The sequence below is a fragment of the Manihot esculenta genome, chromosome 4 (genome assembly GCF_001659605.2).
Source record: "Manihot esculenta cultivar AM560-2 chromosome 4, M.esculenta_v8, whole genome shotgun sequence".
Lineage (NCBI taxonomy): Eukaryota > Viridiplantae > Streptophyta > Magnoliopsida > Malpighiales > Euphorbiaceae > Manihot > Manihot esculenta.
The window spans coordinates 4,884,254-4,956,342 of record NC_035164.2 but is presented as its reverse complement, the minus strand read 5'-3'; the positions used below and the strand labels follow the sequence as shown (position 1 = coordinate 4,956,342).

Genomic DNA, 72,089 nt, shown 5'->3' with positions numbered 1-72,089 from the left:
GGTTTGTATAGAATTTATCGATTTGGGTTTGTATGATCTGTATTTGTCTATATGAGGTTTCTTGATTTTGCAGAAAAATTTGAAATGTATTATTTGAAATTTTAATTTCTTAAATTTATATTGCTTTTGATTTATGGATTTGTGCTAACAATTGCGTCGAATGTATTATTTTTTATTTTAATTAGACTTCATAAATAATTAAATATTTATAAATATATAATTAATATTTTAATAATAAAAATTTTGAAAAAATAAATATTTTTTAAAATTTTTTCAGCAAAAAAGGGATATTAGAACTTGATGACCGCTGGATTCCTCCACCCCGGTTTGACGCCGGGCCCATGAAAACAGCCCATTACCTGAAGGCCCTCAAGCCACCCACCTGAACTAGGTCCAGCCCACTCAGCCTTAAGACCGGACTCCACCCCGCTTTCTCAGATAGATCGGCCCAACCTTCTCAGCCCTACGATCAGGTTTTCTCTGGGCTCAGTCTTGAATTCCTCTTCCTGCCCAGCCCGGAGGAAGGAAGGTGGCCAGCCCGTCCAGCCGTCCCCCCGGTGGGTCCGTCCGCATGCATGTCCGGGGAGAATTAAATGCCGTTACGCATGCAACATATATCTGATATGCTCGTACGACCGTATCAGTATGGCAGAGACAGGTGGCCCAATGGAAACAAGACCGGTACACGTCATTGACAGAGGAAAGAAAAGAATAAAAGGGGAGGGTCACTCTCCTTTCAGACTAAACTTTTTCTAAGTTAGCGAAAACCCTTGTAAAACCCTACTTTCTGGATCTCAGATCATCAATTGGCGCCGTCTGTGGAAAATGAAGGAGATCTTTTCATCGCCGGAGTTCCACTCTTACAAAACCCACTGAGATCCACAATGGCTAATCATAATGAAAACAACCTCGCTAACACCCCTAATAACCTGAGCTCCGCTCAGGAGGGACAACAGTTCTCTTTTTCCAGTCCCACAACTCCAAATAACCAAACACCGATCCCCTTCAACCCTTCACTGAGCCTGGTAGGGAATGCACCCGAAGCTGCCTTATCCAACCAGGACCTCCAAGCCATGGCCCTTCAACTACAAAATACTGCCCACTGGCTGGGGCAGATGATGCAACAAAGGGGCCTTAGCACCCCAATGAATGTGACGCCCGTAGTAGAAGAACCCCGAACCAATGAACCCCAACCTACCTTCAATCACCCACAAGCTGTCAGCCGAGAAACCGGGGAAAGGGGGCAAAGAACAGGAGGAGAAGATGAACCAGAAGCTAGAATTCATGGAAGAAGGGTAAGGGAACTGATAGAAAATGATGAGGCCGACAGTTATTCTGCCAGAATAACCAGGAGAACGGGAAGTGAAGCAGGGGAAGAAGAATACCGTCTGGAGAAGAGACCTAGACAGGAGGAAGAAAGTGTAGATCAAAAGCTGCAGCAACTGAGGGAACAGCTCTTAGCTGAACTGGGAGCAAAGGACCCCAACTAAGCCCTCTTGCCCACCTCTTTACCTTTCTCGAAATGGGTGCAGCAAGAGACTATCCCCAAGAAGTTTATGATGCCACCCATGGCGGCTTACGACGGAGCCGGAAACCCTAGGGAGCACGTCTTGAACTATAAAACTTTCATGGAGTTGCAGACTTTGTCAGATGCCTTGATGTGCAAGGTATTCCCAACGACACTTACAGGGCCAGCACGGGCATGGTTTAACAGCTTGGAGGCTGGGAGCATCAGAAGTTTTGGAGATCTGGCCAACACCTTTATTAGCCGGTTCATAGCTGGAGTGCCAGCAAACAGAAAGACCAGTTACTTGGAGACAGTCAGACAGAGAAGGGATGAATCATTGAGGGAATACGTTGCCCGTTTTAATACAGAGGCCTTACAAATCCCCGAGCTGGATGAAGGGAGAGCGGTGGAGGCCATGCAGAAGGGGACGACCTCCATGAAGAGGCCCATCACCTAGTACAAAAAGACAACCGTTAAGACAAAGAAACAAAGAAAGTCAAAAAGAAACAAAAGAGACAACTTACCATCAAGAGCATCTCCCTGATCTCCCTACTGGAACTGGCTAGAAGACCAGTAAGGGCAAGTAAGCGTGGGTCAGAAGCCTCTGTGACGTCGCCAAACATCCGCTCCTTGATGATTTCAGCAACTACGCTAGCGGGAGACTGGTGGGTGATGTTCTCCGCGTTTAAGATATTGTTGTCTGGGGCAGACAGCAGGGGCACCACAGAGGTCTTCTCCTTCTAAAGAGAAGGTAGAGGTGGAGCCGATTTTCTGGAGGCCCTAGCCTTCTTGGAAGCAGGAGCTGGGGCAGGAACTTTGGAGGGAGGGGGATGCTTACTCCCAGCCTCTCCGGCAGGGCCCTCAGGGGAAGCGGACGACTTCTCTGGAGGAGGAACGACCTCAACCGAACTGCGCTCAGCCCTCTCTGTAAGAACACCCTCAATTGCAGGGGTGCCTTCAGTAGCGACCCCCTGAGCACCTTCACTTACGAGGACGACCCCCAGCCCGTCCTCAGGAACCCTGCGTCCAGCAGGAGTAGCTCCAGACCTTTCTTCAGGAACAACCACCGAGGACACGGCAACATCCATCTTCACTTGCTCGGCGCTCTTCACCGGGCTAATAGTAATCTTCAGAGCCTTCTTCACCCCCTCAGAAGGAGCCCGTCGGGACTTGGGAGCATGAGAAGGTTGAGGGGTAGAGTCCGACCTGCTACGGCTGGAGGGCCTCCCCGACCTGACACCTCGGGAACTTGGTCTGGGAGCCTGAGAAGTAGCTGGAGCTGGAGGAGGAGGTCGGCTACCCGACCTGGAAGATATAACCTCGGCCACCCTCTGAGTAGCCTCTCCCACCGATTAACCAGCTAGAAGAGCATCCAGCGTAGCATTCATGCTCTCTCGGGACAATGTAAGGTTCTTGGGAGGCTTAATCTGATCCATTTTCACTTCAGAAGCTGCAAAATCCAAAATCAGGGCAAGTCAGAACAGTACTCAATAAAAATCACCAAAACAAGATTAAAACGAGCAAACGGAATAGAGTACCCGCGTCCTTGATATCCCGAAGGTTGGACGCATACAAGCACTTCTCGATATCATATTTCATTTCGATAGAAGTCAGTCGAACGAACCCGACCTGCTCGGTAAGGCTCAACTGGGGCAGGTCATTGCAACCCAACGAGACATCATCCCAGTCGAGTCCTAACTCCCAAGCCAATCCAGTCTCCTTCTTCAATTCCACCACAACAAAACCCTCTACCCAGCCCTTGATAGAGTCCTTATACCCCGTAAAAATTGACAGCCCCCCGCGGGGGGCAAAATAGTAAAACTTTTGGCTCGCCTTAACAAGCCTGAAAAAGGTAACGAACAGATGCACCGTAGATGTAAACCCCCAGCTCAGACACATAGATTCAAAAGAAGACATGAATAGAATGGAATTAGGGGTCAGCATCCGAGGGGTAATCTCGAAATACCGGAAGACCTCGATGAAGAAGGGAGAGAAAGGAAAGGACAAACCATACTCCCTCTACTTAACGAAGAATATTAAGCTCGTGTCCCTTTGAGGGTCAAACAGATCATGGGGAGAAGGATCGGGAAGAACAATCCTCTCATTCCGGTAAGGGGCCCGGATGTGAAAAAGGGGGGTGTCTAGGTACTCCCTGGGGATGAAGTTCCTAATATTGGATGGAGTGATGCTAGACTCTAGGTTGATGACATCGGGGAGACTAGAGCTATCCATGGTGGAAGAAGAGGCGTACCTGGAAAGCAGTTAGTGCGGATGAGCAGAGGAAAGCGAAGCTAACAAGAGCGCACATAGAGCTAAAGAGAGCAAAAATTTTGAGAAGGCAGAGGGAATTCGAAATGACAATAAGATGAAAGGGTGTTCTGAGGCAAACTGTACTTAGACGGCACGGTCATAATGACTCTCGGTATTTACCCCCTCATCAGTCGGGCAATAACTGATGAGAAGGTAAAGGGGCAATTAATGACCGCTGGATTCCTCCACCCTGGTTTGGGGCCGGGCTCATGGCGACAGCCCATTACCTGAAGGCCCTCAAGCCACCCACCTGAACTAGGTCCGGCCCGCTCAGCCTTAAGACCGGGCTCCACCCCGATTTCTCAGATAGATCGGCCCAACCTTCTCAGCCCAACGACCAAGTTTTCTCTAGGCTCAGTCTTGAACTCCTCTTCCTACCCAGCCTGGAGGAAGGAAGGTGGCCAGCCCGTCCTCCGGGTGGGTCTGTCCGCATGCGTGCCCGGGGAGAATTAAATGGTTGTTACACATGCAACAGATATATGATATTCTCGTACGACCGTATCAGTATAGCAGAGACAGGTGGCCCAATGGAAACAAGGCCGGTACACGTCATTGACAGAGGAAAGAAAAGAATAAAAGGGGAGGGTCACACTCCTTTCAGACTAAGCTTTTTCTAAGTTAGCGAAAACTCTTATAAAACCCTGCTTTCTGGATCTCAGATTATGAGAACTTAAACGAAAAAGTTTGAATTAATTTGGTTAAAACTTAATTTTGAATTTATTTGGACATGCAGTAAAGTTTAAGGGCAAAAATGAGTTTTCCTTCGTTTAAATTTGATTTGTTAAAATCTTTTCAAATTCAAATTTTACTCATTTCGAATTTGAATAGAGTATTAATAAGTTTAAATTTAATTCGTTTAGCTTTAATAAGTTTAAATTTAATTCGTGTATAAAACTAGTTAAATTTTTTATCAAATTTAATTTTGAATAATTTACTAATGATTTAATTTATTTACCTGAGTTTTAATTTAAAATTAAATAATTTTAATTATATAAATTTATATTAATTAGCTTATAAATTATAAAGAACGAGTTAGCTCTTAAATTTTAATAATCTGAATATCTATAAATTTTAATAGTATAATTAAATATGCAGAGCTAAAATTTAAAAAATATAAATTTGACTCATGAAAATATATATTTATATATTTTAAACTTAATTCTCTTATTCTATATATAAAAAAAAAACTTAATTCCCTTATAATATTAATATCAGCTTACTTAATGTGATTGTGTAAAAATTTAAACTTGATTCGTTTACTAAATTAATTTAAAAGTTAATTTCAAACTTGATTTATTTAGAAAATGAGTCGAGTTCGATAAAACTTTTATTAAATCGAATCCCAAATAATTTATGAAAATTTAATTCATTTATCCTGACTTTCATTTTAATTTTAAAAATTAAATAAAATTTCTCAATAGGAGTTTATTCTTACTGAACCACTTAATTTGGCAAAAATCTCCAAAATTTCTTCATAACACCTCATAACTATAAGTAATATTTTTTACTTCATTAGCATATTCATATTTTTATTTTATGTTAATAAATATTGTAACCTTTATTATATTGATGTTTTTATGGTTTAGGTGTATTTAAAATTAATAAATATTGTAACCCACGTATTTAATTAATAATAGAAAATTTTGTATTATTTATTATATTATTATTAATAATAAATATTTAGTTTAATTTATTTTTATTTAATTCCATTAAAATAATTAATTTAATTTATAATAATAAGAGATTTTTTTTTTTTAAAAGTTCTTTGTTTTCTTCTCAATGTTGATTGGTAATTCTTAATTATGATAACACCAGTGATAAGGGTACCACATGTAAAAAGGTTGTTTTTAATATGATTGGTCCTTTTCATCAAATTAAGACATGTGGTAATAGTGTGTACAAATTTGATGTGATTATTCTGTTTTTCAATTTATCTTATATTATATAAATTCTTATAATATTAATATTTTTTACATAAATTTAATAAAATTATAAAAAAATAAATAGAGTTAAATTTTTATAAATTTTTATGTATTTATTCATATAAAATAGAGTCAACTATATAAAAAAATAAATTATTTTTCTGTTAAATGAGTGTATAAATTTTATATGATTATTTTATTTCTCAAGTTATATACCACATTATATATGAAGTAATCTACCCTTTTGCTATAGAAGTTGTGGCAAAGTAGCTGTCTCAACTTTCATTAGGGATGTCGAGCTGATCACTAAAGAATTTAAATTTGATAGAAATCTCATTATTATCCTTAAACTCTCATATGATGTTTAAATAAGGTTAAAATTAAAATTTTTAGCTTAATTAATTCAAACCTTTATGATCAGGTTTAAAAAATAAAGTAATAATTTTTTGAAAATTTTATAATAAAATATTAATTTTACATTTTAAATATTTTTTATAATTTTAACTAAAAATAAGAAAAAAAACACTACAAAAAATTAAAATACCACCAAATCTTCAAATACGATTTATTTTCATCATTTGATCTAGATCTATTTTGCTTTGACTCTTCATTTATCTGGATTTGTATGGAATTTATCAATGTGGGTTTGTATGATTTGTATTTATCTATATGAGGTTTCTTGATTTTGTAGAAAAATTTGGAATTTATGATCTGATTTGGAATTTTAATTTCTTAAATTTATATTGTTTTTAATTTATGGATTTGTGCTAATAATTGCGTCAAATGTATTATTTTTTAATTTTAATTAGACTTCATAAATAATTAAATATTTATAAATATATAATTAAAATTTTAATAATAAAAATTTTGGAAAAAAATATTTTTAAAAAATTTTTTCAGCAAAAAAAGGCATATTTGAACTTAAACAAAAAAGTTTGAATTAATTGGGCCAAAACTTGATTTTGGATTTATTTGAACATGCCCTAAAGTTTAAGGGCAAAAATGAGATTTCTTCCATTTAAATTTGATTTGTTGAAATCTTTTCCAACTCAAATTTTATTCATAACCAAGTATTAATAAGTTCAAATTTAATTCCTTTAGCAAATGAGTTTAAACTGATTAAGTTTTTATTAAATTTAATTTTGAATAATTTACAAATAATTTAATTTATTTATTATATGAGTTTTAGTTTAAAACTAATAAATTTAAAACTAAATAATTTTAGTTATATAAGTTTATATTAATTAGCTTGTAAATGGTAAAGAACGAGTTAGCTCTTAAATTTTAATAATCTGAATATCTGTAAGTTTTAATAGTGTAATTAAATATGCAGAGCTGAAATTTAGAAAATATAGATTTGACTCATGAAAGTATATGTATTGTTTAAAATTAATTCCCTTGTAATATTAATATCAGCCTACTTAATGAGATTATTTAAGACTCTGTTCATGAACTTGGAAATGAGATGAGCCCATAGGGCCTTTTACAACTCTGATGGGCTTCCGTGTATTTTTTCAGCCTTGACAAGTTTCCAAGCATTTTCTCAGCCCTAACAAGTTCCTTGGCTTTTTACAGCCATGATAGTCTTCCTGACCTTTTATAGCCTTGACGGATTTCCGTGTATTTTTTTAACCCCGACAAGTTTCTGAGCATTTTCGAGCTCATTGTCTTTTCATAGCCCTAACGGCCTTCCTGGCCTTTTATAATCCTAACGAGTTTCCGCGTATTTTTCCAGCTCTAATGAACTTCCGAGCATTTTCGAGTTCCGACAAGCTTTCGAACATTTTTCTAGCCTTGACGAACCCTTGGCCTTTTCCAGCCCTATTGAGTTTCCGAGCATTTTCTAATCCTGATAAGTTTCCGAGCATTTTTTAGCCTTAATGAGCTCCTTGGCCTTTTCTAGCCCTATTGAGGTTCTGGGCATTTCCTAACCCTGACAAGTTTTTGAAAATTTTTCTAGCCCTTGCAAGCTCCTTGCAAATTTTATTTGCTCACTTGGCAGACTGTTCTGCATTCGTCGATCATCAAAAAGTCTCGCCCGCCTACAATGGTGTAACGATCCGAAAACCAGACCGCTACCGGCGCTAGGATTCAGATCGACTTAAGGTCGCCAGAACCCGTAGCAAGCTTACTACACATCCTGTGTACTTGATAAAATTCCATACATGATCATACACTATAACAAAAACTTAAACATTTCATGAACCATGGCTCGACCTATGCATGTATCAAAACTGAAAACATAAAACCCACACTAGAGCCCTCATCAAATGCTCTAGTATGGTAAACATCACATGCCTCAAGTTTAGTTCAAACATAACTCATAATTAAAACTTTTATATAAGGATCATGTTAATAGGGATTACAAAGATAAAAACTAGGACAAAGCACAATTCTATTCCATTAAACAATACATGTCCACAACTATTCTATTAAATTAAACTATACCAGCTACTATGCTGACTTCCCGAGCTATCACTTACCCTGCAAACCTGGGGTTAGGAGAAAGGGATAAGCTACAAGAGTCTAGCAAGCAGAACATAAAAACAGTGTAATAAACATATGCTCGTATGAAATGCGTCACAACACAAACAATTCACCCAAGATGGACTTGTCACCAGTAACCCTCTACATATTCCAATGTGCCCGGCCCTCGATGGAGCTCCTCAGGACTTTCACTTAAACATAACATAACATATCTAAAATGCCAGGGGAGTAGAATGGACCTCACCTGGACTTTCCCTTACATATTGCCAGTGGCGTAGAATGGGCCTCACCTGGACTTCCGTATCGTACCATATCATATCATCTCGAGGGCTAGTGGGTCATCCAATATCCATCCACATTAACAGTAAATTATGCAATGCATCATATTCATTAATTCTAATGCAAACATCCTAATATATAAATATGGCATTTGTGATGTATGAACATGCTTAAAAATTGGATTACTTTAAAATAATATATTAGTTTAGTTCTACTCACCACTGGCTGACGCTTGCCTAACAATGATGCAGCTAACTCACTGAAGGCCTCTACGGTCTCCCAGGTCCGATCCTATACAGATGGACTCAAATGATGGACCAAACATGAATATTACATGACTCTAAACAACTCCCTAAAAACTCCCTAAAACATATCAAAACATGCACATAAAACAAGTAGAGGAAGGCTGGGTAGGAGACTTTCAGCGGCAGGTTTGGTAGCTGAAGGTCCCTCACAGATCCGAAAGTCAGGGACTTTCGGGGGCAGGTTCGGCAGCCTAAGCCCTTCACAGATCCGAAAGTCAGGAACTTTCGGGGGCTGGTTCAACAACCGAAATCCCTTCACAGATCCGAAAGTCATGCTTTCGGAGGTTGATTAGGCGGCCAAAATGCTGCCTCCACAAGCAGGTTCGGCGGCCGAACCTGGATTTTCCAGCAAGGCAAAACTCGATTCTGCCCTATGCATACAACCACCCAACTCTCCAATCCTCACACCCAACTCCTCAAAAGCATGCATAAACACTCATCAAGCATAAGGGACATAAATAGTAGCCTAAACCCCAACAAACAACAATAAAACCAACACAAGAGCAAATATTCATAAACAACCCTACTCAAACCCTATAACATTAGATCTAACCATTTCATGCATTTTTAATCCTTTACCCCTTCTTAAAACTTGATTAAAAATATAAGAAAAATAAAGATCTAGGCTTACCTCTTGGAGATCTAAGGGTACCAGCAACCCAACTTGGAGTTGAGAGAAAAATGATCTCCGGAGGTCTTCAAGGTTTAAAAACTTGGATTCAAGATCAAATCTTCAAAAACAAGGCAAAACACATGGGTTTCTTAAGAGATTTGAAAAAAAAACCACAAAAGCATCAAAGGGTGGCAAATACTCACCTCTGCCCGAAAATGGAGAGAAAAACTCTATCATTTTTGGGCTGAAGGCCTCTTATAGGTGGCTGGATAAACCACCTTCGGGGTCCGAAAGAGGAGATCCCGCTCAACGGCACCATTTTCAGCGGCCGAACTTAAGGTTCGACGGCTGAACCTGGGTTTTCCTTCCAAAACTATTTTCTTTAAAACTCTTTTCTTTCTTTCGTAAAACCTTAAAATTTTCAAAATTCATTTTATAAAAACCTTATTTTATCCTTCCTTAGGAGATTCCAGCTTCGAGATTCCGGGTTCCAACGGAGATTCCGTTGGAAGATTGAAATTCTGATGTCGGAGTCTAGCCGGGTATTACATTCTTCCCCCCTTAAGAACATTCGTCCTCGAATGTTCAACACAGCAAACATAAACACTAAGAACACACATGAAAGCATAAGATACTTACTTTAAAAGAGATAGGGGTATTGCTGAAGCATGGACTACCGAGTCTCCTAGGTGCACTCTTCCATGTTGTGGTGATTCTAATGGACTTTCACCATCGCGATTTCCTTATTCCTCAACTTTCTGATTTGAGTGTCTATGATCCGCACTGGCTACTCAACATAGGTGAGATCTCCTAGGATCTCTATATCAGGTTCATTAAGAACCTTGTCTGGATCTGACACAAACTTCCGTAATATGAAAACATGAAAACCGAATGGATTCTCTCCATAGAAGCAGGTAAATCTAATTTGTAAGATACATTCCTAATCTTTTGCAAAATTTCGAAAGGTCCGACGTACCTTGGAGCTAGTTTACCTTTCTTCCCAAAATGAATCACCCCCTTCATAGGAGACACCTTAAGCAACACCATATGTCCCTCCTAGAAAACAACATGCTTTCTGCGAAAGTCTGCATAACTCTTTTGTCTGCTCACAGCTGTTCTAATCCTCTCTCTAATAATAGGCACTACTCAGCTGGTGATCTCTACTAACTCTGGCCCTGCCAAGGCCCTTTCTCCTACTTCTTCCCAGCAGATGGGTGACCTGCACTTCCCCCCATATAGAGCTTCATAAGGAGCCATCCCAATGCTAGCATGATAACTGTTATTGTAGGCAAACTCTACCAATGGTAGATGTTGCCTCCAAGAACCGCCAAAGTCTAGCACACACATTCTCAACATGTCTTCTATCGTTTGGATGGTCTTCTCTGACTGTCCGTCAGTCTGTGGATGAAAGGCAGTGCTAAAATCCAACCTCGTGCCCATAGCATTCTGCAGACTCCGCCAAAACCTGGAGGTAAACTGGGGTCCCCTATCTGACACTATCAAAATTAGAGCCCCATGCAGCCTGACAATCTCTTCTACATATACTTGCGCCAATTTGTCCACAGAGTAACCACTCCTGACAGAAATGAAGTGAGTAGATTTGGTCAATCTGTCCACTATTACCCATATAGAGTCTAATCTGTTGGATGTTGCTGGTAATCCCACCAAGAAATCCATTGCCACATTTTCCCATTTCCACTCAGGAATCAGTAGTGAGTTGAGCATCCCAGCTGGCTTCTGATATTCCAGCTTCATCCTCTGACATATCTCGCAAGCGGACACAAACTGAGCCACTTCTCTCTTCATGGCTGGCCACCAATAAACTCTCTTCAGATCCTGATACATTTGGTGGCCCTAGGGTGAACACTGTACCTAGCATTATGAGCTTCCCTCATAATGTCTCCTTTCAAGCTTACATCGTCTGGTACACACAATCTATTTTCGTAACGGAGGATCCCTTTGTTGTTAAATCTAAACTCACCATTCTTGTCTGTCTGAACAGCTCTCGCTATTTTCACCAACTCGGGGTCCTCATGCTGTTTTTTTGCCACCTGCTACAGAAACACGGGTGTCACTCTCATTTGAGCCACTAGTGCACCTGTACTAGACAACTCTAGCTGTAAACCCTCATTAATGAGCTTGTAAAATTTCCTCACCACCGGTCTTCTCTTTACTGAGATATGGGATAAACTGCCAAGTGATTTCTGGCTGAAAGCATCTGCTACTACATTTGTCTTACCCGGATGATACTGGATCTTGCAATCATAGTCACTAAGCAGTTCCACCCATCTTCTCTGCCTCGGGTACAACTCTTTCTGACTCAAGATGTATTGCAAACTCTTATGATCTGTAAATATCTCACATTTTACCCCATACAGGTAATGCCTCCACATCTTGAGTATAAAGATCACAGCTGCCATCTCTAGATCGTGTGTAGGATAATTCAACTCGTGCTTCTTCAGCTGTCTGGAAGCATAAGCAATTACCCTCTTATTCTGCATCAACAACCAACCTAGTCCCACTTAGGATGCATCACAAAACACTGTAAAATCCTCATTACTCATTGGTAGAGCTAACACCGGTGCTGACGTCAATCTTCTCTTTAACTCTTCAAAACTTTCCTCACACTGCTTTGACCAAATAAACCTCTGATTCTTTTTTGTCAACCTGGTCATAGGAGCAGCAATTTTAGAAAAGTCCTGGACAAACCTCCTGTAGTAACCTGCCAAATCCAAAAAGCTCTTAATCTCTATCACTGTAGTGGGTCTGGACCAGTTAGCTACAACTTCTACTTTCTTGTGGTTCACCTCGATTCCTTTTTCTGACACCACATGCCCCAAGAAAGAGATACTCCTCAACCAGAACTCACATTTAGAGAACTTGGCATACAAGCCGTGTTCTCTCAGGGTCTGCAACACAATCCTCAGATGATGGGCATGCTCCTCTGCATTTCTGGAATACACCAAGATATCGTCAATGAAAACAATAACAAAGAGATCTAGAAACTGGCTAAAAACTATGTTCATGAGATCCATAAATGCTGCAGGGGCATTGGTTAACCCGAATGGCATCACTAGGAACTCATAATGACCATATCTGGTCCTAAAAGTTGTCTTGGGTACGTCTTCCTCTCTGACTCTCAACTGATGATACCCGGATCTCAAATCTATCTTGGAAAAACAACCGGCTCCTGCTAGCTAGTCAAACAGATCATCGATCCTGAGTAACGGATACTTGTTTTGGTAGTGACTTTATTCAACTGTCTGTAGTCGATACAAAGCCTTAGGGATCCATCTTTCTTTTTCACAAACAAAATCGGAGCACCCCAAGGTGAGGTACTAGATTAGATGAAACCTTTATCTACCAATTCTTGCAACTGTTCTTTCAACTCCTTTAACTCTGCAGGTGCCATCCTGTAGGGAGGAATAGAGATGGGTCTAGTTCCTGGCATTTCTTTGATTTCAAACTCTATCTCCCTAGCAGGTGGTAAACCTAGTAGCTCGTCTGGAAAAATGTCAAGAAACTCTCTGACAACAAACACTGAAGCTGGTTCCCTAACCTGAACATTTAACTCTCTGACATGTGCAAGAAACCCCTGACAACCCCTTCTAAGCAACCTATGAGCTTACAGGGCAGATATCAAACCTCTAGGCATATTTATCTTGTCTTCTCTGAAGACGACCTCTGACCCATCTTGTTCTCTGAACCTGACTACCTTGTCTCTGCAGTCCAAGGTAGCACCACGAGTAGAGAGCCAATCCATCCCCTAGAATGACGTCAAAATCGGTCAAATCTAGAACCACAAGGTCAGCTCGAAGGCACCTACCCTCAACAAAAACTAGACTGAACCGGTAGACTGACTCTACCATAGATGGATCACACTTGGGCCCACTGACCCAAAGAGGACACTCTAGCCCAGAAGCTATCAAACCCAAACTCTCTACGGCTCTCGAAGAAACAAAAGAATGAGAGGCACCAGGATCCATAAGGGCATACACATCAGAACACCCAATAGTGAGTTTACTTGACACCACCATGTTTGATTTGTTAGCCTCTTGCTGTGTCATGGTGAAAATTCATGCTGGAGCTGAAGGACCTTCCCCTTGGGAACCTGCTGAAGAAGAGGTTATCCCTCTCCCTCGACCTCGCCCTTTACCCTGAGATGGGGCTAAAGCTGCTGGCTGAGCCACACTACCAGAAGCTGTCTGCTGGGACTGTGTCATCATAGCTGCATTGGGACACTCACATGCCATGTGCCCCTCCTATCCACATCTGTAACAGGCTGTAGTCCCAAACCGACAAAGCCCTTTATGCGACTTACTGCACCTTATACATCTAGTGCTATCTGAGCTAGAGCTTGAACCACTACCCATTCCCAGATCGAATTTCAATCTGCTCTAGAACTTATTCTTCTTTGGCTTCCTAGTGGATTTGTCCCACTTTTTACTTCCTGTGGCAGCTTTATTTAGAGAGGAGAGATCAAATTTCCTGTACCTGAGGTTTTGGAACCCGAGAACTGTGCCACCTGCTGCTTTACTGTCCCCTAAATGATGGCACTAGCCTCCATTTTCCTAGCCGCATCTACAATAGTGTGGAAACTCTCTCTCTCTCTGCTGCTAGAATCAAGGAGGAATACCTAGAGTGGAGTCTCATAGTATACCTCCTAACCTTCTTTTGGTCAGTGTCATAAGCCTGACCCACAAACTGAAGCAACTCTAGAAACTTGTCTGTACACTCATCCATGCTCATATCTTTAGTCTGTCTCAACTGCTCAAACTCTATCACCTTCAACTCCCTCGAACTGTCTAGAAAAGCCCACCCTGTAAACTCATTTGCAAACTGTTTCCAAGATAGGCTATCCAGATTTGGGTCCATATAGTTTTTGAACCACTCCTTTGCCTTCTTGTATTTCAGAGTGAACCCCGCCATCTGAATGGCTCTACTGTCACTAGCCCCCAACTCATTAGCTATCATTTTCACCGTCTTGAGGTACTCAAATGGATCATCACCTGTTTTATACTTAGGAGCATCCAACTTCAGATAGTCTATCATTTTAACCTTGCTCCCTGCTGATGGGTTAGGTTTGGGTGGTTGGGTTTCAAAAATTTTTGGTTTTGCTGGGGGAGGAAGTGGTGCAGCATTCCCTGGATTAGGGTTTGCTGGATTCTGGTAATAAAAAGGTGGAGGTGAAAATATGGAATATGGTGGGTAATAGGGAGGATAGGGCATATGTGAGGGGTACGGGTGGTAGCTAGAGAAATCTGACAGACCTCCCATCGGATATCCGGGTCCCTGTGGGTATAGTTGGTACTAAGGTGGGTAAGCAAAACCCAAGGCTTGAGCGCCTCCTTCAGATTCTCCCATACCCTCTCCTGAAAAACTCACACCCAGACTTCCGTCTCTTCTTTGATCATCCTCCACTGTTTCCCTAACATCTGCTGACATCCTTCCCGAATCTGTTCTCCTTCTGTTTACATCAAAAGACCTTCTAGGGTTTCTTAACGTTTCACCTCTATTGGTCCTACTCGACCATGCTCTTGACGGAGCAGTAGGATGAAGGGCATCCATGCCCTCATTCTCAGGTGGAACTCCAGTCAATTGTGCAGATCAACATGAGCCTTGCATCCTGTCTTCTGAAAAACAACATATATCACATAAACATTAGCATCATATGGTTCATGTGGACACACATGAACCCACATCATATACATAATATATCATTAAAGCACATGTATACTATCATGGCATTACACATCATCATACTTTTATCAAGACAGGACTCTACATCCTATCTTAGTGGACATGATTTTTCCTAATGTGCTTCCCTTTCTATGACATCTATGAGCCCAACACTCTAGGTCCGACCATATGAACCTAGGGCTCTGATACCACTCTATAACGACCAGGAAACCGGACTGCTACTGGCGCTAGTTCATATCGACTTAAGGTCGTCGGAGCCCGTAGCAAGCCTACTACACATCCTGTGTACTTGATAAAATCCCATACATTATCATATATTATAATAAAAAATTAAACATTTTATGAACCATGGCTCAACCTGTGCATGTATCAAAACTGAAAACATAAAACCTATACTAGAGCCCTCATCAAATGCTCTAGTATGGTAAACATCTCATGCCTCAAGCTTGGTTCAAACATAACTCATAATTAAAACTTTTACATAGTGATCATGGTAACAGGGATTACAAAGATAAAAATTAGGGCAAAGCACAATTCTATTCTATTAAACAATACATGTCCACAACTATTCTATTACATTAAACTATACTAGCTACTATGCCGACTTCTCGAGCTATCTTTGACCCTGCAAACCTGGGATTAGGGGAAAGGGATAAGCTACAAGAGCCTAGTGAGCAGAGCATAAAAACAGTGTAATAAACATATACTCATATGAAATGCGTCACAACACAAACAATTCACCTCAAGATGGACTTGTCACTAGTAACCCTCTACATATTTCAGTGTGCCCGGCCCTCGACGGAGCTCCTCAGGACTTTCGCTTAAACATAACATAACATAACATATCCAAAATGCCAGAGGCGTAGAATGGGTCTCACCTGGACTTTCCCTTACATATTGCCAGGGGTGTAAAATGGGCCTCACTTGGACTTCCGTATCGTATCATATCATATCATCTCGAGGGCTAGTGGGTCATCCAATATCCATCAATATCAACAGTAAATTATGTAGTGCATCATATTCGTGAATTTTAATGCAAACATCCTAATATATAAACATGGCATTTGTAATACCCGGCTAGACTCCGGTATCGGAATTCCTACCGTCCGGTGGAATCTCGGATGTCGGAGACCTCTAGAAGGGTATAATCATGTTTTATAAAATGTTTTCATGAATTTTAATGTTTTAAAGTATGAAACTAAATGAGTTTTTGCATGAAAATAGCATTGGAGGAAAACCCAGGTTCGGCCGCCGAAAGTCAAGTTCGGCCGCCGAACATGCATGCGTTTTGGAGGCACGTTAGGCCCCCGAAAGCATGAGTTAGGGAAGTTCAGGTTCGGCCGCCGAAAGTCAAGTTCGGCCGCCGAACATTTGCATGGATGCGGAGGCACATTCGGCCCCCGAACGTGGCTTGGCCAGCCACTATATATGGGGCACTTAGCCGAAATGGGCGAGCTTTCTCCCATTTTCGGCCACAGCAAGCTTCCGACTTTCCCTTTGCAAACCTAGTGTTCTTCCTCCAAATCCCCACCATTTTTCTTGAGTTTTAAACTCACATTGCAAGTTTTGAACGTTTAAACCAAGTTTTGGAGCTTTGGGAACTCAGGAGCTCATTTTCGTGGATCTCCAAGTTTAGGTCGTCTCCCTCTCGATCTTCAAGAGGTAAGAGCCGATCTTAAGCTCCTTATGTGTTTTCAATAAGTTTTATGCTAGATCGATGGGTAGAAATGCATGTTAGGTTATATGTGGAGTTATGAGTTAACCTTGATGTCTTGGACAATGTATGTTGTTTTTGTGTGTTTGAAGTGTTGTAGTTGGGGTATTTGATGTTTTGAGGCCCCTAGGAACTTGTATGCATGTTTTAACTAAGGTATATGCATGATTGGTGAGTTTGGAGGCGAAAATGCATTTGGAAGCCAAGTTTCTGCCCTTCGGCAGAAACCAGGTTCGGCAGCCGAAGGCACTTTCGGCCGCCGAACATGGCTGGTGAGGCAGGCCTTTCGGCTGCCGAAGTTGCCCCCGAAGGGAGACTTTCGTCTCTGTCTGGGACTTTCGGCCGCCGAAGGTGCCGCCGAACATGCATGAGTTTCGTCTCTGTCTGGGAGTTTCGGCCGCCGAAGGTGCCGCCGAACCTGCCTGACTTTCGGCTCTGGAGGGACTTTCGGCCGCCGAACCTGCCGCCGAAAGTGCCCTGTCCAGCCATTTCTTGCGTGTTGTTATGTGATTGTTTCATGATGTTTTAGGGGGTTTTTGGGGAGTATATTAGAGTTATGTTTATGTATGTTTGGTCCCTCATTGGAGTCCACCTGTGTAGGTTCGGACCCGAGGAACCGAGGACCCCAGCAGTGAGCCAGCTGCTACAGAGTTTGTCAGAGCTAGCCAGAGGTGAGTGGAATAAACCTTAAGTTTTAAAAAAATGAAATATGAACTTTGAGCATGATCCATGCATCATGAATGCCATGAGATATAATAGGTTGCTTGCATTAGTATTCACGAATATGTTGCATTGCATTTATGATGATAATGTTGATGTGGATTGGTTATTGGATGATCCTTTAGTCCTCCTATGATATGATTGATGTTATGGCATGTTATGGTATGGAAGTCCAGGTTGTACCCATTCTACGTCCCTGGCACGATGTAAGAGAAAGTCCAGGTTGTACCCATTCTACGTCCCTGGCACAGTTGGTCCATATGATATGTTATGATAAGGGAAAGACCGGTTGACCCATTCTACGTCCCGGCACAGTTGGACCTATGTAGAGGACTATAGGTGACAATACCATCCGAGATGTGATTTGTTGTGATGTGTTGCATTCCATGAAAGCATGAAATTTTAATATATTGTTTTATACTATTCTGCTCACTGGGCTTTGTAGCTCACCCCTCTCCCCTAACCCCAGATGTGCAGGTACAGGGTAGATCAGAAGGTTAGCCAGAGTTTTGAAGTATGTCTTATGTATGTAATAGTTAGTATGTGGACATGACAATTGACGAAATGTAAAAATATTCAGAATGTTATGTAATGAGGTTATTGAGGATAGAGTTGTGCTTGACCATAATGTATTGTTAATCCCTTTTGTCTATACATGATCTTATGTTATGATGTTTATGTAAACTAACTCAACACAGGCTGTTTTGCCTTTAAGGCATGATGAGATCCCACAGAGGGACTATGTTATGTATATGTTCAGGGTATGCACAGGTTGAGTTAGTTGATGACAGTACGTATGAGGACAAGTTTTAAATTTTTATGTATGATTGTTGATCATGTATGGGATTAAACAGGTTTACAGGTTACATGTCAGGCTTGCTACGGGTCCCGGCGGCCTTAAGTCGACCCGGATCCTAGCGCCGGTAGCGGTCCGATTTTCGGGTCGTTACAGCATTTGTGATGCATGAACATGCTTAAAAATTGGATTACTTTAAAACAATATATTAGTTCAGTTCTACTCACCTTTGGCTGACGCTTGCCTAAGAATGACGCAACTAACTCACTGAAGGCCTCTACGGTCTCCGAGGTCCGATCCTACATAGATGGACTCAAATGAGGGACCAAACATGACTATTGCATGACTCTAAACAACTCCCTAAAAACCTCCTAAAACATATCAAAACATGCACATAAAAAAAGAAGAGGAAGGCTGGACAGGGGACTTTCGGCGGCAAGTTCGGCGGCCGAAGGTCCCTCATAGATCCGAAAGTCAGGGACTTTCGGGGGCAGGTTCGACGGCCTAAGCCCTTCACAGATCCGAAAGTCAGGAACTTTCGGGGGCTGGTTCAGCGGCCGAAACCCCTTCACAGATCCGAAAGTCATGCTTTCGGGGGTAGATTAGGCGGCCAAAAGGCTGCATCCACAAGCAGGTTCGACGGCCGAACCTTGCTTCGCGACCGAATCTGGGTTCTTCAGCAAGGCAGAAGCCGATTCTGCCCTATGCATACAGCAACCCAACTCTCCAATCCTTACACCCAACTCCTAAAAAACATGCATACACACTTATCAAGCATAAGGGACATAAATAGTAGCCTAAACCCCAACAAACAACAATAAAAAACAACACAAGAGCAAACATTCATAAACAACCCTACTCAAACCCTATAACATTAGATCTAACCATTTCATGCATTTTTAACCCTTTACCCCTTCTTAAAACTTGATTAAAAACATAAGAAAAATAAAGATATAGGCTTACCTCTTGGAGATCTAAGGGTAGCAGCAACCCAACTTGGAGATGAGAGAAAAATGATCTCCGGAGGTCTCCAAGGTTTAAAAACTTGGATTCAAGCTCAAATCTTCAAAAACAAGGCAAAACACATTAATTTCTTAAGAGATTTGAAGGAAAAATCACAAAAGCATCAAAGGGTGGCAAAGACTCACCTCTGCCCGAAAATGGAGAGAAAAACTCTCTCATTTTCGGGCTGAAGGCCTCTTATAGGTGGCTGGATAAATCACCTTCGGGGGCCGAAAGAAGAGATCCCGCGGCGGCACCACCTTCGGCAGCCGAACTTAAGGTTCGGCGGCCGAACCTGGGTTTTCCTTCCAAAACTATTTTCTTCAAAACTCTTTTCTTTCTTTCTTAAAACCTTAAAATTTTCAAAATTCATTTTATAAAAACCTTATTTTATCCTTCCTTAGGAGATTCCGGGTTCCAACGGAGATTCCGTCGGAAGATTGAAATTCCAATGCCGGAGTCTAGCAAGGTATTACAAATGGCCTTTCCTCTTTTGCCAAAATTCCTAGATCTTCGGAAGTAATTGTAAGAGTAGTGACACATGCTTGTGATTCTCATTATGAGATGGGACCAATGTTCTTAATCGCATGGCCTGGTTCATACCCGACTTGAGGTCTGGGCATGAAATGCCTTAGAAACTTCTTGTGAAACAGGAATAACACTCAGTAGGTTGGCCTGGCATATACCCATATTAATTGGGACTATAACGTCTTGCTAGAGGCCACTTATGATTTATGAGTCTTGTTGGACTGAACCTATTGTCAATTAATGTGAGTCTATTGAATCACACACAAAAGAAAGTCATTGATGTGCTATGTCATATTAATGGGCTAAGAGCCTGTTACTATAATTAATAATAATATTAATAAAGATGTCATTATTATTAATATTAATTATTTGTTATTATTATAAGATAATAATATTTAAAAAATCTGCAGCCTATTTGTAACTGTTACAGATAAAAAATCTTTTCATTTTTTTTTTTAAAAAAGGTTTTTTGTAATCGTTTTCTAGGGTTGCAGATTTGGAGCACACAACTAATCCATCCGTTCAGAAAGCTAGCACTCCAGACGGAAACATTCATGTAGATACCATTGAGGGTGTTCGTTTCAGAAGCAGCATCATCATCAGTCCAGAACCGTTTCTTTTCATCAAGTCTAAAAGGTTAATCTCTTTATCATTCCTTTCGAATTAAATGAAGAACTTGGATCTTGAAAGGAGAAACATAGATTTTTATTTCCGCTGCGTAATTTTGGGTTGCAGTGATCTCTTGGCTTCCTTACAATCACTAGGTCCTTCTACAATTACATAATAATTCCTATAGATTTCCTGTCAGGGGTGGTCTCATGAGTTGTTGCCTCGAGTTCAGATCTTCTCTCTTTCCTCCTCTTTTTGGCAAATTTTTGGAGTGTGCCGTCCTTTATTAACCTCTCAATCTTGTCTTTTAGCTTTTGCCCTCTTTTGTCGTATGCACGTGGTCTTCATGAAAACGACATCACTTGGTCCTATCTCTCTTTCCGATTTTCTCTAGATTGAGCTTGGTAGGCCACCTGATCTCCTTATCGTTCTTCCTAATCCACATTAGAATATGTGTTCGTGAATCATCTAACAGAGTATAATCCTTGTACTTACTTTGATCATCCCTCCTTTGGAGACGGGGTAGCTTCTGTGGTCTCTTTCATATCCTCGCTCCTCCGACTTTCGATTTTGCTTTTGACCCGCCTTTTTGTCCTCTCTCAATGCTTGGATCTCGTCATTCAGCCTAATACATTTTCAGACTTTTTTCATTAGCTGTTGATATGTAGCTGCTAGATTCTTAATTAGAGAATCCATGAAGTTGGTGTTATGTGTCCCTTTTTTTAATGTTTCATATGCTATCTCATGATTTAATTTTTCCACTTGTATTGCTCCTGCATTGAAATGTGAAAATACTTCTTAAAAATTCACCCACTTCTTGGCGGATCTTTTGCAAATAAGATGAGAGATTTTTGGAAGGTATAAAAGTAATAAATTAAAATTTAATTTTTTTTAGAAAAAATAATTTTTATTAATTAAATTTTTTAAATATATTAAATATTAAAAAAATATAAAAATATTTGTTTATAAAATAAAAGAAATAAATATTATAATTATTGATGCTATTGTATTTCTATAATAGGATACCGTGAATTAATAACTTATCGGCAATAAAAGCGAAAAAGTTGAAAAGCTAATTAAATGAAGGAGAAGCGTAGGTCATAGCAATTTAAAAGCTATAGCTGCCGTATAAAATTATATATAGAGCTAACCACATCATTTGAAATTAATGAGATGGTATTCTATCCAAACACAGTAAGTCTTACGTTGAGCCCCACATGGCTCAAAAAATATCAAACACCTAACAAACTTATGGTGAGCACCCTAGCCTTTTATTTCGCTAGCATTTTTCTTTTTTTTTTTTTTTTTTTTGTTTGCTTTTGAATTTATTTATGGCTACGGCTTTACAAATCCTATCTTGTTAAATTGATTTATTTATGGTTTGGTTGGTTTTGATTTTAATTTTTTTAAAAATTAATTTTTTAATTTAATTCGATTTAATTTTAAAAATATTTTTTTATATATATATTTTTTATTTTTTTAAAGTGTTTAAAAAATTTAATCGCATATTTTTTAAAAAATTTAAAATATTTAAAAAAATTAAAAAGATCGAATTTTTCAGCATTCATTTAAAAGAATTGAAAAATTTTTTAATTTTAAAAAAATTTGAAAAAATTGATTCATAGAAGTGAGGGCAATAATTTCTTTTTTTTTTAGTTTATTGAAAAAATTATATAAAATATTGAAAATATTACGTACACGATAAGGTAATATTCCCTATTAATTATATTACAACGACGTGAATAAAAGGTGTTTAGTAGGTTAATTGTTATTTTACTTAATTAATATATTTTAATAATAAATTAATAAATATTCTGTACTCAAAGACTTAGTCTGGTAGAAAGTGCATCCTGTAACCTTGAAAGATCTAAGGTTCGACTCCCCCAACCCAAAAAAATTAATAAATATTCTAATTTTATTGATTTAAATTATTATATTATTCGTATCATATGGTATTTTGGGAAAACTAAATAATTGCTGAGTTTATTGTTAACGTCACGTGCTTATATACATATTGTCTATTTAAAGCCACGTCCTGAACCTAGCAATACAGGGTGTGGCGTAAGTTTAATTGTATTACGATGAATATCACATATTTTCCTCTTTCCTTTGGTGGTTTGCTTCTTTCATGGATTTCTCTCATTTGTTTATGTTATATTGTGTGGTGGAAGCATGAGAGCTATAGAGCTAAGCTTATTAGAGAGCAAGGAATCAAAGGTCCTCCACCTTCTCTGCTATTGGGAAACATCCCAGAAATGGAGAAAATGGTTTCTCAAAATTCTGAAACGCCAGAGATTGATGGTCCCTTGACTGTTTTACCATATCTCAACCACTGGACCAACAACTATGGTATTACACACATTAATTTCCTTTGCTAAAACTCATTTATCATATACATTTTCCTTTCACAATTCTTATTTGTTTAACTCTTACTTCGTTTATGGCAGGTAAGTTGTTCAAGTTTGCACTAGGAGGAATACAATTGTTATATGTGAATAATCTGAATATAGTAAGAGAAATAAATATGTTCACATCATTTGAACTTGGAAAACCTGCTTATCTACGAAATGACAGAGGAGTTCTCTTGGGCAAAGGCCTTAATGCATCAGATGGTGAAAGTTGGTATCATCAAAGAAAGACAGTTGCCCCTCAACTCTACATGCACAAGGTTAAGGTATTAAACTTTTGGGTTTTATTCGTAATGCTAATAAAAACTAGTTGATAAAAAATATTTAAAAGTATTTTCTTTAAACAGGATATGGTGAATCTGATGGTGGAGTCAAGTTTCATGCTAGTTAAATCATGGGAGAAGGCAATTGACATAGAAGGTGAGGCTGGAATCGTTGATATAGTGGTGGATGAACATGTGAGAAACTTCACTTGTTATATTGCCTCAAAATTAATATTTGGAAGTTATCATCATCAAGGAATTAAAATACTTTCCAAGTGTCATGAACTCCTCAAGGCTATGGGTGAAACCACAACCCTTGGGATTCCTTTACTAAGGTATGTATATGCATGCTTCATTTCCTTTGTCAAACTTAATATTTCGCCTTTTTTCGTATCTACAGCTTTAAAAAAGTTCACTTATCATTGAACTAAATATGTGAATTTAGTTTTATTTATTATATAATTGTTTAATTTTATTCAAATCACCTTCACACATGTTATTTTCATGAACAAGATTTCTTCCCATAGAAAGAAATAAAAAAACATGGAGATTAGCAAAAGAGATCCATGGGTTGATAATGGACATAGCTAAGGAGAGAAGTGGATCTACATCTCATCACGACTTGTTACAAGCTCTCATTGAAGGTTCCAAGAATAGTAAGCTTTTGACGTTACGAGAAGATGAGTTCATAGTTGACAATTGCAAAAGTATTTGCTTTGGTGCACACGAATCCCCTGCTCTTGCAGCAAGTTGGGGTTTAATGTTGCTAGCTTCACATCCTGAATGGCAAGATCGTGCTCGGGCTGAAGTTTTAGAAGTTTGTGAGGGACAACAACTTTTAGACTACAACATGCTCAGCAAAATGAAAGTGGTAGGTACATTCATATAAGTTGATATCAACTAAAAAATTGCATTTCATCAGAATTTCAACTGATTTTTGTGTTTTTCATGCAGTTAAAAATGGTGATCCAAGAGGTTTTAAGACTTTATCCAGGAGTGACATTGGTTTCAAGGGAGGCAGTGCAAGATGTGAAGCTTGGTGACTTGAAGGTTCCAAAAGGAATGGGCATTTGGATATGGCTATTGGCATTGCATCGTGATCCCGAGTATTGGGGAGCTGATGCAGACATGTTTAATCCTCAGAGGTTCATCAATGGAGCTAAAGAAGCTTGTAAGTCTTCACAAGCCTATCTACCTTTTGGGTTAGGAGCTCGAGTGTGTCCTGGAGAGAACTTGGCTTTGACAGAATTAAAGGTGCTCTTTGCTATCATACTATCCAATTTCAAATTTACTATCTCTCCTAAATATCAACACTCGCCTTCTTATGGGTTGCTTTTGGAGCCTGAGTATGGTGTGAACCTCCTCATTCAAAAGATATGAATGCTTTACTTGAAGGTTTTGTGATATATATATGGTAGACTAGCTTCATGGAGTAAGTTCTCATTCAATAAGTTCATGTACTTTTGTATTAAGAGTAATTTTATAAGCAAAACTGCTTCATATATGATGTGGGTAATCCTCCCCTAAGAGGGTGCTTTTTAGAATGTACTAAGCTTAGCCTTATATATTTTATCAACATAATTCACCTGAAATATGTTTATTCTTCTCTACAGGGCGTGAATGAAATTTCTTTAGGTTGAAGTAAACTTAAGAGATTTTACCGAGTTGAGTCTTTGTTAAAAATAAACCACAAAGGGGTCCTCAAAGCTTTCAATAATCTTACAATTCCAAACTAGGGCATTAATATTCGAATCTCTAGCAATAATATCAAGAGCAATTAGGGGTGAACAGTATTCGGTTCAAACTGAAAAAATCAACCGAATCCAATTAATTTGAAAATTCAGTTTAATTTTTTATTTATTTTGATTTGGTTTAGTTGAATTTTTAATTTTAAAAATTTTAATTATTTCAGTTCGATTTGATTTTGATTAGAAAAAAATTGAAAAATCAAACCGAATCAATTAGTAATAATAGTATATTATTTTTAATAATATAAAGAGATTAGATCATATTAAAATTAAAATATTTTAATTAAATTTTAAAATATTAAAAGTAAAATCTAAAAAATAAAAAAATTTATTAAAAATTCAAACCGATCAAACTGAATTGAATTGAATCGAAATCAGACCGATTCAGTTTGATTCAATTTCTGATTAAAATCAATTCGGTTTGATTTTATAAATACCAAAATTTTAATTTTTAGTTTATTCAATTCGATTCGATTTTAAATCGAATCGATTAAATGCTCACCTCGAACCGAATTGACCGAATGCTCACCCATAAGAGCAACTCTCCTACAAAGCTTGTTAATAGCCGCATCAAAATCAAATTTAACAAAAGGAGGAGGTGGCGTCCAATTATAAGAAACATGTAAGGCTTGGCTCGGCCGGTGAACCTCATGACTACCATAATTTGAAGCAGTTAGAAAATTTTCAATATGGCCACTAGGAATGGTCAAGAAATCCTGAAATCATGGAAAATAAAGGTATTTTTGCTCTTCCATAGATTCTAAAGGATGAAAACCAGGACTTGAATGAAGTAAACACTCTCATTTTGTGTTTCCAAGTGATGAGCTTGTAATACCCGGCTAGACTCCGGTATCGAAATTCCTACCGTTCGGTGGAATCTCGGATGTCGGAAACCTCTAGAAGGGTAAAACCATGTTTTCATAAAATGTTTTAATGTATTTTTATGGTTTTAAGCAAGAAAGGAAATGAGTTTTGTATGAAAATAACCTTGGAGGAAGACCCAGGTTCGGCCGCCGAACCTCAAGTTCGGCTGCCGAACATGCATGCATTTCGGGGGTGCTTTAGGCCCTCGAAGGCATGAGTGAGGGAAGTTCAGGTTCGGCCGCCGAACATGGCATGCATGCAGAGGCACGTTAGGCCCCCGAAAGTGGCTTGGCCAGCCACCTATAAAGGGGTCCCCATGTCCGAACGGGAGAGCTTTTCTCCCCGTTTTCAGCCAAGGTGAGTTCTCCGTCGTCCCTCATCGATTTTGAGCTTCTTCCTTCGAATCTTCATGATTTTCTTATGAGTTTTCACTTGGTTTGAAGATATTTAAGCAAAAGAGCAAGTTTAGAAGCTTGGAGACCAAAGAGTTTATTTCTCCCCATCTCCAAGCTAGGATCGTCTTTCCTCTCGATCTTCAAGAGGTAAGCTTAGATCCAACCTTCCTTGTATGTTTTAAACAAGTTTTATGAAGATCTATGGGGTAGAAATGCATGTTTAGGTTATTGTTGAGTTTATGGGTTTATGTTATGTTTATGAGCAATGTGGGTTGTTTGTTGTGTTTTGGTTGGGGTTTAAGTTAGTTTGAGACCCCTGTGTGCTTGTTGGCTTGAGTTTGCATATTGTAGACTAGGTAAATGCATGATGGAATGGATTGGGAGGCATTTGTGCATGAGTGAGGCTGAGTTCTGCCCTTTGGAAGAACTTAGGTTCGGCAGCCGAAGGAACTTTCGGCCGCCGAACCTGCCTGTGTAGGCCAACTTTTGGCTGCCGAACCCTGCCCCCGAAAGTGGACTTTCGGCTCTGGAAGGGAGTTTCGGCCGCCGAAGGTGCCGCCAAACATGCATGAGTTTCGGCTCTGGAATCCACTTTCGGCCGCCGAAGGTGCCGCCGAAAATGGCTGAGTTTTGGCTCTGGAGGAACTTTCGGCCGCCTAACCTACCGCCGAAAGTGCCCTGTTCAGCCTTCCCTTGCATGATTTATGTGATTGTTTTAAGGTATTTTAAGGGGTTTTTGGGGAGTATTTTAGAGTCATGTTCATGGATGTTTGGTCCCTCATTTGAGTCCACCTGTGTAGGTTCGAACCCGAGGAACCGAGGACCTCAGCAGTGAGATAGCTGCTTCAGAGTCATTAGAGCTTCAGCCAGAGGTGAGTGGAATAACTCATTACGTTTCAAAGCAAATAAATAAATTTTGGACATGATACATGCATCATGTATGCCATGAGATATATTAGGTTGTTTGCATTAGAATTCACGAATATGTTGCATTGCATAACTTGATAATGATGTGGATGGATGTTGAATGATCCTTTAGTCCTCGTATGTTATGGTATGATGATGATACAATACGGATAGCCAGTGAGGCCCATTCTATGCCCCTGGCACTATGTTAAGAGAAAGACCAGTGAGGCCCATTCTACGCCCCTGGCATTATGGAATGTTATGCTATGTTATGTTATGTTAAGAGAAAGACCAATGAGGCCCATTCTACGCCCCTGGCACGATTGGACTATGTAGAGGACTATTGGTGACAAGTCCATCCTTGATGTGATTTGTTTGTGATGTGTTGCATTTCATGAAAGCATGAAATTTAAATTGAATATATATTTATTCTGCTCACTGGGCTTTATAGCTCACCCCTCTCCCTTAACCCCTAGGTTTGCAGGTACAGGGTAGACCAGGAGGTCAGCAGGAGTAGAGTCATGTTTTATGTAATAGCTAGATGTGGACATGAATATGATGTAATGTAAAAGTATAGTATTGAAATGTAATGTAATGATGCTTATGGAAGTTTAGAGTCGTGCTTGACCATAGTATGTTGTTAATCCCTTTTCGGTACATGATCTTAAAGGTTTAATGATGATTATGTAAACAAGCTTAATGTATGTTATGATACCCCATTGGAGTATTTGATGAGGACTCCAGTGAAAGGTTTTATGTTATGATTTGTGCATGCACAGGTTAAGCTTGGTGAGTGAATGAATGAATGAGTGAGTGAATGAATGAATGAATGAATGAATGAGAAAGTTTTAAATTTTTATGTAATTGTTGATCATTTATGGGATTAAATAGGTATACAGGATGTATGTTAGGCTTGCTACGGGTCCCGGCGGCCTTAAGCCGATCTGAATCCTAGCGCCGGTAGCGGTCCGGTTTCTAGGTTGTTACAGAGCTAGAAACATCCAAAACTCTTTCATGGACAGAAAGTTGAATAAACTGGAACACAAACATAGAAGAAAATTAATCCAAACAGCTGTGACTCTTATACAAAGGAAGAAGAGATGAAAGGGAGATTCTTGATCGCCACACCATTTACAAGAAGTATCGACATGCTCAAGTCAGGAATGAAGGATATCATTGCAAAGTAGTCGTTCTTTGATCAACAACCATAGAAAATTAGGGAGCCTTCTTGTAGGTGAATTCCTCATAGCTTCTTCCATACAGAGTCCATGTTTTATAAGAGCTCACTCCTAGTTCTCTGCAAGAAGATAACACATGACAAATTTTTCTCACAACGTAATAGCCAGATTTAATTGACAAATTTTTCTCGCAACGTAATAGCCAGATTTAATAGTGTACTTCCCTTCGCGCATTGTAGTTCCATATCAGTTTATCATCTTGATGGCTCATAGGAATAGGAATGACAAGAATGTGCTGAATATTCTCATGAGAAAATTTTCCTTCCAGCACATATTTTTTCCTAGAGTTCGTGGACTTGACAATCAATTAGGAGATGAAATTTGTAACAGCTCGGAAATCGAACTGCTACCGGCGCTAGGATCCAGATCGGCTTAAGGCCGCCGGTGTAACGACCCGAAAATCGGACCGCTACCGGGGCTAGGATCCGGGTCGACTTAAGGCCGCCGGGACCCGTAGCAAGCCTGACATGTAACCTGTAAACCTGTTTAATCCCATACATGATCAACAATCATACATAAAAATTTTAAAACTTTCCTTTCATTCATCCAACTCAACCTGAACATACATTACATAACCATAAACATAATCATGATCCCTCTGTGGGATCTCATCAATGCCCCAACGGGCGATACAACATGAGATGAGTTGGCTTAAACATAAACATTATAAAACATTTCTATAGATCATGTATTAAAGGGATTACAATACTCATAGGGTCAAGCACATCTATAACCTCAATATACCTCATTACATAACATACGGTAATCTCTTACGTTACATCATAATACATTTGTCATGTCCACAATCTAACTATTACAACATAAGACATACTTCAAACTCTGGCTAACCTCCTGGTCTACCCTGTACCTGCACATCTGGGGTTAGGGGAGAGGGGTGAGCTACAAAGCCCAGTGAGCAGAATAGTAGAAAACAATATATTAAAATTTCATGCTCTCATGGAATGCAACACATCACAACAAATCACATCTCGGATGGTATTGTCACCTATAGTCCTCTACATAGGTCCAACTGTGCCGGGACGTAGAATGGGTCAACCGGTCTTTCCCTTATCATAACATATCATATGGACCAACTGTGCCAGGGACGTAGAATGGGTACAACCTGGACTTTCTCTTACATCGTGCCAGGGACGTAGAATGGGTACAACCTGGACTTCCATACCATATCATGCCATAACATCATCATATCATATGAGGACTAAAGGGTCATCCAATAACCAATCCACATCAACATCATAAATGCAATGCAACATATTCGTGAATACTAATGCAAACAACCTACTATATCTCATGGCATTCATGATGCATGGATCATGCTCAAAATTCATATTTTATTTAATTTAAAACTTAAGGTTTATTCCACTCACCTCTGGCTAGCTCTGACAAACTCTGTAGCAGCTGGCTCACTGCTGGGGTCCTCGGTTCCTCGGGTCCGAACCTACACAGGTGGACTCCAATGAGGGACCAATCATACATAACATAACTCTAACATACTCTCCAAAAACCCCCTAAAACATCATGAAATAATCACATAAAAACATGCAAGAATTGGCTGAACAGGGCACTTTCGGCGGCAGGTTCGGCGGCCGAAAGTCCCTCCAGAGCCGAAAGTCAGGCAGGTTCGGCGGCGCCTTCGGCGGCCGAAACTCCCAGACAGAGACGAAACTCATGCATGTTCGGCGGCACCTTCGGCGGCCGAAAGTCCCAGACAGAGACGAAAGTCTCCTTTCGGGGGCAACTTCGGCAGCCGAAAGGCCTGCCTCACCAGCCATGTTCGGCGGCCGAAAGTGCCTTCGGCTGCCGAACCTGGTTTCTGCCAAAGGGCAGAAACTTGGCTCCTTTGTGCATTTTCGCCTCCCAACTCTCAAATCATGCATAAACTCAACCAAAACATGCATACAAGCTCCTAGGGGCCTCAAACAAACAAATACCCCAACTACAACACTTCAAGCATACTCAAACATGCCACATTGTTCAAGAATCACATAAAACCTAACATTTGCTTAAAAACTCATACAACCCTATACATGCCATTCTACCCCGTAAAATCATTTAAAACTTACTTAAAACATATATTGAGCTTAAGATCGGCTCTTACCTCTTGAAGATCGAGAGAGAGACGACCTAAACTTGGAGATCCACGAAAATGAGCTCCTGAGTTCCCAAAGCTCCAAAACTTGGTTTAAAAGCTCAAAACCTTCAATGCAAGCTTAAAACTCAAGAAAAATGGTGGGAATTTGAAGGAAAAACACTAGATTTGGAAAGGGAAGGTCGGAAGCTTGCTGTGGCCGAAAATGGGAGAAAGCTCGCCCATTTCGGCTAAGTGCCCCTTTTATAGGCGGCTGGCCAGGCCACGTTCGGGGGCCGAATGTGCCTCCGCATCCATACAATGTTCGGCGGCCGAACTTGACTTTCGGCGGCCGAACCTGGACTGCCCTCACTCATGCTTTCGGGGGCCTAACGTGCCTCCAAAACGCATGCATGTTCGGCGGCCGAACTTGACTTTCGGCGGCCGAACCTGGGTTTTCCTCCAAAGACTTTTCATGCAAAAACTCATTTAATTTCACACTTAAAACCATTAAAACATGAAAACATTTTTATAAAACATGATTCTACCCTTCTAGAGGTCTCCGACATCCGAGATTTCACCGGTCGGTAGGAATTCCGATACCGGAGTCTAGCCGGGTATTACATTCTCCCCCCCTTAAGAACATTCGTCCCCGAATGTACCTCAACTAGTATACAAAGCATGGCATAACACATAACATACATACAAAACACATCAACACATAGGGATCTAACCTTAAAAGAGATTAGGGTACTGCTGGAGCATAGACTCCCGTGTCTCCCAAGTGCATTCCTCTAAATTGTGGTGGTTCCACAGGACTTTCACCATCGGGATTTCCTTGTTTCTTAACTTTCTGATCTGGGTGTCTATGATCCGTACTGGCTGTTCAACATAGGTGAGATCCTCTTGGACCTCCACATCAGGCTCACTAAGAACCTTGCTCGGATCTGACACGAACTTCCTCAACATTGAAACATGGAAAACCGGATGGATTCTTTCCATTGAAGCAGGTAAATCCAGCTTGTACGACACATTCCCAATCTTTTGCAAGATCTCAAAGGGTCCGATGTATCGTGGGGCTAGTTTACCTTTCTTCCCGAAGCGAACCACTCCTTTCATAGGAGACACCTTGAGCAATACCAGATCCCCCTCCTGAAACTCTAACTGCCGTCTGCGAACGTCTGCATAGCTCTTCTGTCTGCTGGCAGCAGTCTTGATTCTCTCTCTGATCATGGGTACCACCCTGCTGGTGATCTCTACTAGCTCAGGCCCTGCCAAGGCCTTTTCTCCAACCTCTTCCCAGCAAACAGGTGATCTGCACTTCCTTCCATATAAAGCTTCATATGGAGCCATCCCGATGCTAGCATGATGGCTGTTGTTGTAGGCAAACTCCACCAAAGGTAGATGCTGCCTCCAAGAACCGCCAAAGTCCAGCACACACATTCTGAGCATATCCTCGATAGTCTGGATGGTCCTTTCTGACTGTCCATCAGTCTGGGGGTGGAAGGCAGTACTGAAATCCAACCTAGTACCCATGGCATTCTGCAGACTCCGCCAAAATCTGGAGGTGAACTGGGGCCCTCTATCTGACACTATCGAAACAGGAACCCCATGCAGCCTGACGATCTCATCCACATACACCTGCGCCAACTTGTCCACAGAGTAGCCACTCCTGACAGGAACGAAGTGAGCAGATTTGGTGAGTCTGTCCACAATCACCCATATGGAGTCCACTCTGTTGGACGCCGCCGGTAACCCCACTACGAAGTCCATAGCTATATTTTCCCATTTCCATTCTGGAATAGGTAGCGGGTTAAGCATTCCAGCCGGCTTCTGATGTTCCAGCTTCACCCTCTGACACACTTCGCAGGCTGACACAAACTGTGCCACTTCTTTCTTCATAGCTGGCCACCAATAAACCTTCTTTAGATCTTGATACATCTTGGTGGCTCCGGGGTGAATGCTGTATCTTGCATTATGAGCCTCTCTCATAATGTCTCCTTTTAGCCCTATGTCATCTGGTACACATAGTCTGCTCCCATAGCGGAGGATCCCCTTGCTGTCGAATCTGAACTCACTGTTATTGCCTGACTGGACAGTCCTGGCAATCTTTACTAACTCCGGGTCCTCATGCTGTTTCTGAGCCACTTGCTCCAGAAACACGGGTGCTACTCTCATCTGGGCCACCAAGGCACCTGTACCAGATAACTCCATCTGTAGACCTTCCTCAATAAGCTTGTAAAACTCCTTCACCACTGGCCTCCTCTCTGCCGATATGTGGGATAAACTACCGAGTGATTTCCGGCTTAAGGCGTCTGCCACGACATTCGCCTTACCCGAATGATACTGAATCTTGCAATCATAGTCACTCAGCAGCTCCACCCATCTTCTCTGTCTCAAGTTCAAATCTCTTTGACTCAGGATGTACTGCAGGCTCTTATGATCTGTGAAGATCTCACATTTTACCCCATAGAGGTAGTGCCTCCACATCTTGAGTGCAAAGATTACTGCTGCCATCTCTAGGTCATGTGTGGGGTAATTCAACTCATGCTTCTTCAGCTGCCTTGAAGCATAAGCAATCACCCTCTCATTCTGCATCAGTACACAACCCAGTCCCACACGGGACGCATCACAAAAGACTGTAAAGTCCTCATCACTAGATGGCAGAGCTAAAACTGGTTCTGAAGTCAACCTCTTCTTAAGCTCTTCAAAACTCTCCTCGCACTGGTCGGTCCACAGAAACTTCTGATCCTTCCTAGTTAACCTGGTCAGAGGAGCTGCTATCTTTGAGAAGTCCTGAACGAATCTTCTGTAGTAACCTGCCAAACCCAAGAAACTCCTGATCTCCGTCACTGAAGTGGGTCAAGGCCAGTTAGCCACAGTTTCTGTCTTCTTGGGGTCTACCTCAATCCCATTCTCTGACACTACATGCCCCAAGAACGAAATGCTCCTTAGCCAGAACTCACATTTAGAGAACTTGGCATACAAGCCATGTTCCCTCAAAGTCTGCAAGACCAACCGCAGATGATGGGCATGCTCCTCTGCATTCCTGGAATACACTAAGATATCATCTATGAAGACAATAACGAAGTGATCCAGGTACTGGCTAAACACCCTGTTCATGAGATCCATGAATGCTGCAGGGGCGTTGGTTAACCCGAACGGCATTACAAGGAACTCAAAATGCCCATATCTGGTCCTGAAAGCTGTCTTCGGCACGTCTTCATCCCTTATCCTTAGCTGATGGTACCCCGATCTCAGATCTATTTTGGAGAAACAACCCGCTCCTGCTAGCTGGTCGAATAGATCATCGATCCTTGGCAGAGGGTACCTATTCTTGGTAGTGACTTTGTTCAACTGCCTGTAGTCGATACAAAGTCTAAGGGATCCATCCTTCTTCCTCACAAACAAGACCGGAGCACCCCAAGGTGAGGTACTCTGTCGGATGAAACCCTTTTCTACCAGCTCTTGCAACTGCTCTTTCAATTCCTTTAACTCTGCTGGGGCCATCCTGTAGGGAGGGATAGAGATCGGTCTAGTTCCAGGCACCAACTCTATCTCGAACTCTATCTCCCTAGCAGGTGGTAAACCTGGAAGCTCATCCGGAAAAACATCCTGAAACTCTCTGACAACTGGCACCGAGGCCGGCTCCCTGACCCGACTGTCTAGCTCTCTCACATGAGCTAAGTACCCCTGACATCCCTTCCTAAGCAACCTACGAGCCTGAAGAGCTGATATCAGACCTCTAGGTGTGCCCCTCTTGTCTCCTCTGAAGACGACCTCTGACCCGTTCTGATCTCTGAACCTGACTACCTTGTCCCTGCAGTCCAAGGTAGCACCATGGGTAGATAGCCAATCCATCCCTAGAATGACGTCAAAGTCAGTCAAATCTAGAACCACAAGGTCGGCGGAGAGGCATCTTCCCTCAATAAAAACTGGACTGTATTGGCAGACTGACACTGCCACTGACGGGTCACACTTGGGTCCACTGACCCATAAGGGACACTCTAACCCAGAGACTATCAGACCTAACCTCTCAACGGCTCTCGGAGCAATAAATGAATGAGATGCACCTGGGTCCATTAATGCATACACATCAGAACACCCAATGACTAGATTACCTGACACCACGGTGTTGGATGTGTTAGCCTCCTGCTATGTCATGGTGAAGATCCTGGCTGGAGCTGATGGACCTTCACCTCGGGAACCAGAAGAAGAGGTTGCCCCTCTCCCTCTACCTCTGCCACTGCCCTGAGTTGTGGCTGGAACTGCTGGCTGTGCCACACTACCAGAAGCTGTCTGCTGGGGCTGGCCCATAAAAGGCGCTCTAGGACAATCCCGAGCTATGTGTCCCTCCTGTCCACATCTGAAACATGCATTAGTCCCAGCTCGACACACTCCCCTGTGCGGTCTTCCACATCTCTGACATTCTGTACCATCTGAGCCTGAGCTCGAGCCACCGCCAAATCCCAGACCGGATTTCAACTTGTTCCAAAACTTATTCTTCTTCGACTTCCTGGTGGTGTTATCCCACCTCTTCTTTCCTGAGCTCTGAGAAGAGAAACCTGGTCCTCCTCTGCCTGGGGTCTTAACCCCTGAAGACTGGGTCACTGACTGCTTCACTGACCCCTCAACTATAGCACTTGCCTCCATTCTTCGAGCCATATCCACCACAGTGTGGAAACTTTCTCTCTCAGCTGACTGAATCAGTGAGGAGTACCTAGAATGCAGCTTCATAACATACCTCTTGGCTTTCTTCGTATCTGTATCTAGAGCTTGCCCTGAAAAAGGCAATAGCTCCAAGAATTTATCAGTGAACTCCTCTACACCCATGTGCTCTGACTGCCTTAGTTGCTCAAACTCAATCATCTTCAGTTCTCTAGAACTATCTGGAAAAGCCCATCCAGCGAACTCATTCGCAAATTCCTCCCATGTCATACCGTCTAGTCTCGGGTCAACATAACACTTGAACCATTCCCGTGCCTTCTTGCACTTCAAAGTGAACCCTGCCATCTGAATGGCCCTGCTATCATTAGCCCCTAGCTCATCAGTTATTGTCTTCACCACTCTCAGATACTCAAAGGGGTCATCCCATGACTTGTATTTGGGAGCATCTAGCTTGAGGTAGTCTGTCATCTTTACCTTGCTCCCATCGACTGAGCTAGGTCTAGGAGGTTGAGTAACTGGGACTGCTGGTTCTGTAGGTGGTGGAGGTGGAGGTGCAGCATTCCCCGAGGTAGGGTTTGCCGGGTTTGGATAGAAGGGTGAGGGTGGATAAGCTGGGTACTGCGTGTAGGGTGGATAGAAAGGTGGATAAGGCATGTAGGTAGGGTAGGGGTTAAAGCTGGAGTAATCCGATGTACCTCCCATCGGATACCCTGAACCCTGTGGGAAGGGTGGATAATGGGGTGGAAAACCATACCCCGAGGCCTGAACGCCTCCCTGAGACTCCCCTGTCCCTTCTTCCTCCATGCTCCCATCCAAGTTCCCATCCCTCCTCTGTTCCTCTTCTGTAACCTCCCTCACTCCTGAAGAACTTCCTCCTCTATTTGTCCCCCTTCTGCTAACATCAAAAGACCTTCTAGGGTCCCTTGACACTCTATCTCTGTTGGCTCTACAAGACATTGCCCTAGGCAATGTGGGAGGACGGGCGCTCGTGCCCTCATCCTCAGGTGGCACTCCAGTCAATCGTGCAGATCGACAAGTTCCTCTCATCCTATTCTCTGAAAAACAGCTCATAACAAGCAAACATTAGCATCATATGGTTCATGTGGGCACACATGAACCCTCATCACATATACATCACTCATATCATAGCATATCATTAATGCACATGCATAAAGTCATGGCATTTCACATCATCATGCAAGACAGGACTCAACATCCTATCCTAGTGGACATGACCTTCCTATGGTGCTTGACCTTTTAGAACATCTATGAGCCCGACACTCTAGGTCCGATCCTATGAACCTAGGGCTCTGATACCATTCTGTAACGACCCGAAAATCGGACCGCTACCGGCGCTAGGATCCGGGTCGACTTAAGGCCGCCGGGACCCGTAGCAAGCCTGACATGTAACCTGTAAACCTGTTTAATCCCATACATGATCAACAATCATACATAAAAATTTTAAAACTTTCCTTTCATTCATCCAACTCAACCTGAACATACATTACATAACCATAAACATAATCATGATCCCTCTGTGGGATCTCATCAATGCCCCAACGGGCGATACAACATGAGATGAGTTGGCTTAAACATAAACATTATAAAACATTTCTATAGATCATGTATTAAAGGGATTACAATACTCATAGGGTCAAGCACATCTATAACCTCAATATACCTCATTACATAACATACGGTAATCTCTTACATTACATCATAATACATTTGTCATGTCCACAATCTAACTATTACAACATAAGACATACTTCAAACTCTGGCTAACCTCCTGGTCTACCCTGTACCTGCACATCTGGGGTTAGGGGAGAGGGGTGAGCTACAAAGCCCAGTGAGCAGAATAGTAGAAAACAATATATTAAAATTTCATGCTCTCATGGAATGCAACACATCACAACAAATCACATCTCGGATGGTATTGTCACCTATAGTCCTCTACATAGGTCCAACTGTGCCGGGACGTAGAATGGGTCAACCGGTCTTTCCCTTATCATAACATATCATATGGACCAACTGTGCCAGGGACGTAGAATGGGTACAACCTGGACTTCCATACCATATCATGCCATAACATCATCATATCATATGAGGACTAAAGGGTCATCCAATAACCAATCCACATCAACATCATAAATGCAATGCAACATATTCGTGAATACTAATGCAAACAACCTACTATATCTCATGGCATTCATGATGCATGGATCATGCTCAAAATTCATATTTTATTTAATTTAAAACTTAAGGTTTATTCCACTCACCTCTGGCTAGCTCTGACAAACTCTGTAGCAGCTGGCTCACTGCTGGGGTCCTCGGTTCCTCGGGTCCGAACCTACACAGGTGGACTCCAATGAGGGACCAATCATACATAACATAACTCTAACATACTCTCCAAAAACCCCCTAAAACATCATGAAATAATCACATAAAAACATGCAAGAATTGGCTGAACAGGGCACTTTCGGCGGCAGGTTCGGCGGCCGAAAGTCCCTCCAGAGCCGAAAGTCAGGCAGGTTCGGCGGCGCCTTCGGCGGCCGAAACTCCCAGACAGAGACGAAACTCATGCATGTTCGGCGGCACCTTCGGCGGCCGAAAGTCCCAGACAGAGACGAAAGTCTCCTTTCGGGGGCAACTTCGGCAGCCGAAAGGCCTGCCTCACCAGCCATGTTCGGCGGCCGAAAGTGCCTTCGGCTGCCGAACCTGGTTTCTGCCAAAGGGCAGAAACTTGGCTCCTTTGTGCATTTTCGCCTCCCAACTCTCAAATCATGCATAAACTCAACCAAAACATGCATACAAGCTCCTAGGGGCCTCAAACAAACAAATACCCCAACTACAACACTTCAAGCATACTCAAACATGCCACATTGTTCAAGAATCACATAAAACCTAACATTTGCTTAAAAACTCATACAACCCTATACATGCCATTCTACCCCGTAAAATCATTTAAAACTTACTTAAAACATGTATTGAGCTTAAGATCGGCTCTTACCTCTTGAAGATCGAGAGAGAGACGACCTAAACTTGGAGATCCACGAAAATGAGCTCCTGAGTTCCCAAAGCTCCAAAACTTGGTTTAAAAGCTCAAAACCTTCAATGCAAGCTTAAAACTCAAGAAAAATGGTGGGAATTTGAAGGAAAAACACTAGATTTGGAAAGGGAAGGTCGGAAGCTTGCTGTGGCCGAAAATGGGAGAAAGCTCGCCCATTTCGGCTAAGTGCCCCTTTTATAGGCGGCTGGCCAGGCCACGTTCAGGGGCCGAATGTGCCTCCGCATCCATACAATGTTCGGCGGCCGAACTTGACTTTCGGCGGCCGAACCTGGACTGCCCTCACTCATGCTTTCGGGGGCCTAACGTGCCTCCAAAACGCATGCATGTTCGGCGGCCGAACTTGACTTTCGGCGGCCGAACCTGGGTTTTCCTCCAAAGACTTTTCATGCAAAAACTCATTTAATTTCACACTTAAAACCATTAAAACATGAAAACATTTTTATAAAACATGATTCTACCCTTCTAGAGGTCTCCGACATCCGAGATTCCACCGGTCGGTAGGAATTCCGATACCGGAGTCTAGCCGGGTATTACAGCCGGGACCCGTAGCAAGCCTGCTGTGAACTCTGTATACCTGTGAAATCACATACATGATCATACATTTTCAGTAAACATTAAAACTTTTCTCTGTTCCAAGGCTTAACCTGTGCATAATCTATCTCTGGTCTGTAAAACCCCTGCTAGAGCTCTCATCTTTGCTCTAGGCGGGTCAACTCATAGAATGTTAAGCCTGGTTTTTCATATACAATAAAATCATTTGCATAACCGACCATGTATATAAGAAAGGGATTACAACTCATATGGTCAAGCATCATCTAAACAACATAAACTATCTTTTACATTTACATGTCCACACTAGCTATTACATAACTCTTCTCTTTATCTGTACCCTGCTGACTTCTCTGGACTCTGAACCTGCAAGACTGGGGTTAAGGGAGAGGGTGAGCTATACTAGCCCAGTGAGTAGTACATATAAAACATGTTATAAAACATGATCTCATGGAGTGCATCACAACACAAGTAAATCACATAATCTCAGATGGACTAATTCAAAATTCCCCCACATTGCCCGACCCGCGAAGGAGCTCGTCAGGTCTTCATTCAGCACCCTATGGTACCGTGTGCTCGGCCCTTTCAGGGCTCCTCAGGTCTTCATTTAGGGGGCTAATGAATCCAAGCTACGCCCGATCTGTACATGCACTGATTAATGCAACATCTTCATGCTCACTAATGCAATACGATACACATAGCATAAATGATCCATGAAACATGCTAAAAATGTTTGAGTTCTCATATTCAAAGCTTTAGTTCAGTTCCACTCACCTCTGGCTGACTCTGTACTGACTCTGCAAGTTTTGAAGCAGTGCTCACTGCTGAACTCCTTGGTTCCTCTGGTCCGTTCCTACACAGGTGGACTAAAATGAGGGACCAAACTAACTCAAGAACATCTCGAAGAAACTCCCCACAAACCCTCTAAAACATCCTAGAACAAGCATATAAAACATGCAAAAGAAAGCTGGACAGGGCACTTTCAGCGGCAGGTTCGGCGGCCGAAACTCCCCTCCAGAGACGAAACTCATGCATGTTCGGCGGTACCTTCGGCAGCCGAAAGTCTCGTCCAGAGATGAAACTCAACCTTCGGCGGCACTTTCGACGGCCGAACCTTGCCTCCAGAGACGAAAGTCCAAATGTTCGGGGGCAAGCTTTGGCAGCCGAAACTGCCTCCACAAGGGGTTCAGCGGCCGAACCTTCCTTCGGCGGCCGAACCTGGTTTTTCCCGTTGGGCAGAAACCTGCTCTGTTTCATGCAAACTTCACCCAAAACCTAGCCAACATGCATAACAACTACTCCCAACTAGCATATACCATATAACATGCATAAAGAGGTCTAAACCTCGCCTAAGACCTCCAAACAAACATAGCAAACAACACTGAACATGCTTAACACAAAAATCACAAAAAACCTCATCTAAACCTACTCATGCATACTACCCATGAAACTGCCATAAAACCTTCAAAAATCAAGAAAGGAAGTTCAGGATCTTCCCTTACCTCTTCCAAACAAGAGATTGAACGATCCCTACGTGGAGATATGGAGAACATAATCCGTACCCTTCCAGAGGATTCCGGCATCAGAAATTCCACCGGATTACAGGACTTCCGACGCTGGACTCTAGCCGGGTATTACAAAAACAATGGATGGATCATGATCATTCTTTGGATAAGCTTTACTCAGATAGATCTTCAGAATACTTTATAGTCTTTACAAAAAATGGTTTTGCCATTTCCAACTTACCATCTCCCGCCCTCCATGATAATTTTTCTTCCCCATAAGATACTTTGCCAACCCTAAGGTGGAGGAAATAAGTAGAAAGGAAGTATTTTCTTTTTAAAACTCTTGTTAAAAGATAAGTCAAATTTTGTAGGATGCGCCTATAATACTCGGCTAAACTCTGATGTCGGAATTCCAGTTTTCCGATAGAATCTCGTTAGAATCCAGAATCTCAAAACCAGAAACTTTAGAAGGGTAAAATGGATCATTATAAAATGAATTTTAAAGTATTTTAAAATATATTTTAAAAAAAGGAGATTTTTCAAAAATTAAGGTTCGGTTACCGAACACAAGTTGGCAGACCCAACTATAAAAGGTCTCCAACTTTATTTTGAGAGTTTTTCTCTCTTGTTTTGGGAAGAGGTGAGCCTATAATACTCTTAATGTTTTTCGCTTTGATTTTTCCTAAATCCTTTAGAAATTCATGAGATTTACCTTTATTTTGAAGAATTAAGTTAAATTTTTCAAGTTTTAGCTTTTGGGATCTTTGGAGCTCATCTCTTCTTCTTCTTCTTTGAATTTTCTTTATTGCTGTGGTTGTGTTTCCTTCAAGAGATAAGTTTGGCTTTCTCAAAACCCGTTGCTTTTGGCCTCAATGCGAGTTTTGTGTAGCTTGAGTTGTTGGAATTATAAAGCATGCAAGGTTAATGTCTTTTCCCCTTTTTATGTTGAATCTTGAGTTTCTATGTGTTGAGTTGATTGCATGTCAAGTTTTACTTCATGAGATGGAAAATATCTTTATATATTTTAAGATCATATTTGGGATTATATTAGGTGTAACAGGATGTATAGTAGGCTCGCTACGGGCTCCGACGACCTTAAGTCTATTTGAACCTTAACGCCGGTGGTGGTTCAATTTTTGAATCGTTACAGAGTGGTATTAGAACCCTAAGTTTATATGATCAGACCTAGAGTGTTGGGCTCATAGATGTTATAGAGGGCAAGCACAATTAGAAAATTCATGTCCACTAGGGATAGGATGTAGAGTCCTGTCTCGATGTATGTATGCTTATATGTAATGCCATGACTATATGCATGTGCATTGATGATATGATATGTATGTTGTGGGTTCATGTATATCCACACAAACCATATGATGCTAATTTTTATTTTCTAAATGTTGTTTTCTAGAAGACAGGATGCATTACTCACGTCGATCTGCACAATTAACTAGAGTCCCACCTGAAAATGAGAGTATGGATGCCCTTCCTTTTGCTGCTCCATCAAGAGCACAGAAAAGTAGAAGTAACAGAGGAGAAGCGTCAAGGGACCCTAGAGGGTCTTTTGATGGAAACAGAAGAAGAATAGATCTGGGTAGGATCTCTACAAATGTCAAAGAACCAATGGGTGATGACCAGAGGAGAGATGAAAGTTTAGGTATGAGATTTGAAAGAGTGGGCATAGGAGAGTCTAAAGGAGGAACAGGAGGCACCCAAGTTGTAACGACTCGGAAATCGGACCGCTACCGGCGCTAGGATCCAGATCGACATAAGGTCACCGGGACCCGTAGCAAGCCTAACATATAACCTGTCATACCTGATAAATCCCGTACATGATCATACATTTACATAAAAATTTTAAACTTTTCATCTACCAAGCTTGACATGTGCATGCATCACAACTATAAACATAAAACCCCATACTAGAGCCCTCATCAAATGCTCTGGTGGGACATCATATCATACATCAAGCTTGGTTTAACATATATCATCATTAAAACATTAACATAAGATCATGTACAAAAAGGGATTAACATAACATTAGGGCCAAGCACAATACTAAACCTCATAACATTTTTACACAGTACTTTACATTATATTATCTTTCATGTCAACAACTAACTATTACATACATAAGACTTCTATTCTTACTGACTTTCTGGTCTATCCCGAACCTGCAAACCTGGGGGTTAAGGGAAAGGGGTGAGCTACTAGAGTCCAGTGAGCAGAATAGTAAAACAGTATATTAAAAACTATGCTTTTATGAAATGCATCACATCACAAACAAATCACATCAAGGATGGATGTAACGACCCGAAAAGCGGACCGCTACCGGCGCTAGGATCCAGATCGACATAAGGCCGCCGAGACCCGTAGCAAGCCTGACATGCATCCTGTAAACCTGATTATCCCATACATGATCAACAGCATATATAAAATTTTTGAATTTTTCTTTTACCAAGCTCAACCTGTGCATGCCCATAAACATATACATAAACATAAACCCCACACTGGAGCTCTCATCAAATGCTCCAATGGGGCATCTCATCATACACAAGCTTGGTGGAAGATAACATAATAAAACATAGATCATGCTTACAAAAGGGAATTCTAGACAAACTCGGTCAAGCACATCTTCTAAACCTCAAATTCAAAATCAACAATTTTATGACATAACAATATATCATTTTACAATTTATTATGTCCACATTCTACCTATTACATACATATGACTTCATTCACCTCGACTTCTCTGCCTAGCCCGAACCTGCAAACCTAGGGGATTAGGGAGAGGGGTGAGCTACTAGAGCCCAGTGAGCAGAATAATAAAAACATTATAATAACATTTCATGCTTTCATGGAATGCATCACATCACAACCATATCACATCAAGGATGAACTTGTCACCAATAGTCCTCTACATATCCAATAGTGCCAGAACGTAGAATGGGTCCTGGTCTTTCCCTTACATAGCATAACATAACATTCCAAAGTGCCAGAACGTAGAATGGGTCCTGGTCTTTCTCTTACATAGTGCCAGCGAACGTAGAATGGGTCCCACTGGTCTTTCCTTTCCATACCGTACATATCATATCATTACGTCATCGGTCGAGGACTATGGATCATTCAACATTCATCCACAACAACAACATAAGAATGCAATGCAACATATTCGTGAATACTAATGCAAGCACCCTAATATATCACATGGTATCCATGATGCGTGAATCATGCTGAAAAATTCATTATTTACTTTTAAAACATAAAAGGTTATTCCACTCACCTCTGGCTAGCTTTGACCAGACACTGGAGCAGCTAACTCACTGCTGGGGTCCTCGGTTCCTCGGGTCCAAACCTACACAGGTGGACTCAAATGAGGGACCAAACATACATGAACATAACTCTAAACTACTCCCCAAAAACCCTTTAGAATACCATGAAACAATCATAGAAAAACATGCAAAGGAGGGCTGGACAGGCACTTTCGGCGGCAGGTTCGGCGGCCGAAAGTCCCTCCAGAGCCGAAAGTCAGGCAGGTTCGGCGGCACCTTCGGCGGCTGAAACTCCCAGACAGAGACGAAACTCATGCATGTTCGGCGGCCGAAACTGCCCTCCAGAGACGAAAGTCCTCTTTCGGGGGCAGGCTTCGGCAGCCGAAGGCTGCCTCCACAAGCGGGTTCGGCGGCCGAACTTGAGTTTCTCCAAAGTGGCAGAAACTCAGCTCCCACATGCACAAACGCCTCCCAAACCTTTCAAACATGCACAAACCTATTCTACAACACTCCTAATCATTCACAAAAAAGCATACAAGTTCATAGGGGTCTCAAACAAGCCTAAACCCCAACTATAACACATCAACATACCCACATTGTTCATAAACACACATTAAACCCATAAACTCAAAACAACCTAAACATGCATTTCTACTTCATAAACTTGTATAAAACTTGTTTAAAACACAACATAAGCTAGAGATCGACTCTTACCTCTTGAAGATCGAGAGTAGAGGCGATCTAACTTGGAGTTGAAAGAGATTTTAGCTCCTTGGGTCTCCAAGCTCAAAACTTGTCCTTTTGCTCAAAAATCTTCAAAACAAGGTGAAAACTAGTGAAAATCGTGAAAGATTTGAAGGAAGAAACTCAAGATTGGTGAGGGGCGGCGGAGAGCTCACCTTGGCCGAAAATGGGGGAAAAGCTCGCCCGTTTTCGGCTAAGGGACCCCTTTATAGGTGGTTGGCCAGGCCACATTCGGGAGCCGAACGTGCCTCCGCATGCATGCCATGTTCGGTGGCCGAACATAAGGTTCGGCGGTCGAACCTGGACTTCCCTCACTTATGCTTTCGGGGGCCTAAAGCACTCTCGAAGTGCATGCATGTTCGGCGGCCGAACTTGAGGTTCAGCGGCCGAACCTGGGTCTTTCTCCAAGATTATTTTCATGCAAAAACTCATTTCTTTCTTGATTAAAACATAAAACACATTAAAACATTTTATACAAACATGGTTTTACCCTTCTAGAGGTCTCCGACACTCGAGATTCCACCGGACGGTAGGAATTTCGATACCGGAGTCTAATCGGGTATTACAATGGACTTGTCACCAATAGCCCTCTACACATTCCAATAGTGCCAGGGCGTAGAATGGGCCACTGGTCTTTCTCTTAACATAACATAACATAACATTTCAATGTGTCAGGGGCGTAGAATGGGCCTCGTCCTGGACTTCCATACCATACCGTATCATCTCATACCATATCATCTCAAGGGCCAATGGGTCATCCAACATCCATCCACATCAACAATAATTAATGCAATGCATCATATTCGTGAATTCTAATGCAAACAACCTAGTACATATCATGGTATTCGTGATGCATGAGCATGCTCGAAATTTATTTACTTTGAAATATAAAGATCCATTCTACTCACCTCAGGCTGACTCTGAACAGACTCTGAAGCAGCTATCTCACTACTGGGGTCCTCGGTTCCTCGGGTCCGAAACTACATAGGTGGACTCAAATGAAGGACCAAACATACACTAACATGACTCTAGACATCTCCCCAAAAACCCCCTAAAACACCATAAAACATTCATAGAAAACATGCAAAGGAAGGCTGAACAGGGCACTTTCGGCTGCACTTTCGACGGCCGAACCCCCTTCCAGATCCGAAAGCCATGCACTTTCGGCGGCATGTTCGGCGGCCGAAACTCTCCTCCAAAGCCGAAAGTCCAAACTTTCGGGGGCAGGATTCGGCAGCCAAACTGCCTCCCCAGGCAGGTTCGGCTGCCAAACATGGCTTCGGCTGCCGAACCTAAGTTCTTCCAGAATGGCAGAACTCAAGCCTCTTATGTACATTGCCTCCCAAACTCTCCAAACTCAAACCACATCATACAAAAACATGCATAAACACATCCTCAAGCATTTAGGGGCTTAAAACTAACCTATACCCCAACAACATTAACATAACAACACATTTAACATACATTTCATCATTTAACTCACACAAACCCTAACATTCTACAACTACCCTAAACATGCATCAAAGCTCTCTAAAACCCCTCAAAACTTTCATAAAACATAAAAGAAGGGTAGGATCTCCACTTACCTCTTGAAGATCGAGAGGAGAGGTGATCCAAACTCGAAGATAGGGAGAAATCGAGCTCCGTGGTCTCCAAGCTTCAAAACTTCGTTCTTAGCTCAAAAATCTTCAAAACAAGATGAAAGCTTGTCAAAAGCTTGAAAGATTTGAAAAAAAACATCAAAACTAACCATGGAAGGGCATGGACTCACCTTTGCCCGAAAATAGAGAAGAAAACTCGCTCATTTTCGGACATGGGGCCTTTTATAGGTGGCTGGCCAGACCACCTTCAGGGACCAAAGGTGCTCCCTAAGCCGCACTATGTTCGGCGGCCGAACATGAGGTTCAGCGGCCGAACCTAGTTTTCCTTCCTTGGTGCTTTTCTTTCAAAAACTCAATTTCTTTCTTACTTAAAACCTTAAAACACATGAAAAAATTTTAGAAAAAATATATTTTACCCTTCTAGAGAGTTTCGATACCCGAGATTCCGCTGGAAAGTGGGAATTCCGATGCCAGAGTCTAGCCGGGTATTACACAAGCATCAGGGTCTATCTATCCACCTCAATACCAACCTTATCCATAGGGACCTGGGTATCTGATGGCAGGTTCAATGGATTACTCTAGCTACCACCTGTACCCCACATACATGCCTTATCCTCCTTACTACCCACCATATCCACCCTACCATATGTTTTTGCCTCCACCCTTTTATCAGAACCTAGTAAACCCTAACCGAGAGAGTGCTGCACCACCATGTCCTCCCCCAATAGAAATAGTAATTCATGAAATCCAACCACCCAAACCTAGTCCATTAGTAGGGAGCAAAGCAAAAATGATGAATTACCTGAAGTTGGATGCTCCTAATTATAAGAAGGGTGATGACCCATTTGAGTACATCAAAGCAGTGAAGATGATAGCTGATAGGTTAGGAGCCAGTGATAGTAAAGCCATTCAGATGGCAGGATTCACTCTAAAGTACAAGAAAGCAAAGGAGTGGTTCAAGAATTAAATGGAGCCAAAGCTAGATAGCTTGTCCTGAGAGCAATTTGCAAATGAGTTTGCAGGATGAGCTTTTTCAGATAGTTCAAAGGAGTTGAAGGTGTTAGAGTTTAAGCAGTTAAGGCAGACTGAGGAGATGAGTATAGAAGAATACACAAACAAGTTTCTAGAGTTACTCCAGTATGTAGGTTAGGCTTATGACATTGACCAGAAGAAGGCTAGGAGGTATACCATAAGACTCCATGCTAGGTATTCCTCCCTAATCTTAGCAGCAGAGAGAGAAGAGAGTTTCGATACTATAGTGAATGTAGCTAGAAAAATGGAGGCTAGTGCCATCATTCAGGTAATAGTGAAGCAACAGGTGGCACAATCATCGGGTTCCAAGGCCTCGAGTACTTAAAAGTTTGAGTTCTCTTCTCTAAGTGCAACCACCACAGGAAGTAGAAAGTGGAATAAGTCCACTAAGAAGACTAATAAGAACAAGTTTTAGAATAGGTTAAAGTCTAGTCTGGGAATGGGCAGCGGCTCAAGTTCTGGTTCAAATAGCTTTGGATGTGTCAGATGTGGAAAGCTGCATAAAGAGTCTTGTTGGTTCGGGACTATAGCTTATTACAGATGTGGACAAGAGAGACACATGGCTCGTAAATGTCCCACTATAGCTAGGATGGCACAGTCCCAGCAGATAATTTCTAGTAGTGTAGCTCAGCTGGCAACTTTAGCTACATCTCGAGGCAAAGGGCGAGGTAGAGGAAGAGGGACAACCTCTTATACAGCAAGTTTCCAAGGATAAGGTCCTTCAGCACCAACACAAATTTTCACTATGACACAGTAGGGGTCAACACATCAAACACAGTGGTGTCAAGTAAACTCACTATTAGGTTTTCTGATGTATACTTATAGACCTTGGTACCTCTCATTCATTTATTTCTCTGAGGTCTATAGGTAGTTTGGGTTTGATAGCTTCTATGCTAGAGTATCCTCTTTGGATCAGTGGGTCCAAGTGTGATCCGTCTGTGGCAGAGTCAATCTGTCAGTTTAGTTCAATTATAGTTAAAGAAAGGTGTCTTACAATTGACCTTGTAGTTCTAGATTTGAATGATTTTGACTTTATTCTAGGGATGGATTGGGTCTCTACTCATGGTGCTACCTTGGACTATAGAGACAAGGTAGTTAAGTTTAGAGAACAAAATGGATCAAAAGTTGTTTGTCGAGGGGACAAGTCACATATGCCTAGAGATTTGATATCTGTCTTACAAACTCATAGGTTGCTTAGGAGGGGTTGTTAGGGGTTTCTTACTCATGTCAGAGAGTTTGAAGATCAGGTTCGGGAACTAGCTTCAGTGCCCATGATTAGAGAGTTTCTTGATGTTTTCCCATATGATCTGCCAGGTTTACCACTTGAGAAGGAAATAAAGTTTGAAATTGAAATGTTTATAGAAAGCAAATCCATCTCTATTTCTCCCTACAAGATGGCACTTGTCGAGTTGAAAAAACTAAAGAAATAGTTGCAAGAGTTGGTAGATAAGGTTTTCATTCGACCTAGTACCTCACTCTGAGGTGCTCTAGTGTTGTTTGTGAAAAAGAAGGATAGATCCCTAAGACTTTGTATTGAGTATAGACAGTTAAACAAAGTCACTACTAAGAATAAATATCCTTTACCCAAGATTAATGATTTGTTTGACCAACTAGCAGAAGCCGATTATTCTCCAAAATAGATTTGAGATTTCGGTATCATCAGTTGAGAATCAGAAAAGAAGACGTGCCAAGACAGCTTTCAAGACCAGATATAGATATTATGAGTTGCTAGTAATGCCGCTCGGACTGGCCAATGCCACTGCAGCATTCATGGATCTCATGAATAGAGTTTTCAGACAATTTCAGGATCATTGTGTTATTGTCTTTATTGATGATATCTTAGTGTATTCTAGAAATACAGAGGAGCATGCCTATCATCTAAGGAGAGTGTTGCAGACTTTGAGAGAACACAGGTTATATGCTAAGTTCTCTAAATGTGAGTTCTGGTTGAGGAGTATCTCTTTCTTGGGGCATGTAGTGTTAGAAAATGGGGCTAACCTAGAAGAAGCAGAAGTTTGTATAGTCAGATCAGTGTGAAGAGAGTTTTCAAGAGTTAAAGTGAAGATTGATGTCAACACCAGCATTAACTTTGTCTGTAAGTAACGAGGATTTTACAGTATTCTGTGATGCATCCCGAGTGGGACTAGGTTGTGAGTTAATGCAGAATGATAAGGTAATAGCTTATGCTTCTAAACAGTTGAAGAAGCATGAGTTAAATTATCCTACACACAATCTAGAGATGGTAACTGTGATCTTTGCTCTCAAGATGTGAAGGAACTACCTATACGGGGTGGAATGTGAGATCTTGACATATCATAAAAATTTGCAATACATCTTTAGTCAGAAAGAGTTGAATTTGAGGCAGAGGAGATGGGTAGAACTGTTTAGTGATTAAAATTACAAAATCTAGTATCATTCAGGTAAAGCAAATATAGTAGAAAATGCTCTTAGCCGAAAATCACTTGGCAGTTTATCCCATGTCTTAGTGGAAAGGAGTCTAATGGTGAAAGAGTTTTATAGGCTTGTTAATGAAGGCTTACAGTTAGAGTTGTCTGGTACAGGTGCTTTGGTGGCACAAATGAAAGTGACACTTGTGTTTCTGAAATAAGTAGCACAGAAACAGCACAAGGACTTAGAGTTGGTGAAAATAGCAGGAGTAGTTTAGCAAGGTAAGAATGGTGATTTCAGGTTTGACAACAAAGGAAATCTTCATTATGGAAACAAATTATGTGTACTAGATGACATAGGTTTGAAAGAAGACATTATGAGAGAGGCTCATAATACTAGGTACAATGTCCACCTTGGAGCCACCAAGATATATCAAGATCTGAAAAAAGTGTATTGGTGGCCTTCTATGAAGAGAGAAGTCGCTCAGTTTGTGTCCTCTTATGAGGTGTGTCAGAAGGTGAAGTTGGAACATCAAAAGCCAGTTGGAATGCTTAATGCACTATCGATTCCATAATAGAAATGGAAAAACGTGGCAATGGATTTTATAGTGGAGTTACCAGTGATGTCCAACGGACACAACTCTATATGGGTAATATTGGACAAATTGATCAAATTTGCTCTCTTTATTCCTATCAGGAGTAGTTACTCTATGGAAAAATTGGCAAAGATCTATGTGAAAAAATCATTAGGTTGCATAGGGCTCTAATTTCTATAGTGATAGATAGGGGATCTCAGTTTATCTTCAGATTTTAGCAGAGTTTGTAGAATGTTATAGGCACAAGGTTATATTTTAGCATTGGTTTCCATCCACAGACTGATGGACAATCAGAAAGGACCATTCAAACCATAGAGGACATATTAAGTATGTGCGTACTAGACTTTTGTGGTTCTTGGAGGCAACATCTACTATTGGTGGAATTTGCTTACAACAACATTACCATGCTAGCATTGGGATGGCTCCCTATGAATTTTTATATGGAAGGAAGTGCATATCACTTGTCTATTAGGAAGAAGTTAGAGAAAAGGGCCTTAGCAGGGCCAGAATTAGTAGAGATCACCAACAGGGTGATGCCCATTATCAAAGAAAGAATTAGAACAGCTGTGAATAGGCAGAAGAGTTATGTAGACAGCTATAGAAAACAAGTCATCTTTCAGGAGGGACATATGGTAGTGCTTAAAGTGTCTCATATGAAAGGGGTGATTCATTTTGAAAAGAAAGGTAAACTAACTTCAAGTTAAATCAGCCCCTTCGAAATCTTGCAAAAGATTGAAAATGTATCTTACAAGTTAGATTTATCTGTTTCCATAGCAAGACGATTTTTTATATTTCTATGTTACGAAAATTCATGTAAGATCCAGTCAAGATTCTTAATAAGCCTGATATAGAGATCTTAGAAGATCTTATCTATGTTGAACAGCAGTACAGATCCTAGATATGCATATTAGAAAGCTGAGAAATAATAAAATTGCAATGGTAAAAGTTTTATGGAATCACCATAATATGGAAGAGTGTACCTGGAAGACCAGAGAGTTGATACTTATGTAGTACCCTTATTTTTTTTGAAGTAAGTTATTAGATGGTTTTATGTGTTTCTTGATGTATACGCTATGTGTTTATATGTATGGTTGAACATTCTAGGATGAATATTCTTAAGGAGGAAAGAATGTAATACCTGGCTAAACTCCAGTTTCGGAATTCTAATTTTTCAATGGAATCTTCGTTGAAATTAAGAATCTTAGAACTGAAAATTTTAGAAGGGTAAAATGAGTTTTTATAAAATGAAGTTTTAAGTATTTTAAAATGTATTTTTAAAAAAATGAGATTTTTTAAAATATCAAGGTTTGGCCACCAAACACAAGCTGGCACTAAAAGGCCTCCAACTCGATTTTGAGAGGAGTTTTCCTCTCTTCTTTCGAGCAGAGTTGAGCCTAAGAAACTTTTGATATTTTTCATTTTGATTTTCCATAAATCCTTTAGAAATTCATGAGATTTACCTTTGTTTTGAAGAATTAAATTGAATTTTTGAGTTTTAGCTTTTGGGATATTCGGAGCTCATCTCTTCTTCTCCAAATTTTCCTTGTGGTTGTGGTTGTATTTCCTTTAAGAGATAAGTTTGGCTTTCTCAAAACTCGTTGCTTTTGGTATCAATGCGAGTTGTGTGTAGTTTGAGTTGCTAGAATTAGAATGCATGCAAGGTTAATATCTTTTTCCCTTTTTATGTTGAATCTTGAGTGTCTATGTGTTGAGTTGATTACATGTCGAGTTTTGGTTCACAAGATGAAAAATATTTTTATATGTTCTATATCATGTTTGGAATTATATTAGGTGTATTAAGATGTATAGTAAGCTTGCTATGGACTCCGATAATATTAAGTCGATCTGAATCCTAGCACCGGTAGCGGTTTGATTTTGGAATCGTTACAGCGCCAGTCTTTGTTTTACAATGAGTGCCATGTTAAAATATTGAAGATCCTTAAAGCTTATTCCTCCCTTGAATTTAGGCTCACACATGGTATCCAAGATAGAGATCCAGTGTATCTTATGATTGGAATCATTATTGCCTCGCCAAAAGTTGGTTATTAACGAATTGAAATCTTTACGTAAGCTCGAAGGTAACTTGAAGCAAAACATAACATAAAAAGCTATAGCAAGAAGATTAGATTTAATCAAAAACTTTCTTACCACCTTTGGATAGATGTTGTTCCTTTCAACTTGCAATTTTAGTAGTTATGCGCTCTTTGGAAGAGTCAAAGATCTGCCTTTTGGATATCGTGATCTCTGATGGAAGGCCTAAGGACTTGCCATGAATATCAATATGGGGTATGTATAAAATATGAGCAATGTTGCACTTGAATTCTTTTGGCGTATTTAGATTGAAGTAAATATTGAACTTGTTAAAATTGATAGATTGACCACTTGCTCTCATAACAATGCAAAAGTGAGGCTATTTCCTCCACATCTCGATTTGTTGCTATTGGGTAAATAATATAATTATTCGCAAACAAAAGATTTGCGAGCTTAGTACTATACGTGGATAGTTTAATACCTTACATACTAGAATTCTTGATCTTATGAGATACCCTTCTTAACATAATAGGAAAAGATATGGTAATAGTGGATCACCTTGCTCGATGCCCCTGGAAGGATGTAAGTAGCTAGTTTTATATCCATTGACCTGTATGGAATATGCCATTATAGTAATTTCCATAATTTTGTTATATTCTTGATGGTAAAAAATGAATTTTTATTTGGATTTTGATTTTAGCCAAGTTTAGAGTTGAAAGTGTTAAAGAGAGCCAGTAGAGACTTTTAGAGTTGTTTTGGACTAACGGATTCTGTCTTGCCCAAAACTGTGATCTAAGCTCGACAGATAGACAGTAAAGATTATATAAAATTTAAAATAGTTTAAATAGTTGCAAATACGACCAAATTAAGGATTATGATAACAATAGTAGAAGGATTTATCGATTTATTTCTTCCTTTTAAATTTAAACATTTCCTTTAATCTTTTGGTTGGGAAAAGCCTATATATATAATACACTGTTTAGGAGTAAGATGATATCTCCTCATCTTTGAATTCATCTCATCTTTGAATTCATCTCCTCTCTTCCAATCTCTTAGCCAAATCATTTTCTTTTCTTCTTTATATTTTTGTGCATTTTTACAATGGCTCTTAATAGTTAAATTCTTTTTTCAATTGAAAGTTAATTTAGTTGAGATTTTTATCAAGTTGTGAGATCTAATCTCATTTTTCGTTCATTTTAATTTCTGTTTTTATTCTTTTTCTATTTTTTAAGAACACTACCTCCGTTATCTTGGTTATTCAAGAGATCTATTAAATATTCTAATTAGACTACATGTTGCTAATAACTCAAGTAAATATATAATTATTTAACTGGATTAATATAAGTAGCAATTAACGTATCTATTTATATTAAGGAATCGAATGATTTGGTTTAAATAATTCGTTTATAATTAATAATCAAGTTTGGATATTTTTTTCGTAATGCAATTAATTAATTAAATTTATATGTTTATTAGGGTTATTAATTAATTAAAAATTAATTTAACACTTTAAAATTTAATTTAATTTTAAGGAAGAATTGATAAAATTTACTTGTTTAAACATTTTAATCAAATAATAAAAAATTAAATAAATTACTATTTGAATTAATTATTAATTGATAAAGCTAATAAGTAAATTTTCTTGAATCAAAACTCCCAATTGAGATTTTTTTTTATTTTAAAATTTCTTTTCTTTTCTTTTCTCACTTAGTATAACTAAATTTAAGATTTTTATAGGATCAGCACTTATTCATTTTATTTAAATAATTATTAAATTGAATTATTAAATTAAAAAAAATCAATTATATTTAATAAATTCTACACCCATCAACCGATCATGATCTATTTATTTCAAGATGTCACGAAAATTAAAATATTTCAACATGCGCTCTAAATAAGCTCATTCGTAAGCCTTACAAATATCTAATTTCACAGCCACGACATAGTTTTGAGACTTCCTTATCAACTTTAGAGTGTAAAAAACCTTATCAGTCATTAAAATATTATTTAAATTGAGTTTATTCTTTGTAAAAGCACCCGGTTGGATATCAATGATAAAATTAATGAATGGTTAGAGACGAGCTGTTAGGATCTTTGAGATAATTTTGCAAATAGCGTCGTAGAGACCTATAGGTCCTTGCTTGACAGATACAAGGCGATTAAGCTTGTTGATGTCGACTTTGGAATTACTATGGTGTGACCTGCTCTCCATTATTTCAAGCTGGATAGTACTGAAGACATATCGCTATTATGAATGGGTCCCCAAGAAGCTGAAACAAGATCCGCAAAATCAGTCGCCAAGCACCTGTTAGCTCGAAGGACATCAATTGGTAGGTACAATAAAAATCAAATTCACTTCTATTCAGTATTATAACTATATTCGATATTTTTTTTTAATTAAAGCTAAAAAATTTATTATAAGCCTTGATTGTCCACCATCCCACGCTGTAATATAATTAGGTAAGTTATTAAACTAATCAAAGTCATTATTATCATAGTTATATATCATCTTCTCCAAGTGTGTAAACTATCAAAGCTATGTCCATTCTCATGGACGATAACCTCCAGATTGTGCAAAGCAGAATCTGCAGGATTAAATCTGCAGGCAGGTTCATTAAGTGCAGAATATGCAGGATTAAATCTGCAGGTTTATTAACTATGTTTAATTCTGAGTGGTTCATCAATGGAGCTAGTGGAGCTTGCAAGTCTTCACAAACTTATATACATTTTAGATTGGGAGCTTGAGTATGTCCAGGACCGAATTTGGTTGAGTAAATAACCACTTTACCTTCTTATCTCCTATCTCACATGCGGTGAAGACCCATTAAAATTGGGAAGGAGACAAACAACCTCTCTATTAATAAATTAAATAATATAATTATTTTAAAATGGAAATAATTATATTCTTTTTTTTAAAGAGAGGTGGCCCATTTATCAGAATCGTTGGTTCAGTCTGATATTTATTTGATTGGCCACAACTGAAAATTTAATTAGTAATGAAATATTTATATTTCTATTAATCATATTACAATTAATAATAAATATTTATTTTAATAAATAAGAATAATAAAATAATTATATTACTATTAATTAGGTTGTTGGTTTTATGTTGATCGGTCCTGCTTATCACATGTAAGACGTGGTAAAACGTCCCAAAAGGTATAAATTTTAGGATTAATTGTAAAAAAATCTAATACATGAAAAATTTCTATTTCTGTCCAGATTCTCACATTGGACTTGATTGAATGAGTCCTGAAAATTATGAACACCTTATCTATTTCCTGTTCATGTGTATTCAGGAGTGAAACGTATAAAATTAAGCATCCCTCGTGCAGAACCAAACCTTTGTTTCTTTTTGCAAAGCAAATATGCATCTCTCTCGCTTGCTGAGCTCCTCCCACCTTGATAATCGCAGACTATATCCCAGGTCAATTCTCTCCTTATCTCCCTGTGTTTCTCATAATTGAGAACAGTTACTAAGCTTGGTTTTTCTCGTGTTCATAACCCGATGCTTTACCTGTTCTACCGATCAAATATGGTTCTGGCGTGGCATTGTCGATGTGCATGTCAAGGCCTTGATAAGATCGATTAGCAAAGTACTGGGCTCCAGATTGTATTGTTCTCTTGATAAGTGAGGTAGAATTTGCGTCATGTAATTGCAGGGCTTTCTCTGTTGCATTAGCTAAAGCAAGAGCTCCATCTTCTTCTTCAATGTTCTCTGCTTGAGCAAAAGTTTCATGATTGTCTCAGAATAATCACTATCATATGTGAGACAGTTTATATGAGCGCTCATTAATCAAATGCATGTTTTAAATGCATTTTATTGACTGATAATTCCTAATTAGTTAGGGGGTTCAAGTCTTTTGAGCAATTCGTAAATTAGTGAAACGCATTCAACTATGCGTTCTTCATTAGTTTGGCAAGCATCTTCAATTTGCCAAACTAATTCCTACTTATCCAGAAGTAAAGTAACTAATGGAGTAAAACCTACCTTGCAAATCAAAACCTTCTACATATCTGCCTTGCATGAAAGAAAATCTTGCTTCTTCAGATTTGTTTTTTCCTTCCACTGGAGATAAATTAATCAAATCCCGAAATTCCATCACATATGCTCCTGTCCATTGGCTTCCTCTGCAGAATGAAATTGCAAATTTAAGCATTCAGCAATAAATGATAAAATAATACCCAAAACTCTAAATATATTCGTCTAACATTTTCTAGTAATCAGATTCGATGACAGGAGCCCTCAATTTACTTTCAGCTCATTTTTCACTTTCATAATACAAAGCATGAGTGTAAGCCAATCAGTGACCTATGCAACAAACAAGATGCAAGTAGAACAACTAAACACTAAGGATACTAGTTTAGTCATTGAAAACCACGAATTTAAAAATTAATAATAAAAAAGAACTACTGTATACACCTAAAAGTCATAGCAAATTGAATGACATCTCCTGTGTTACGAAGCTTATTCATTTAGTTCAAAAAGAAAAAGGTTAGATATGAATTAGATTTGAAACTTAAAATGGAAAAACAAAAGTGTTACCATGAGTTTACCAATGATCTAGATAAAAAGAACATTACTAGTTAACTTACAAAGGCAATAAGAAATATTAACTTCTATAAATAATATAATTACATCATCTAAGAACTTTAAGACTTTTTTTAATTTAACAAGTTCATGGAACACATATGCTTGCCAGTGCAAGAAATCCTAGATAACTGGCCCCCCAAAAAATGAAACATCCAAGAACTTATATTCAGTTTGGCTGAAACTGAATTTACGAAATATCTAAACTCATTTAATAAGCCAAAGCCAAGAATGACAGGTTTAGATCCCATCAAGACTCTCTCTTTCTTTCACACATGCACACATTAATTAATGCCATGGCAATCAGTGTCACTCTTTTAGATCACAATTACATTTTGAATTACAAAGGAAACCAGAAGTAACATATGATGAGCCAGAAATGAGCATAGGCAAGAAAAAGGTAATAATACTGAGTTGCAGAATGGAAACTTGAATAAATATAAGCAAAACCTGCTGAAAGCTACCATGGCTTCAAATGGAGTGATAACTGGAGCTAAGAACTCCTTACTATCCAAGAGAGAAGTTTGAGCACAGGAAACATAGATGAAAACGTCACACTGTCACAAATAGCAAGTATTACGGTACAACTCCAAAATAATAATCTTTCTGATCAGAGGAGAAATTTATCACTGCACATGAATTGAAGCTCACCTCAGGAAAATTGGCAAGTTTTGCAGGGTTTGGTCTTCCCATAACAAGAGTGTAAGCCTTTTTCCCAGCAGAAGTGATTAGGTCTTTCATCTGATGAATCATGTCAAGGTAACCAGCTGCATTAAAATGAACTATTTTAGAAAAATTATTATCAAGACATTAATAAATAAACAGTAACAAATTGATGCATATAGTACATATGTAAAGCAATATATAAATCCCAAACAATTAAAATGTCTAAAACACCATAACAAAAACCTTTAGATATAGTTAAACTAACCCTGTTGTAGAGAAATAGTTTTCTTGTATTTTCACAATAGACATTACAACATATAAATATACAAGAGACTTAGATAGGAACGTAAATCCCTACATCAAGCCTATGTTCATATTATATGCGTTTATATGAAATAATCACCATCTAGAAAGGTCTAGAATACTGTCAAAGAAATGCCCACATTTAAGAGAGGAAAATGATAATATATAATAGGGATATTGTCCATAAAAATCCCAAACTATGTATTTTTTTTCCGTTAAAAATATACGGAGAAACTCATTTTTAGTAACAGAAATCCCTAAATTAATAAAGAAAAAAACCTAATTAGAGTAATATTTAAATCTAAAAACAAATATAGAGACAAAAAAAAGTATTTTCTTATCCTGTGATTAAACCTCCAACACCCAGTCCAAAGCAAGTAACAGAAATGCAAATGGGTGAAACAACTCTACTTAGGGGTTTCTTATGCTGAACTGATATTCTGTGTTATTTTTTAACAGAAATATAAACAGATGGTACAATTGTAAAAAAATTAATAGTATAAGGTATTTTTGTCGGAAAAAAAAAGAGAAATTAAGGGTACAATTATCAAACAGTACAAAGTTTAGGATTTTTATGGACATTTTCCCTATATAATATGATGTCAACCACACAAACGATTGCCTTACAGATGTGATCATCGATGAATTCTTTTCATAATCAACCAATCAGAAGGATAAAGAATCATGTGGAAGTAATGACAAAGAAGGGAAAAAAGCAATAAATAATAATGACAAGAACATTGACAGATTCACTCAAATCGCAATCCATTAATAATCAATGAAGACAGCATACAAGCAAAACAAAACTAAAAATAAGCATCTGATTTCAGATAAGATAAAAGAAAAATAGTTGTGACTGAGAATTGAGTGAAGAACAACATGCTTAGGAATTGATTGGACTGTGTTTGGAAGCATGCGCAGCACAGATTTGTAGAAGGTGACAGTAGAAAAATATGAAATCAACAAACAAAGAATTGAAAAGAAATGAGTAAATAAAATGGAGTTCAGAAATATACATACGTAGATAAAAAGCAAGCAAGTGATTGCAAGATTGTTAGTACTAAAAATATAAATAATGCCAAACAGAATAGATCATACCTACACCAAGAGTTCCAACCAAAATTCCAACAATGTTAGCATCTTTTGCCTTCTCCACCAGGTAATATCTGCAATTAAAACATTCAAGAAAATTATGCAACACATAGAGAACATTAACGATGAACCTCCCCAGAAAAGGAAGAAACTATATCAGGGAGTCATAATAAAAGAACAAAAATAGGTATCAGTTCATAGTGAGAGGCAAAGATTAAAGGTGGAGTATTTTTATCTTGTATAGTATCAGTAATACCTACGCTTCAGAATCCTTCTCTGTTGAGATAAATCTGTCACCAATCGATTTTCTTTTGCATCATATCTGACTAAAACATGCAACCAAATAAAAAATGAGGATTTTTCTAAAGGAATACAAAGTACTATAGTTTTATCGTGATTTATGTCTATTGGATATCTAATAGTGTGTGAATAACAACGTCAATTCGCTTGCAAAAATAGATTTCCAATTAAGCTATTTCCATAACAGCAATGTAGGACAACAACAACAACTCAGCATTGGTCCCAAACTAGGTGGAGTCAACTAAAATGCAGTTATCAAAACAAAATGTTTATTACAAGGTGCTCACAAGTACAGATAAAAATTGGACAAAGTTCAATGATGAAAGCAAGTGCAGATCACAGCTTAATTAAAACAATAGATTAGACCAAAATTAACAGAAGATAAGAAGTAAGGAACTCTGATCATACTTAACCACATTGAAACTAAAGCAATTGGGAAGTCAATTGCCAAGACTGAGGAAAAACATTGAGTACTCAAAATAGTCTGCCAGAATCTAGAAAGGCAACCCAAAGTATAAAAGATAAAGACAAATGTCTTCAACAAATTTTGTTACCCAAACTGGGGTAAAGCGACATGCATAACATTTTATTAAGCAGTCACATCTCAATATCTAAACGAAATTTTGCAAAAAATTTTAAGCAAAACATTGCAACACTTATACCTATTTCACAGTCATTAAATGTCATGACAACATTTGCAAACGCTGAATTGTCAGCACCAATCCATACAAGCAAATAGTCATCCATCCTGTGTCCGTTAGGTAACTCCCACATCAAACCACCAATCCTATGCCCAGTACCAGCTGCTGCTCCAACATCATCAATAGAACTGTATTCACCAAATGGTCCGGCAAGCCCATCAGGGTTTTTTTTATTGTCAGAAGGATTTATTACTGAACATATAACATCAGCAAAATGGATGTCTGGATGCTTCGGCGCAGCTTGCATTGACATTGATGACACCAACTCCTCTCTAACATGTGGGATTGCATATGCATATTCCAGCCCATAAAGGACCTACATGGAGAGGAAATAAGAAAAGTAACCACGGCACATATATGTAGTAGTTTTCACTTGCAATAAACAGTGTCAGAAAGGATTAACTTACTAAGGAACACATGATCAATGCAGCATAAGGATAAGATAGGAGAGCAAATGGGAAGCAAGAATTCATCCATATTTGCACCACAACACATTGAAAGACAATTTCTTTGCACTATTATGCAGACTTGGAAAATTAAAATCCTACAATGCTGCGGTTTTGTTTAGCATTACAACACAAAGTTGCTAAGATATCATGCCAATCAAATACCAAAGAAAATAAAAAATTGTGATTACTAAAATTCTGTTTGGAATGAGACAAAAAACTAAATACAAATAAATTCCTTCAACCACAGAAGGGCATCCGAGCATCAAAGCTCAAAGGTCAAAGCCTTAACAAGCACAAAGTATATAGTACAGCTATATCAACTATAATTAACATGCACATCAAGTGAGGTGTATACTAGCTTTATAGTAAGGTAATCCACTCCACGGTCTCCACCAACCAACAACATGCAACTAATCGCTTTCAAGGGTGCCCCACAATCATCATGTCAGCTTTTCCCTCAAAGGCTCAAGTACAATAGCATGTCTCAATGTATAAATAGTTGACACATAGTTGAGCATGGCAAATTAATATGTCCATGTTTATTATATGGCAAATTAATATGTCCATGTTTATTATTTACATTCATTATTGCCACAATATTAAATCAGTCAACAAGTGAAGATGAAGAATCTCTTTATTCTACCATAATAGGCTTGCTGTTGGTCAAGGCATAATCTGATAAACTTTTAGCACAACTGGATATGCTAATGGAAGCCTTTCCAAAAACAAAGAATGCCGGAACGGTTGATGTCCTGCCAACAAAGAATGGCATCAAAAAAATTGTGTCTGTGTAAGTGAGTGCGTACAGAGATAGAGATAGAGAGAGAACAATATTTCTTATAAGCTCTAGGTACTTCCCAAGGCTGGATTTGAGAAGAAATTGTGTAAATCACAATCATCTTCCCGATGGACTATAGAGTAATGCCAGCAAATAAAAAAAAGGGGGAAGAATAAAAGAAAAAAAGCACCAGCAAATACATTTAGTTTAATAAGGAACCATAGATTTTTTTGCTGAACACGAGAAGAAAATATCTAGGTTTCTTATCAATACAAAGATTGCATTCCAGAATGCACATAAAACAGAGGATAATCCAGGTACAGAGAGCAGATAAAATATAATTCGTAGAATGTAAACATCACTATTAGCAATTCATGATCTCGTAACCTATTATTTTCCACAGGTTGTTACTTGTAATAGATATAGACATAACAACAATACTAGAGTTGGCAATAAAAATATCTTCACACCAGACCAGATGACCAGTAGTAGTATTTCTTACCTTTCTATAAATCACATTAGACAAATGTGCTCATGAAGAAATTTAAATAGATGTGAGAATCTAATAAGTAGCAAGGCTTATAAATAAATGTCAAAGCCCTAATCTGGTAATGCTTAGCATGCACATTTCCTAAATCTAATGATTTGATGAATGCTTGCATTAAAAGACCAAGATTACCATGTTTTAAAAAAATTGAATTTCAGAATTCCCTGTTGCTACCAGCAAATTCATGAACTTAGGCCAAAAAAAAAAAAAAGTAACAGCTTTAAATTTTTTCTTTGGGGAAAAAAGGAAGTTCTAGGACAGTTTGTATATTTACTGTATTTCCTACACAGGCAAAGCCTAACATAAACTAGTGAAAGTCAAGCTTGCTACAACAAAGCAGTACGGACTACGGAGAGGGGAGAGGAAACAAAATGCACAACTCAAGTACAACACAAAGAAGTTCAGATTCAAGATAAAAGACATGTACATCATTAATGACTAAACCATCAGAAGTAACAAATCCTGCATTCATATAAAAGTACTCTATAAATGTTGAGAACTAGGAACAATTTCATAAAATGTGCTGATAAGTACTCACGGGCTGAGACAAGTATGTCCGTAATGTATGACACAATCAGCATCAATGTGTGAAGCTCCAACTTCATCAACACAACAACTGCCATAAGTTGTGTCTGCCATTACAAACAATCGAACCTCTTTGCTATCCCCATTTTGTTCAGTGACAGATTCTCTGAGCAACTGAAGTTTCTCCCTCAGATTACTTACCACTCTGACTGAATCTTTCAATAACTCATCTGGGAACTAATAGTAAAATACATGCAATTAGGTGTAAACCTTAAAATCTGTACATGTAAAAGAAGAGAAAAGGAAATTCAGAACTGACTAAAGTTGTCTACAACATAATAGGCCAAGTTGCCAACTAACTGTTATCTTAATAATTTATGAATCAACATAACTTGACCTTTAATTTCCTCCCCTTTCCCTCTAGTGTCTCAACAACCAAACAGAAATAGGTTGAAGATTTTCACATGAGCTTTAAGATTAAAGCAAAACGCATAGACCAAGAACTTTCTCAACGGGAAGAAAGATCAATATCATAATTAATACGAACAAAATAAGAAGAAGACTAAGAAACAAAATTTCGAATCTTCTGCAGTCAGCTAGACTGAGTTCACTTGCTTAATAGAATAAATAACTTAAAAAAGAGTTATGTTTCAACTTTTTTGTTTCCTAAGAACCCAAACCAGAAACAACCTAATACTGTAAAAACCCAGTACATTTTACTCCATTTTCTCAATAGCCAAACAGTAATTCCAAACTTATAAGAGGTTTAGTAGGGATATACATCTAATCCCTCTAAAGCAACTCCGAATCCTGTACCTGTAGAGCAACACTGGTGAAGCCATTGTTGTGAATAAAAGCAGCAGTGTGGTCAATTTCGTAAACTTCCTTGAAATCCATGGCCCTCCGCGTTTCGCAGAGGAAGCAGATGAAGAAGACGAGGAGGAAGAAGAATGGAAGAACCCGATTTGAAACGGGCAAACCAAATCAGGTCCATTTCGTTTTATACCGACTGTTTTCCTCCAATTGGGCTTAAATGAAATACCCGACCCATCCGGCCCAGGGTCATCTCACTTATCTGGTCTCTAAGTTTGTCTAAAAGGTCCGACCTATTCAGTTTTGATGAAAAATACTAAATTTTATTAAAATACAAAATATCATTATAGAAGGGAATGTTCTAATATGTATTTTTAAAAAATAAATGGATGAAAATATTAATAGTGATAAATTTTAGGGACTAAATAGATATTTATTTGAAATTTTAATAAATAAAAAAATAGATGAAAGACCTAAAATATTTAATGAAATCAAAATTTAAGAAAATTATAATGAATTTGAAATATGAGGATCAACTTATTAATAATAATAATATTATAAATATTTGTGAAATTTACTTATAATTTTAATGATAAATTCACCAATCAGTAGTAAAAATGTTATATTTCTCATTACCCTCCGTTTGTTTAAAAAAATAATTTTTATATAAAAAGTAGTTTTTTCGTAAAAAATATTATTTTATGATATGTCTTTCTTCATTGTAATTAGAAAATAAATTATATTAATAAACATATATATAATATATTAATAAGATTTTTAAAGTCTAAAAAATACATAAAACTATTTAGTTTTAATTTTAAAAAAGAAAATATTTTTCGAGTATTCTAAATATTAAAAAAATGTAAAAGTATATTTTTAAAAATAATATTTTTTGTAAAACAAATAAAAAATAAAACAATAACTTTTTATAATAAATGATAGTAAAAAAACCGTAGTAGTATTCTACCTAAATGCTTAGCTTATAATTATATTTGTATTTCATGGAATAAAAAGACATTACTTAGCTAAAAACAACCAAGCTGTTAAGCACTATTGCAATGTACCACTGCAATGTCATGAACAATGCGAAAGGGAGTAGATGCATCAAACCCTTGAGAAGATGAGCTATTGCTGCGGATTGACAAACAAGAATTTTGTGATGGAGGAAGTCGGAAAAATCTTGTGGTGGTGGCCGCAGCAGCAACATTGCTCCAGAGATTCTGAGGCTGAAGGTCTTGCAGGAATCATAGATGAAATGCGGCAAATAGTCTTAACTGCCTTCGACTTTGTTTTTCTGGTAATAATATTTGCTGTCTAACTCTCTTTGCGAGAGTACCACCTACCATTTTATATGTTCTTAAGGTTATTTAAAATCATGGTTGAGCTTTCATTACTACTCAAATGATAAAATTATTTATATGTTCATTGTATATGTTCTTAAGGTTATTTATATGTTCATTGTATATTGCTAAGTAGCATGAAATTTGAATTTCTTCCTATATGAGAATTCAACCTGATTGCAAAATCTCCATTCAATTGATTATGGTGTTTGTCTTATGCTTGTAATCGGCATCTAATATCAATGCAAATGTATGCAAAAGTGCATCCTCCTGTATTTGAAGATACTAAACATTTAAGGAAGCTCCAAAACAAACATGTTAGAAAGCAAAAATGCATGCATCCTTAAGCTGTGTCTAGAGTGAAAACTCAAAAGAAAGCCAACTTATCTGCAACTATCAAAAGTTTCAATTACAACAAATAATCAACTGAATATTCTCAATTTTGATTAGAATTGGTCATCTTTCAATTTCAATTACGTTCAATTAGGGTATGTTTGGTTTAGAGATTCAAGACAGTGTTATATATCCAACCTATAATGCTATTTGAAATAAAAAAATAAAACGAAAAAGGAGTGAAATAAATTGGATTGAGAAAAAAAAATATAAAAAGAAAAGGAGATTTAGGGAGAAAATAGAGGAGAAATTTCTTATATTTGATTCTTGAATGAATTTCTCGAAATATGAATTATACTATAGTCTTGTTTGGTTCAAATGTATTATTTTTTAGGAATTTACTTTTCGAATTAATTTAACTAAGTTAAGATAAATAAATTATTTTCTTACCACCCTTAATTTTTTGGGAAATTTAAAAAAAATTATTAACCAAACAAAAACAATTTTCATAATTCCTAAAAACTTTAAATTTTCTAACTGAGTTACCCCAAATAAATAAGACCTACATGTGTATTCTAGTGAAGAAATAACTTTTCTTGCCACTCACTAACTAATTTCTAACCGGCTCTAATTTCCATACTCTTTTATTACAATGTCAGCCCCAAAGACCCTCTATTTATTTTTAGCGCCCTTTACTCTTCTTACATAACATTCTCCACTTCTAGAAATCATTCTTGTCCTTAAGAATGAAAAAGAGAAAACAATCAGCAATTCTTACATAACATTCTCCACTTCTAGAAATCATTCTTGTCCTCAAGAATGAAGAAAGAGAAAACAATCACCAAAACATATTGCAATTATAGACCACATACATGCTACTATTAGGAACTGTAATGAAATTCAATGTCCAAAACTACTATATTGAAACTGGACTTGCTTTCTTCATGTTTGCCTTTCTTTCTCTGTCTTCTCCATTTCTCAAATATATCTTCTTTAGAAATTGTAGATGCAGCTCCTTTAAAGATTAATTTTTGTTTCTTCCTTCTTAATACCTCCCACTTATCGACCATGGAAATTAGGAATTCACTAGAACTTACAGTCAGTCTTCAAATTGTAACCACTTGCTTGCAACATTCCCGTTTCTTCAATTTCTTTAGCTTTTTCTTTATGAGAATCTTTTCAAGAATCTCAGCAATAAAAGGATCCCACTCCCAATTGACTTGTAGTACTCTAAAATTTTTTAATTGCACCCCAAATGCCTTTTCGTAACTTCAATAGTCAAGATCAAGAATAATACCACGCCCACCTGGATTTGAGGGCTGTACTTTGCTTTGGGAGTCTTCCAATATTTTTCCAGCAACAACGATGTCAACGAAGCACTCGCTAACCTCCAATCTTTGTTCAAATTCACTAGGTTTTCCCACTTGAATTGACAAGCCAAATTCATCTCCATGGCTCCCGGAAGTCGCAGTTTTATGGACTTTGGCTGAATCAATTGTGATCTGGACTTCACCTACAAACCCTTCACTCTGCTTTTTTTCTGGGGTCTTCAACAATATTGTCATTCTTTTGTCCATCACCAACAATATCGACCTCACCTTCTTCTCCATCTAATTCATGAAGCCCTATATCTAATTCCAGCTTGTCTTCTACTTTTGACATCAAGGATTTTGTCATCTACAATTGAAGTGAAAAATTAAGGTTGACCATCATTAATTCCACAATCAGATTCTTCAATAGGCTTCAGGGATGGACCAGATTCTGATGCAACTCTAGAGGTTGCAATATTTCCCATTTCCACTTGCATTACTTGATTTAATTCACACAATTTTTCCAATCTTTGACCACATTCTTTTAGTATCTCATTTTCTCCTTGAAGTCCTCTATCTAAACGTTCACAAAGACATGGTAATTTCTCTATTTGCCAAGGCTATAGTCCCATAATTGGTTGATTTGGATATATTTGTATTCTAGTTATAAAGAAGGAATGGAAATTTCAAGAATTCCAATAAACAAGTCCTTGAAATGCTGGAAGTGAGGTATTAAAGAAAATTAAAGACAGGAAACCAGAAAACAATAGAAGAAAGAATTTGGTTCAAGAATTTAAGAAAGAAAGAGGTTCCAGAGGAAGAAAGAAGTGCATACACAAGGTTTTGCCAAGAAGAAGAAGAAACAGAGCAAGATCAGTAGGAAAGCAATGGAAGAAATTTTTGCAAAGGAGAGGAAGAAATTCTGGAAAAGAAAGAAGAGAAAAATTGAGGAAGAAGGAGAAGAATAAGAAATTTTAGGAAGAAGAAAGAAGAAATAGAGGAAAGAAGGCAGAACAAAAGAAGAAAGAAAGCAGGAGAAACCTGTAACTTGACAGGGCTTGCTACTGATCTGCGCCTGATTGCAACTCCCAGAAATTCATTTGGAAGCAAAGTCCATCCTTGACAAAGCTCTTATACCAATTGTTACATATCCAGCCTGCAATATCATTTGAAATAGAGAAATAGGGAGAGGAAAGGACAGAAATAGGTTGGATTGAGAAAAGAAATAGAAAGGGGAGGAGATTTTAGAGAGAAAATAGAGGACATATTTCTAGTATTTGATTCTTGAATTAATACAAGCTACTCTATATATATGCATTTTAGTAAAGAAATAACTCTTCTTGCCACTCACTAACTAGTTCCTAACTGACTCTAATTTCCACACATGTTTATTAAAATTTCAGGCCCAAAGACCCTCTATTTATTTTTAGCACCCTTCATTCTCTTTACATAACAGGCAACTGTCAGAAGTTTCTTGAACTGCTGCAGTTAGAAAAATTGAGAAATTAGAGTTCGGATAAAAAGACCATTTTACCTATTTTTTCAATATATATTATTATTTAATTTTATTTATTTATTTTAACAATCAAATAAATATAATTAATAAATAAAAATTATATGCTTATTTAAATAATAAAATAAATACTTTTTATATAATAAATTAATAACTATATTATTACTTTAGTAGTAAAATAATTTATATGAATGTATCTTATTTTAATAGTAACATAAATTTGTTAATTTAGATATCAAGAGTTGCAATTGCACAAACTTTTACTAAATTCTTAACATATATCAAATATTATGGGCTATCAATAATAGTTATCAACTAATAATAATGGCTATCAACTACCACTTATCAGCTCCATCTAACAATTAAGTCAAATAAACCCTGTCAGTTAAAATTTTGATTTAATTACCCAAATGATTATCCACAGCTAGAAAAGGCAAAGGTCAAGAGAGAACTATTCAACACCATGAACATGATAACCAACAGCAAATAGTTTATATGAATAACTATCAATGTAATGCCAAAAATGTGTAGGTTACGAAAAATTTCAGAAAGATTGTCTTCATAATCAACGCAATCCAAAATGAAAACCATTTTGCATGATCCTTGTACTTGAGTGGCCAATCTCATGAACATGCATTCTGGTTGAAACTTCAGAAATATTTATGGTTTTAAAAAATATATATATAAACCAACCACGAGATATCTACAATTCATTTTTCCAAAATTCTCATATAAATGTTAACAAAATGAGAGGACCTAAATGAAACAACGTCCAGAAGAGGGTAGTCAAAAAAAATCCCATCCTTCAAAATCAAGCAAATTTCCTTATATTCTGATGGTAAAACCCAAAAAACCAAAACCACCTGGGAGTTCAGGCTCTCTTGGGCTTTTTTGAGCTACCTTCTTTCTTATCAGCCCCTGCAGCCTTTTTCTTGTCCTTCCTCTCCCTCTTCTTTAAAGAAGTCATGTGGGCCTTGAGAATAGTTGCATATGAAGCTTGAAAGCGCTGGTGTTCCTTTGGCCCAACCTTCTCAATAAAAAACAAGGAAACAAAGTTAGCCAAGCTGACAAAATACACTCGCAAAGAACCAGAGAACACAAGGAAAATACACAAATGCTACTACTAATCAAATCACAAAGATGGAGGCCAAGTATCTATAAGATCCTCAAATTTTTAAACTGTTCCCCTTATGGGGCAACAGAACACAAAATAGAACAACTTATTATAAAAAGGTCTAATGATGGCCACAAATATTGCATCTACCTAGTGTGATGTATGGAATAATGCTTCAGAGAAAAGCTCAAGTCATGCTTTTGTATCTCAATATACTCCCAACTGAATTACCCACCTCAGTCATTGCATCATCAGTCACATTATTAATTATGTATTACAACTCTTTTTTTTTTCTTAATGTATGATTGAAAGGTCCAAGTTCAGGAAGAATATAGCATGCCATAAAGTTGCAAAAGAACCTTTCTACAACATAGAATTCAAAGGCTTAAATCATTAATGAACTTTCCTCATTGATTGATACTTTATCCCATCTACAGAGAAAGTAATTGAATCAACAAACCTTGCTACCCCATGTCTCATCTTAACTAAAGTTCATAAGATCATCAAAAGGATATGGATAGCACAAGGCACTCAAATTTTAAAAAGAAATGCACACATGATCACAAAGAGAAAGGAGAAGGAATAGGGACATGACAAGTAGAGAAAACTATCAGGTCAGCCCAAATCCTTGTACCAGCATTATACAACTCCATAGATTTCCAAATTAAAATAAGAGAAATTTGAAACACAATTCCGTTAAATTAAGAAGGATATTCAATTTATTAAATTGGCAGACACTCCCTAAAGGTCATCTCTAGAGTAATTTACAGTAACCTGAGTTCAGATCCCAAAAGATACGCCATCAACTCAAGTATTAAATGCATGAATCAGGATCAATAAGGATGAATGAGCTAAGGTTGAGTTCCAATAAGTACTAAAAACGAGGAAACCCAAAATAACTTCTCTAGTAGTAGTAGTATTTAGCAATAACAAAATGAACAAACAAGCATTGCCAGTATCTGATTTACCCAGAAAGCAATGTGTATCTAATTCATGTAAATTTTCAAATATTCCTTGGCCTCTCTATGTACTACAATTAATGAATTAGTAACTCAAACTTTGCCATCAGAAGTCATACATAACCAACCAGATTCAAGTTCAGAAGAAACTAGAGCAATTCTAACCCAGCACCATAACATTTGAATCAATCTATCCGAGTGCAAAACTGCAAGCTTAAAAAGAAAATATATAAATGGTTAGAGGGAAAAAAGTGCATACTGAAGTAGAGATTGTCTTCTTGCCATTGGTTGCACGGATTAGACACCTATATTCAAGGGGTTGACCAGCAGTTGCCATTTTATTTCTTTGCACCTTAGACTTCAAAGATGCTAAAAGATACCAAGAAATGCAACCAATCAACATCCCACGCATAACTCCTCACAATTTAATCATCTCAATACAAAGAATGCAAATTAGACTCAGTAGGGATCTAAAGGACAATATGCTCACATCGTTTGAGAGTAACCCAAACAGTTCCCTTCTCAGTACTGTGTTCGAACATGCTTGTGAGTTCATTAAGAAAGGGGTCTGGCTGTAAAAGCACCTGTCAAAAGGGAAACAAAATTAGCACAAAATCACTTTGTTTATAAAAGGCCAAATTAATTAACATTCCAAACGTAATCCAGAAAGTCACATAAAAAACATCATACACATTATAAATTCTAATAGCGAAGTTTCGGAACCCTAAGATTGCACAAATGGCGAACAGCACATTCTTGTCATCCAAAATCAAAACATGGATCGGGTAAGAAACCAAACGCATAACAGAGAATTATATCAATATAATGATCGAAACTGAAGATCTAAGATTACCATGATTATGCGTTGGATTGAGATCTCTCTAGCTGTAAAATCCCTCTCCCACTCTCAAGCGAGTCCGTCAATGACAGGTTAAAGCAACCAGTACTGCAGCCTCTGAGCGCTATTGTACGTTTGGCATGACAAATTATTTAAATAATTAAAAAGTTAAATCTATTTTGAATAGGCCGATTGATCTTTAAAAAAACTCCAATGTATTTTAATTTAAATTTTTTAAATTTTAATTTAATTAATTCAATTTTTATATTTTAAAATAATTTTAATTAATTTATCAATTTTTAAGTTTAATAATTTACGTGATAACGTGATAGTTTAACCGGTATATTATATATATTATTTTTTTTATATAAATAAATAATTAAAAATTAAAAAAATCAACATTTATATTATATTACATTTTAATTTAAATATTTAAATTTAAATTTAATTAATTTAATATTTATGTTTAATATAATTTTAAATCAATTTTTAAAAATTAAAATATAAAAATAATATTAAATATAATATTTTATTATTTTTTAAAATATAAATTAATTTTATATATATAAATAATATTAACTCATTATATATTTAATTTTAAAAATAATAATAATTTAATAATTAAATATATCGTCAATAGCATTAATTATATATAAATTTTATTTTATATTAATAATTATAATAAAATATAATATCATTATAAAGAAAATATTAATAATAAAATGTTTTTTATTTATTCTTGTAGAACAATCGGAATGATATTCGATTTATTGGATTTAAAATTAAATCGAATTAAATATATTAAAATTAAAATTTTGATATTTTTGAAAATCAAATCGAATTGATTTTAGTCAAAAATTAAATCAAATTGAATCGATTTGATTTCATTCGATTCAATTCAATTTGAACGGTTTGAATTTTTAATAATTTTTTTATTTTTTACACTTTATTTTTAATATTTTAAAATTTAATTAAAATATTTTAACCTTATATCTAATATCTTAATATTATTAAAAATAATATATTATTATCATTTGATTTTTTCTGATTAAAATTAAATCAAAATAATTAAAATTTTTTTAAAATTAAAAATCGAATCGAACCGAACCGAAATAAATAAAAAATTATATTAAAATTTTAAATTAATTCAATTGGATCAAATTTTTTATTTGAAATAGCTCATTCCTAATCAACAATGCTTTAGAATAGATTATTGTTCTTTTATATCATTAAATTAAATATATTTTAAGGAAACATAAATATATATAATGTGTAACTATTATTTTCTGTTATCATTATTTTCTAAATAAATATTTAATTTTTTATCAAATTAAACTTTATTCAATATTATAATAAGTAAATAATAAATAATTATATTATCAATACTATAGTTTTAAAGTAAACTATACACATATAATTAATATGCGATATAATAAATATTAAATTTTATTTCAACTTAACATTTAAGTAAATAAATTTTAATAGATTACAGTTTTGCTTTATAATGTGTAACTCTAATTTTATTTTTTAAAATATTTTTTTTTTTAAATGGAGAATAGAGATTAGAAGAGTAAAATATAAAATCTCTCAAATTTATTCGGATGCACTTATCATAAGAGTCTGTAAATATAACTCTAATAATCTATATTTTTATAAAATAAAATTAGGTATTATCTTTTCTCTAAATAATTTTTTATATATTATATGTATTAATTTAAAAACATAAAAATATTGTTTTTTATACTAATTTTATTTTTTAAAAATATTATTTTTTAAAATAGAGATTAGAGATTAGAAGAGTAGAATATAAAATCTCTCAAATTTATTCGGATGCACTTACCATAAGAGTCTGTAAATACAACTCTAATAATCTATATTTTTATAAAATAAAATTAGGTATTATCTTTTCTCTAAATAATTTTTTATATATTATATGTATTAATTTAAAAACATAAAAATATTGTTTTTTATAGGTATATGGGCATGTAGAATTTTTTATTTGATTATTGAAAATTAATCTATCATAATAAATAAAATTTCATTAAAAATAAAAAATAAATTA

General features: G+C 38.0%; 3 protein-coding genes across 4 annotated transcripts; 1 reads left to right on the top strand and 2 right to left on the bottom strand.

The window, feature by feature from the left end:
* Positions 1–22,553: 22,553 nt before the first annotated feature.
* On the top strand, positions 22,554–24,769 carry LOC110613260 (cytochrome P450 714C2). 2 transcript variants are annotated; one of them, XM_043955720.1, is made up of 5 exons: positions 22,554–22,841; positions 22,940–23,160; positions 23,248–23,498; positions 23,677–24,034; positions 24,118–24,769. In XM_043955720.1, exons 1-5 carry the CDS (start codon positions 22,574–22,576, stop codon positions 24,541–24,543), a joined length of 1,524 nt encoding a protein of 507 aa, XP_043811655.1. In that variant the 5' UTR covers positions 22,554–22,573; the 3' UTR covers positions 24,544–24,769. The 2 variants fall into 2 exon arrangements, with proteins under 2 accessions (XP_043811655.1, XP_021609993.1); XM_021754301.2 differs by having other exon boundaries at positions 22,940–23,166.
* A 30,229-nt stretch (positions 24,770–54,998) lies between these two features.
* Positions 54,999–62,788, bottom strand: LOC110613914 (2-(3-amino-3-carboxypropyl)histidine synthase subunit 2). Its single transcript, XM_021755326.2, has 10 exons — positions 62,624–62,788; positions 61,821–62,044; positions 60,601–60,709; positions 59,470–59,824; positions 58,764–58,833; positions 58,514–58,581; positions 57,098–57,213; positions 56,897–57,003; positions 55,847–55,986; positions 54,999–55,573 (listed from the first exon to the last, which is right to left on the bottom strand). Exons 1-10 carry the CDS (start codon positions 62,702–62,704, stop codon positions 55,332–55,334), a joined length of 1,512 nt encoding a protein of 503 aa, XP_021611018.1. The 5' UTR covers positions 62,705–62,788; the 3' UTR covers positions 54,999–55,331.
* Positions 62,789–67,775: 4,987 nt separating this feature from the next.
* Positions 67,776–70,181, bottom strand: LOC110613192 (signal recognition particle 14 kDa protein). Its single transcript, XM_021754208.2, has 4 exons — positions 70,043–70,181; positions 69,680–69,773; positions 69,449–69,558; positions 67,776–68,143 (listed from the first exon to the last, which is right to left on the bottom strand). The coding sequence occupies exons 1-4, from the start codon at positions 70,043–70,045 to the stop codon at positions 67,988–67,990; spliced, it is 363 nt and encodes a 120-aa protein (XP_021609900.1). The 5' UTR covers positions 70,046–70,181; the 3' UTR covers positions 67,776–67,987.
* Between the last annotated feature and the right edge of the window lie 1,908 nt (positions 70,182–72,089).

Bases quoted from the DNA above. Each gene is read 5' to 3' on its own strand.
- LOC110613260 (XM_021754301.2), top strand. From the start codon at position 22,574: ATGAATATCACATATTTTCCTCTTTCCTTTGGTGGTTTGCTTCTTTCA. The intron at 22,842-22,939 runs GTATTACACACA...CGTTTATGGCAG, and splicing joins CCACTGGACCAACAACTATG to GTAAGTTGTTCAAGTTTGCA. The intron at 23,167-23,247 runs GTATTAAACTTT...TTCTTTAAACAG, and splicing joins TCTACATGCACAAGGTTAAG to GATATGGTGAATCTGATGGT.
- LOC110613914 (XM_021755326.2), bottom strand. From the start codon at position 62,704: ATGGATTTCAAGGAAGTTTACGAAATTGACCACACTGCTGCTTTTATT. The intron at 59,825-60,600 runs GTAGAATAAAGA...CTCTCCATGTAG, and splicing joins CCAACAGCAAGCCTATTATG to GTCCTTTATGGGCTGGAATA. The intron at 57,214-58,513 runs GTATGATCTATT...ATTTTAATGCAG, and splicing joins GGTTGGAACTCTTGGTGTAG to CTGGTTACCTTGACATGATT.
- LOC110613192 (XM_021754208.2), bottom strand. The intron at 69,559-69,679 runs GTGAGCATATTG...GGTATCTTTTAG, and splicing joins TTGGGTTACTCTCAAACGAT to CATCTTTGAAGTCTAAGGTG. The intron at 68,144-69,448 runs GTATGCACTTTT...TTTATTGAGAAG, and splicing joins AGAAGACAATCTCTACTTCA to GTTGGGCCAAAGGAACACCA.